At 39.8% G+C, this 72,089-nt stretch overlaps 2 protein-coding genes across 2 annotated transcripts in view; both read left to right on the plus strand.

The window, feature by feature from the left end:
* Positions 1 to 9,975: 9,975 nt before the first annotated feature.
* Positions 9,976 to 42,625, plus strand: TMEM236 (transmembrane protein 236). The gene is made up of 4 exons (XM_069458999.1): positions 9,976 to 10,232; positions 22,938 to 23,010; positions 26,411 to 26,549; positions 42,042 to 42,625. The coding sequence occupies exons 1-4, from the start codon at positions 9,976 to 9,978 to the stop codon at positions 42,623 to 42,625; spliced, it is 1,053 nt and encodes a 350-aa protein (XP_069315100.1).
* A 9,696-nt stretch (positions 42,626 to 52,321) lies between these two features.
* MRC1 (mannose receptor C-type 1) overlaps positions 52,322 to 72,089 on the plus strand; it is an 81,419-nt gene continuing 61,651 nt past the window's right edge. The window contains exons 1-4 of the mRNA XM_069458964.1: positions 52,322 to 52,498; positions 63,414 to 63,815; positions 66,868 to 67,041; positions 69,978 to 70,142. Coding sequence (XP_069315065.1) covers positions 52,438 to 52,498; positions 63,414 to 63,815; positions 66,868 to 67,041; positions 69,978 to 70,142 — 802 coding nt within the window. The 5' untranslated portion in view covers positions 52,322 to 52,437. The remainder of the gene's footprint in view (positions 52,499 to 63,413; positions 63,816 to 66,867; positions 67,042 to 69,977; positions 70,143 to 72,089) is intronic.

The following is a 72,089-nucleotide window of genomic DNA, read 5'->3' on the forward strand; positions in this document are numbered from 1 at the left end:
AAATTATTGAAACTGATGGTGGCCTTGGGGTCCCCCTCCCCACCACAGCAAGATACTGTCACTACCTTTAAGAAGGTCGTGAACAAATAGGGAAGTAAAACATGTACATTTGAAACTATAGCATAAAGTTGGAATTTGATAATGTATTAAGTGTGATAAGAAGAGATAGGGACTAATGCTGCTTCCAACTGTGTAATTAGATATAGTCTTCAGTTATTTCAGTGCTTTGTAGCAATTTTTTTTTTTTTTTTTTTTTTTTTTGAGACAGAGTCTCACACTCTTGCCCAAGCTGGAGTGCCATGGTGTCAGCCTAGCTCACAGCAACCTCAAACTCCTAGCCTCAAGCGATCCTCCTGCCTCAGCCTCCTGAACAGCTGGGACTACAGGTGTGCACTACCATGCCCGGCTAATTTTTTTTTTCTATTTTTAGTAGATATGGGGTCTAATTTTTTCTGTTTTTTAGTAGAGAGGGGTGGGTCTCACTCTTGCTCAGGCTGATCTTGAACTCCCAACCTCAAGCAATCTAATCATCCTGTCTTGGCCTCCTAGAGTGCTAGGATTACAGGCGTGAGCCATGGCATCTGGCCTGCTTTGTAGCAAATGTAATATTATTTTCTATTAGGACCTTTAAAAGAATCCAGCTAGACGAGTGTTAAATGAAATTTATGGAATACAATTATTTTGGACTAGCCTCCCAGCAGACCAGACCAAACCAGAATGGAGTCACTTGTTGAAAGTGCCATGGCATCAAACTTTGAGATGGGTCAATTTTCAAAAAAAAAAAAAAAAACCCAAAACAAAACCCTGGAGATTCGTAGCAACCAATCAGAAGAAAGCCCCTCTGTTTTAACCCCATAGGGAAAGTTAACTTTTACACAACCAATCAGCTATGTGTTCCTTATTTCTGCTTTCTTCAGCCCTTTTCGGCCTATAAAGCCACTCTCCTCTGTTCTTATTTGGAGCTTGGAGTGTTTATTCTTAGAATAGGATGCTTCCCCAATTCATGAATTGCAAATAAAAGCCAATGAGATCTTTAAACTAATTTGTTGTAATTTCATGTTTTAACACTAGTTTCTTAAGCGCAGATAAATGTGTCTGTTTTTATTAATATTTAGGAAATTTTTCCTGAATCTCCAGGTTGAGCATGTGCCTCTCCTCTGCTCCCATAATGCCCTGGGCACACATCTGTCATTGCGCTACTGTTGAAATTACTTACGGTTATATCCGTGTCTCCAACTAGACAGTAAAGCCTATAAGGACAGAGAGCATGTCTTAGCCACCTTTGTAGCTCAACATTAGCACAATAACTAGCAAAGAGAGTCTACTCAGTTCATTTGGGAATCCATTCAGTCATTCATTCAACAAACTTTTATTGAGATCTTACCATGCACCAAGCTAGTGTCACGGTATGAGTATATAACAGGGATCAAAGTTGGTAACAATTGCTGCCCTGGAGAAACTTACATTTCAGTTGGGGGAAACAATGGACATAAGAAGTAAAATAAACATTATACACCAACAGGGGGAAGCAGCAGCTCCTGAGAACCCTGGCTCAGCTCAATCATTCTCTCTCTTTCCCTCCTTCTCTCTCTCTCTCTGTCTCTCTCTTTCTTAGAAGTGGAAGAAAAGAGTCTGGATAATTCTACACTCTGTTTGGAACCAGAAAAGAGTCCGAAAACAGTCTTCAGCATAAAGAACAAATCTGGAGACATAACATTACCAGACTTCAAACTATACTACAAAATTGTAATAACAAAAACAGCATAGTATTGGCATAGAAATAGAGACACAGACCAATGAAACAGAGCAGAGAACTCAGATATAAAACCATCCACATACAACCAACTTATCTTTTACAAAGCAGACAACATACACTGGAGAAAAGAAGCCCTATTCAATAAATGCTGCTGGGAGAACTGAGTAACCACATGTAGGTGAATGAAACAGGATCCATGTCTCTCATCACTCACAAAAATTAATTCAAAATGGATAAAAGACTTAAATGTAAGGCATGAAACCATAAGAATGCTAGAAGAAAATGTTGGAAAAACTCTACTAGATATCAGCCTAGGCAAAGAATATATGAAGAAGACCCCAATGGCAACCACAGCAACAACAAAAATAAATGGGACTTGATTAAATTAAAAAGCTTCTGCACAGCTAAGGAAATAATCAACAGAGCAAACAGACAACCTACAGAATGGGAGAAAAAATATTCACAAGCTATACATCCAGTAAAGGGCTAATAACCAGATCTACAAAGTCAAGCAAATCGGCAAGAAAAAAACATACTCATTAAAAAGTGGGCAAAAGACATGAACAGAAGCTTTTCAAAAGAAGATAGACAAATGGCCAATAAACAGATGAGAAAATGCTCAATGTCACTAATCATCGGGGAAATGCAAATTAAAACCACAATGAGATATCACCTTACCCCAGTTAAAATGGCTTTTATTAAAAAGTTCAAAAACAATAGATGCTGGCATGGATGCAGAGAGAAAGGAACATTTCTACACTGTTGGTGAGACTGCAAATTAGTACAACCTCTATTGAAAACAGTATGGAGATTCCTCCAAGAACTAAAAGTAGACCTACTATTTGATCCAGCAATCCACACTACTGGATATTTACCCAAAGGAAAAGAAGTCATTTAATCAAAAAGACACCTGCACTTGGATGTTTATTGCAGCACAATTCACAATTGCAAAGATTCCACAGTCAACCCAAGCGCCCATCAATTCATGAGTGGATTAAAAAATGTGGTATATGTATACCATGAAGAGGGATGAATTAAGGCCTTTTGCAACAATTTGGATGTAACTAGAGACCATTCTCCTAAGTGAAGTATCTAAAGAATGGAAAAATAAATACCACACGTATTCGCTATTAAATTGGAACTAACTGATGAGCATATACGTGCACAGAGGGAGGTAATACTCAGTGGAAATCAAACAGGGGGCGGAGGGGAGGAGGAGATGGGTGAAAACCCACCTAATGGGTACAATGAATATTATCTGGGTGATGGGCATGCTTATAACCCTGACTGAAGCATAACAAAAGCAATCCATGTAACCAAAAACATTTGTATCCATGTAACCAAAAACATTTGTACCCCAGTAATATTTTGAAATAACAATAATAAATAAACATGTTAGATAGTATTACATGATAAGAAAAGTAAGGCAGGGAGAGGATAGGAAATTGGGAGGACTTTTGAGAAGAGATGAGCTCTGACTTAACCTTATTAAATGTTTGTCAAATTAAATGGGCCAAATTTACATAGTTCAAGAAGATATATTATCTTCCACAAGACGCACACCTTTATAACCTAAATTAAAAAAAAAAAAAAATTCAGGTTAGAAGATTCCAAACCAACACTGTCTTTTAAAATATCAGTCAACTCAAAAATTGTGATCCAAATAAAACCTGCACCACCCAGTGGCGTTAGGGAGTACTGCAGGCAGGCAAACCACTGGGAGCACGAGTCTTTTATCTACATTGATCAAATGAACTGCGTGATTACCATTTTTGCTTATTTTGTGAGAATATGACGGACAGGACTAACAGTGATTTCAAGATGTTGTAACTTAAGGAGAAAATTGGAGAACCACAAACTTACCAAGTCCCCAACATTGAAGATTTGGGAAATTTAGGTTAAAGCGTCCTTGTGAACTTTGGGATGAATTTATGCTCATTGATTAGGGTTGTACTTACATTTTTGTTTGCTTAAATTTGTTACTCTAGACTGCTGAAAGGCTAACTCAGATTGTTTTAGACCCTTGAAAAATCAAATTTGAGAATTGTAAAGAGCAAAGTGACTTCCTTTTTTTCTTTAATATCCTATTTTTTTTTTTATTCCTAGCTCTGGTTTATACACTATTACACACACAATTTGTGTGATGGCTATATAGGGGAGTGGAAAGTCCTAAAATTCTTTTTTCTTTTCCTCTCAAGATCTGGACAATTTTAATACAATAACACACTTCAAGGGAGTATAATTATTTTTTAAAAGTAAAGAGATTTATGCATTTCAATTTTAAGAACCATTACAAAAGGGTTACAAAATTGAATATACTATTGTCTTTGTTCTTACAAAGTTGCTTATTTCATAGACAGATGAAATTATACTTTTTCCTATAATGTAAATTTAGTATGGTCTGTACTGTGACAGCGTAACCCTGGTAAAGGGGACATATATCAGATGGTAACGTGATCTTGCTTAATCCACCTCAACTGATGTATTTGGTAACACCCGCTTCTGATGATCGGTGACTCTTTGGAAATTGTAAATAATCCGTAAATTAGGCCTAGGGACATGCTCTCACCTCCTCCCCAGGCACTCGGTCGATCCAGCTTGATCCCAAGAGCAGTTTCACTGCCACCAACTCCTGCCTTTTTGCACATCAACGCTGCATGATGACAGGAAACAAGCCACGGATATGCCAGAACATTCCTGGCAGTTTGTACATTTTGTTTCACAGACCCTACGCCGAAAACAATGAGCAACCCTTGAGATTACAAATGATCTTGCTAACCATTTTAGAGACTTTCAATTTCTGACTTCCTGCCTGCAGGAAGGAAATGACAGTTGGAAGTGCGGGGAACAGGTGTTCCCCTGCACAGAGTGATATCTTCTGCTTACTAAAATAAAAACCACTGCATCAACACTCCTACATGGAAGTGAATTCTGACCGCAAGGCTCGGTCTTTTTCACCACGGATCCAGCTTCAGAAAACCAAATCTGTTTCCTACCAGGAAGTTGTTAAACCCAGCATTAAAGAGCAAACTAAGGCACAGACTTCCTCACATCTGTATTGGACTAATCCAAGTAAAGAATCTGAGTGGTTTGAAAATGTCCCCCTCCACGTCCTCCCAGTTACTGGCAGTGCAGTTGCATGGCAGTCATCAGGGGACGTAGAAGGAAAAAGGAATCAGGAGTGGCGTAAACGGAAGGGTAGGTGACTTTATGCCCTCTTTTTTTTTTTTTTTTTTTGGAGACAGAGTCTTTGCTCTGCCCGGGCTAGAGTGCCGTGCCATGGCGTCAGCCTAGCTCACAGCAACCTCAAACTCCTGAGCTCAAGCGATCCTCCTGCCTCAGCCTCCCGAGTAGCTGGGACTACAGGCATGTGCCACCATGCCCGGCTAATTTTTTCTATATATTTTTATTTGGCCAGATAACTTCTTTCTATTTTTTTTTTTTTTTTTTACTAGAGACAAGGTCTCACTCTTGCTCAGGCTGGTCTCGAACTCCTGAGCTCAAACGATCCGCCCACCTCGGCCTCCCAGAGTGCTAGGATTACAGGTGTGAGCCACCGCACCCTGCCTACGCCCTCTTTCATCTCCCTTTGCCTTTGTGACCAAGTCGGGGGTCTGGCATTATTTCCTCCCGCCATAGCTTAGTGTTGGCATAATGGCATTCTTTTTCTCTGCCAAGCTAGCTATTTACTTGCCCTGTCCCTCATGAAGGGACCTTCCCTGCCTCCCAATCTGTTATGTAAAATTCGAATGACACCTTCTGGCTGAAGGCTCTGAAATAACTGAAGGCTGTGCCTTGGACCAGACAAATGCCAGGCAGTCCTGTCCAGTCTCCTTTGTTAATGGTTCAAACCCATTATGGAGTGTGCGCTTTTGAGGGCACACGGATTGGGAAAGACATTGTAGTACTGGCATCTATAAAGTCTTTGTGAATGCTTGGAAAGGGTCATAGTCTTCTCCTAACATGCAGCGTGAGATGAATCAGTTCTGCAGTCCACGGGGACTTTGTCTTTTCTCTGTTACCTTGGGAGCCTTGGGAGGCATGGCTATGGAGGAAAGAGAGCTGGTGGCTTTACCGGGGACCAAGCAAGGGAATTGAAGCCTGTGGACAGAAGGTGTAGGATCTCTCCTTCTGAAATGTCAGAGTGACAGGCAGCTTTCCCTTAGCATCAGAGAAAAGTTAACCATCATCAAAGCCCTGCACAGTCCATCTGCAACTCACCACTTTTCTTACACTTCATCTGTTCGTTCATTGCTTCCATGAGAGTGTGTTAAGGGTCTATTATGTGCTAGGCCCCGTGCTGAGAAATGAGAGTACAACGATGAAAGCAAATGTTCCCTGTCTTCAAGGAGCTTGTGATTTTGTAGGGGACTCAGTGTGTACACAAATGATATAAGGTGATAGGTGCTACCCTAGAAGTATTCCAAAGGTGTTTTGACAGCAAGAAGAAGATGCTTAATTCCACTTGGAGAGGGAGAGTAAGGAAAAGTTGCACAGGGGAGAAAGCAAAGTGGGTGTCCAAGAGAGCAGGAGAAAGCAATCCGATTCAACCCAAAAGGCCCAGCCAGGAAATAGTTATTCAGGACTCTCCTCTGCCTTCTGCTTTCCTTTTGGCTATTTCACTCTCTTTCTTACTACCATTAAAAGGATAAGTACAAGTGAAATTAGTTTATTTGGCTTCAGCTTAAGGAAAATCAAGGGAAAACAAATTGGTGGAAGAAAGATTTAAAAAAATAGAGCACACCATTTTTATTCAACTGTAATTATGTTTTAAATAGATTTTTATTAGGCTACAATTATTTTCTAAGTTTTTTTGCTTGTGAAATATTCAAACTATGGCAACATTAATAAATAAAAAGTGAAAACTCCGTCTACCCCACCTCACCCATTTCCCGGGGGCAGCACTATTAACAGTTTGACGAGTATTTCCCTGGAGTTTTAAATTTATATATAAATCTACAGCTACAGTATTTTAAAACAAAATGGGATTGTACTATTCATGTTATTATATATAGTATCTGCAACTTGCTTTTCCCCTGGCTCCAACTTACTACATCACGAACATTCTTAGAACAGTTTGTCAAAGGAAATGTCACTGCACCATACAGAGAAGGGTGTGGTAGCAACATATAAATATTGCTTTGAGTCAGAAGGATCAGTACAGGCCCACGCTCACCTCCTCTGAGAAGCCTTCTCTGATTCACTCTGTTTTGATTTTTTCCAGTCCTCACCTCTGAATCTTCCAGTATTTTTACAAGTTGTTTCTGAATGATATTTGGCCGCTGTTCAGAAACATACTCCTCTGTCTTACACTCAAGCCATTTCTGTTGCAAAGAACAAAGACTCCCTTTTGTAAGGACATACGTGATCTGGAAAGTTCAACAACTGAGCCGCCTGTAGACACCGGTCTTTCTTGGCGTGCTTGTGTCTCTCTGTTGGTTTGTTCCGGTCTCCTCACTCTCTGGATCAGGTTCCTCACTCTGCTAACTCTTTTATTCCCTCACTGTCTGGCTTCTTGTTGTGTGTTCCTTCCTTCCTTCCTTCATTCATCAGATAGTCACTGAGTATTGACACCACGCCAGGGGTGGGGTGGGATTCTAGTGCCTGGAGTTTGGTTTGCTTTAAATTCAACTCAAAATCATGGCCGCCTTTAGCTCCATTGGCAAATTCTTCCCATGTTTCTTAGTTCACATTCCTAAGGGTGAGAATCTGATCGGTCCGGTTCATCCCAGCCCATACATAGAATGCTGGATAGTCTATGGCCCAGTGCCCGTCCCTCCAGGTAGCTGCGTCTGGAGAAGGAGGATGGAAGACTGGGCAGGGCACCCCTTCCCAGCCCTTCCCTGTGCATCTGTGTCATCTCTCTAACCAGAGCGCAAGTTAACAGGGCTGGCTGTGATCTGCACATAGTAGAGTGTTCAGTGGACAATGTGCACACAGTCGTTTGTTTCTTTACATGGAGTTGGGCTCATCGTGAGCAGAGAGCGAGAATCACAGCCTCCCTCCCGCTCCAAGAAAGCACAGCTGGTGACCAGAATGTCCCATGAGGTAGAGAACACAGGTCACGTGTCACACAGATGCTAATGCCATTGGGTGTCATCTTTGAAGTTAAGGGTGAAGGGAGATGATGAACCAGAGGAAAATTACAGCAGAGAAATACAAAGCTAGTGTAAATTTTAACTCCCTATAAGTGGAAATAAAAATTGAGCATTCCAAATGGAATTATAGACCTGGGCAAGAGACTCTTTTCCAAGAGCCAGGCTATTTTTCATTCAGTAACTCTCTTCGAATATGCTTGGGTTTTAATTCCTATGAACACGCAAAGTTTGTAGAAGAAATTATGATTCCACATAGCTCTAATGACTGAAGATAGAGGGCTAGGAGGTTAAAATATGGCTTGCGTCTAGTATCATCTCAATAGACATTTTCATCAGGGTTGATGTAGGCAATTGATGTCAACAAGAGGGTATTAGAGTAGACAACAGACAGCGGCTCAGATGGGTTTCTGCACCATCCTTTCCTATTCCTGCCACTGCTCTCCCAAGTCTCTGCTTTCGTTTGAGAGAACTGCTAAACTTCAGCGGATTCAAACTTTGAGTTCAAGTAAAACCACCAGATACCTTGAAGAGCCTGCTGACCAATTGTCCCGCGGTGCGAGGGCAGAAGGCGTTAATCCTGTGAGCTGCCACCTGCACCCTAGGATGCTCCCGGAAGCCAGGCAGCACGGGGCCCCTCCTGCCAAGGGGCTTGGGTGAGAGAAGCCGAGGGAAATATTGGTCTGCATCAGGGTGACAGCTGGCACAGGGGAAGCCATTTAAAGAAGCAAACTCATAAAAGGGACAGGTGTCAATGTCTACGGATGTCAATGTCTGCCCTCCTCCATCATTCCCGCTCTGTCTGTGTTAGCTGGGGCTTGCACCTGGGACCCCGACTCTTCCTTGGCTCCCAGCTGGCCTCGCTGCCTCCAGGGTGATGCCACTCTGTCCTTCCCCCATGTCAGCGCTGAATCTGCTTTCCACATAATCAAGGGACTGCTGTGTTCAGAAAACATTCCTTCCCACTGCAGCCTGCCACACACAGAGACGCCCCCCCCCCCCAAATCCTTAATGGGTCATTTACATTCTGACCCCAAGCAATTTGTCTTAACATCACCTTCTGCTCCCTGCTATGGCCCCCCCAGACTCTCATCAACCATCACAACCTCCTTGCCTGTGTCTGAAATGTCACCCGCCCCCCCAACACCCCTACCCATCTTGCTCGTCCTTATCTTTCCCTCCCCTCCCCACGGCCCAAAGCTGAAGCTCTTCCTGTGTGTTACCAAAGCAATGAGTTTATGCTTCTGACCTTGGTTCTTTTTTCCTTGGACTGAGCATTTTCAGGGCAGGAAGCTCTATCATCCATTCATCTTCACACCCTAACACCTGGGAAAATGCTCATCATAGGTGCTCAAATATACTTTTGGAAGGAAGGATATTCATGGAGAAAAGTGTTGCCTTTTAAATATTTGATGTGCTTTTGAACTACTTATTTATAGCTCTTAATGTGTTAATCCTGATAACAGGTGTCTCATATCGCCATTTTAGTTTCCTGGCCAGCAACATAAAAATAACATTAATTTCTGTTATATGTCACCTAATGTGCAATAATGAATGAATATTTTAAGTATCAGGAAGAATCCTGCTTAGGGAGTGAACACAGTGAATCCAAACTTCCTTTTCAAGCTCGTGAAAGGGGATGGGTGGTTTCTCCAAGATGAAGACTCAAGATCTGAGTCTGTCTTTTTGCCCGAATTTGCTTAGATAGGAAAAACTCCCCCTTTAACTCTAAAATTATATCATTCTAACAGTTCTACTTAGCAAGAGTAGGATATTACATAAATGGTTTTTCTGTTAACATTAGCAATAAACACCACATTTAAAAAAAAAATTACTGTTTTTACAAATGCTCTCAGGCACGCTTTAAAGTTTATTTAACTTCTAATAATACGTGTGCAAATACATTGAGCGATCCCTTCCACAACGGCCCTGTTTCTTTAAGAGACACGGTTGTTAAGCTGGCGGATCATTGAACCATAGAGGGTCAATAAAAGAATAAAAAGTCACTGGTTAGTGATTCGCGAACAAGGAACTTGATCCCAGTTCAGTATCTGTGTGTCCATATGCTGCCCGGGGTCAGAGAGGGAGAACAGCGGTTTCCTCAGCCCCATGCGCTCCCTCAGCATGATTTCTGGAAGGCTCATCAAGCTCGTGGTTTTTGAGCTCCTGGAGTTTGCAGCTTTCTCCGTCCCCACGCTTGTGATCATGGAGCAGTTTGCCACCGCCCATCAGAACACCAGGATTACGTCTGACAGAACGCATTATTGGCTGATCGTGTCCTGTTCTATTGCCTATGTGGCGTTGGTGACCCTGGTGATCTGGGTTCCTGTAAAAGTTCTCTTACACAGGAAACTTCATCTTTACAAAAAAATTACAGGATGGTAAGTACCAGAACTCTTTAGCGAGGAATCCCGTGATGTTTTCAAGGATGCACTGCGTATAAGGGTGTGACATGGCGTGAGTGTATGTAATGTGAGATTAGTTGGAGGTGACAATCAGTGTTTCTGTAAATGCACTGATATGATGGTATTTTCGGTAATTTTTCTACAGATATTTTTACTGAGTGATAATTACAAACTACATGCGTTAATGAGACTGGAGTTAGCACCGGTCCATGCTACCCTAAGTAGTAAACACTGCACCTAATTCCTCTGAACCGCATAAAGTTATTAGAGTTAACTTACACGAATCATAACTGCAAGATTATAATATAGAATTTTACTTTTGTGTAAAACTGAAAGTAATATCTATTTTTAAATGTTTCCATTGCATTTTGCAGGTCTAAGGCACATCTTTGACCAATAACCAACTACGATTTTTTTAAGCAACTAGTTCCCTTACTTAGACTTTAAAAAATAATACTTTACTATATTGGTAAATTCTGTTATCCTTGTGGGGGGAAGTACTTCAATACTAATACAGAACTATTTGACATAAATCAAGATTTAATGTCAAGTTAACTAACAGTTTAGCTGGTGACTACAGATCCACATAGAGGTATTGAGAACAAATAATTTCTGATACTGATGTATTTTTTCCTTTTAGATCTTCAGATCTGATTCTTACTCATCTGATATTTTCTTTGTTTTCTTCGATAAGTTAAATTTTCTTTCATCCTGATCTTTTATTTTAAAGTTGAACGACACAGAACACATTCGACAAGGGAGGAGCTAGGAATTTTAACATAAGCAAGGGCAGAAATGGGAAAATAATAGATACAGGAAGAGAGCTAGAGATTCCTTCAGGAGGATGCTGGGGTGGAGAGCAGAAGTGTGTAGTTCATGAACTTCTCTTTCCGTACCGATGCTGGATGTGGCCCCGAGAACCTTGCCAGAAGACTCCCAGTTCCCCAGGGACAGAGCTTTTAAGGGAATTCCGGAAATAAACCATTTTGTTGTTGGCACTGCTTTTATCCATAGGGTTTAGGGGCTTTCCAAACCTTGCCCAGAGCCTTGTGGCCACCCACGGGGTAGCTTGGAGCTGGGCTGGGCCCTCCACTCCTCTCCTTTCCCTAGGAGTTGCTTTGACTGCTCAAGACTCCTTGAGGGGCAGGAACTTTGAGGGATTGGTGGAAGGTTCACAGAACATCAGGGAGTAAACCGATGGGAAGCTGGCCTGGTACAGCCCAGGAAAGAGCTCTTGGTGTTTTCTTTTTGCTTTGTTTTGTTTTTGTTCACATTAGTTCAAATCCTTAGGACTCTAGATTCTGAAAGTCAAGCACAAATCTTCCCATATCACTTATTGTTATTATTGTTATTAAGCTATAATTGCTCCTTTACAGATCATTTATTATGTGCCAAGGTAAGTACTGATATGAGGTGGTATAGATATATCTACTTCACCCCATAAAGTAGATATTTGCATGAGTTTATCATTACTGTTCCCAAGGGGAAACTTTCCCAGAGTCAGTCAACTAATGAGTGGAAGAGCCCGACTTTGGACCCAGGTCTAACTCTGTAATGGGTACTTCTAATCACTACCCTAAACTGCTTCTTTGAAGGCTGAGGTCCCGACCTCCTGGGGCAGTTGAAATTAGGGAAGAGAGTGGGCTTTTGTTTCTATTCCCCAGTGCATGCGGTAGACCACTGGCCTCATGTCGGCTCCGATTTCATTTTGTACATCTGGCCCAGGTGCCCCACCTCCCCCTTGCTACCGTATCTTGGGCTGTCCCAACGATTATAACTTTCAGTCATTTCTTTTGGGAAATACTCTTCCAGTCTTTCGTTTCTGTTTGTGTGTGCGGCATGCCCCACCCACAGATTGTCTTTATTTCAGTGAAACTGTGGAACTGTGTCCTCATGGCCTCCTTTTACATAGAAGGGAAGAAATAGCTATCATGTAATTATCTTTTACATAGAAGGGAAGAAATAGCTACTGAACACTATTCTAGGAGCTTTACACATTCTGTGCTATTAGATTTCAACTTTACGACCGTCCAGTGAGGTGTAGGTGTTGGCATTCTCATTTTAAGAAAAAGAAACTGAAACTTACAGGAGTGATTAACTTTGTCAAGACAGAAAGCTAGTTCCGTGGCGGAGCTGGGATTTGTGAGCCCAGGTCTGTCAGATTTCATGCTCTTTCCTCTATCTTAGACAACTTTTCCTTTATTCTTTCTGATTTTGAATGCCAAGTGTGTTTCAAGAAAAATTCAACTCCTTTAGTGTCATCAAGACACATTTCCCCCAAAGATGTGTATTTGCATATCATGTATGATTCCCAAAGATGTGCATTTGGATATTGTGGTATATGTGGTAATATATAGGGTGTTATATCTTAATCACTACATGAAGATGATGGAAAACTAGTTGATACTGTAGAAAGTGGGGATTGAAAGTATGGATTATGAATTATTTTTGAAGAATAATTAGATGATTGTTTATATGAAATTTCATAGATCCTGAACATTCACGGATTTCATGTTGTTGAGACTATGTGGGAGCATCCCTGGAGGTCCATGCTGGCACTGTGAGCCCTCTGAGGCTGATCTCCAGGAGAGAGCAAGTCACCAGCTAGCAAAGGGTGTGCCCCAGGAATGCATCTAAGGGAGACCAGACCTGGATTCAAATCCTAGCTTTGACATTGACTGTGAGACTTTGTGTGAGTTATTTAAATGCTTCAAGCTTTAGTTTTTTTCATGAGCAAAACAGGGACAACTTAGTTCCTACTTTGGAGTGTTGTTTTAAGAAACTGCATGCAATTATGCCTATGAAGTTCCTAACATGGTACCTGGTATGTAGCAAGCACTCAGTGAATACTAATGTCCTTACCTCAGACGGAATTTACTATTTTCATTTAAAATGTGATTTTGTTTAATCCTGAGAATGACACTGAAAAGCAGTAGAAGTGATGATAAAACTGAAGAAAATTAAAAGCTTTGAATGATATTCCTTGAATTTGGAGAATTTTGCAGAGTCTCCTTTATTTTTTGAGAATAATGAGGGCCAACCTAGTGATGTCATTTAGATCTTATAAAGTGGTTGCATTGACACCGTGTTTTTATGTTTCGTTTTCTCACTAGACCTGCACACCACGGTTGTAAAGTTGACCAAGTGAACATAATTTCCATTTTTCTAAGGGAAGAAACAATTTCAGAGAGTGTAAAACATGCACTAAGTCAATGGTGGACTCTGGACTTTAATCCAGTGTTCTTTCCTTCCCTCTTGTACTTTACACTTCCTCATTCTTTTAGAATTATTGTTCCCTTCTAGAGACACCTGTCATAATTTATAATAAATGAGAGAGTTATTTGATGATATGAAGTAAAGCTATTCATATACACACGAAACTCTGTATTCCAGTAAACAAGAAAGACCCTTTCTTGGAATAGGCGTAAATGGGTGAAACCATTGAGCTACACGGCTAGCCTGAACCCAGATCAGATCCCCATCGAGAAGGTACATCAGGGCAGGATAATCCTAAAGTATTTGTGGTGATTTCCTGACTGTCTTGAGACCCAGAGCTATATTTGAGGAATCCTCGAATCCTTCAGCGTACAACTACTTCAGACTACGGCATGTCATGAATCCTGGGCATTGCCAAGTTTGAAAGACCCTAACATTTTGGGTAACATTTTATCTTGCTTAAATCTTTGACATACTCAGTGAGATTTTGCTGTTGATCTGTTTAAAGTAGTGGCGGTGGTAGTAGCAATAAAAGTAGTTGTAGTTATAGTAAAAGAAGAGCAAATATTTATTGAACAATTGCTGTGTACCAAGCGTAATTCTAAACACATTGTCTTTATCGTTTTAGTTAATTTTCTAATCTTTATATATAAGACAATTATAGTTTCCACTTTACAAATGAGGAAATTGAGGCACAGGAGTTAAAAGATGACACAGCCAATGCCTAGTTGAGCCAAGATGGCCCCAAGGGCATCCGTCTTAAGACTCTGATCTCTTGAGCACTTTACTGTTCCACAGTAGCACATGCAAGTGGAACACACAGCACCAGTAACATATGTGCACAACTAGACAGACTGGCTAACCTGAAGGAAATAGAGCTCACTCTTTTCAGCACCTCCACGAGGTCATTGGTAAGATACTGAAAACCTAACACTAGTGCTTCACAGTGGCTTCTTCCCAGAACACTCCCATCTCTCAGTGCATCTGTCATCTTCTTATATATTTGGTATCAATAATTTGTCTGTACTTGACCACAGGCTTTCTCTTCCTTGCCCCAGCAAACCCAGTAAATCAGCACGAGTGAGTCTATCTACTTTTGCTCTTCTCTCCTGCCATATGCAATAAGTCATCACGTTCCATTCATTCTCCCATTTTCATCTTTCTTGCTCTTTGTTTTCCATGACTGTTTTCCTTATCCCAGTTAGGCCCTCATTTCCAGGGCCACCATGCACTGGGAGTTTCTGGCATCATCCCCCATATTTTCATACATTTAGGTCCAGCGTTGGACCATTTGTCCTGATTGATTTTGTCCAAGGAAAAATGAAGAGCATCTTGTTAACTAATGCTCGGGCTCTGGCGACCTTCACCCACTGGTGTTCTCACCTCTTGCTTCTTTTCTCCCCTAAGTTCTTTCCCAGTCTTCGTGGAAGGGGTATTACCCTTCTTAAAAAAAAGTTTTCTGCACATCAGTTGCAGCCCTTAAAAATCTACTCTTCCCCTTGCCTGTAGCATCAATGTTGACAGTATTCCACAGAATCCTAAAGCTAGAAGAAATCTTAGAGTTCATCTCCTACACTATTTCTCACCATACAGACAGACGGTCCACTTCTGATTTTGCAGGGAACTCACTACTCTCTATGGCTCTAATTATTAGAACAGTCTTCCTTATTTCCTTGTGTTGAAATAAAACCTCCCACCATGTAGCTCTCTTCCCATCCTCTTTGCAGACTTCACCTCCTCTGCCCTTTCCTTATAAACCTGTGTATTTGACCATAGCCAGGAGCTCTACCCCTTGCTCCCTAACTTCCCCTTTCTAATTCTTTTTAAGTATTCTCATGATATAAACTGCCACTTGTGTGATGATGACTCCCAAAATTGTGACTCCAGGGTTGACGTCCCTGAACTTACTGTCTCTGCATTCAAGCTTTCCAAACATTTTGAAGGCAGCTGCATCATCTGCCATCCCAATCACGCCCCATGTGTGTCAGCTAAGTTTTCTCTTCTCCAGTGTGCAGAGTTCCATCCGTCATTCCTGTCCCATGGTTTCTGGACTTTTTCTCTTTGGAAAGTCTCCTTGGGATGTTGGCTGTCCTTTCAGTGCCTGGATAGGATGTCGCTGATACCAGGATGTCCTGTGGATGCAGTCACTGACTTCAGCTAGAAATATAATGCAATTGGCTGCAAATGCAACTGTGTCACCTGTTTCATAATTGAGTGACATTGACTAAAACTCTTGGCTTTACTAGAAATCCTATCGGTTAATAGTGACCTGTTAGTCCACTCTATGGGTTTGTTTAAATAGGTATAAATTTACCTATCTGAATTCCTTTCCAGTTCCCATTTCCCATCACTCAGTCCCTCTTTTCGTAAACATTTATGGAGTAGCCTTTGACTGCCTGGCAGAGCTGTCCCCACACAGATGGCAGGTACACTGCTCACTATATCCTAGGACTTGGCCTGGCATTCAAGACCATTCACTCTGACCTCTGTCTACGTCTCCAAACGACCTTCCTACACAAGTTCTTCATCCTAGCTGGCGCTGTTCCCAGGCTACTGTAGGGGAATATCTCCTGTCTCAGGTATTGCCTCTTTCCTCAGGGAGTTCGTAGTCTACTATGGAGACTGTGCAGTTATTTATACACGAAAAAGCTAGAAAGTAAATTTTATGTGACCCACCACAAGTCCTTTATTAGCCCAGAGAAGAGAGTCATCAAAACTTCTGACAGCAGAGCAGGTGTCCTTTATGATTCATGCTTCCTACCCCACCCACCAGCCCACTACAGTGCCCGACACTCAGCAGGTTTTCAACACAGGGTTTATGGACTCAGGTTTATCAAGAGTATGCCGTGCTCTGCAGTAGTCAGAGAAAGTCTCATGAGGAAAGCTCGATTTGCGCCAAGCTTGGATGGATGGGATGCGAAGACACCCCCGAGCAGAGGGTTGAGGACAAATAATGAGTTGCTGTAGGAATGAGCATGAATTCTTTAAGGAGTGGGAGAAGACCAACTTGCTTAGGAGCAAGTAGAGAGAAGTGGGCTGGGCAGTACTGCAGAGTGGTTTGGTTAGGAGCGTGAGTTTCGGAGTCAGAAAGACCTGGATTAGAACTCATTCTTCATGTCCTAGCTGTGGGAACTTGGGCAAATTTATAGGGGTGATACCTCACTCGGAGGATTGTTGGTGGGGTTTGAGTGATGTATATAAAATGCTTCCCTACAGTTCTTGGCATGTGGTATGAGCTCACTAAGGGGCAGTGTAGAGTGGGAGTGTTACTGTATGTTGGAGCGGTTAAGGCCAGATTGGGGGAAGCCTTGAAAGGCAAGCTGTTGACTTTAATGGTTAGGTAAGAGAGAATCTTTGTAAGTGTCTGAGCTAAGAGTCATTTCCCAAGTTATTGTCTGATCCTTCCCACTGACCATGCTTCCTCTGTGAGAAATCTCAGGGCCAGAATGCTTGCTGCACAAACAGGAATTTTTAACCCCGTGTGGGTTAGCTCAATTCTTTCTTCATGGGCCTCACTCCTAGGGGAGTCCTTTTCATTGCCAGTTTATTACAGATGTGCATAGAGGTCTTTTGCTAGTACCCTAGCTCAGGCTGTCTTTCTTTTCTTTCTTTTCTTTCTCTCTTCCTTCTCTTTCTGTCTTTCTTTCATCTCGCTCTGTCACCCAGGTTGGAGTGAGGTGGTGTGATCTTAGCTCACTGCACCCTCAAACTCCTGGGCTCATGCCACCCTCCTGCCTCAGCCTCCCAAGTAGCTGAGACTACAGGTGCATGCCACCAAGCCTGGCTACTAACTCAGTCTTTCTTCTGGACATTACACCACGCCCACAAGTCCTTCTCTGCAGCCACTCTATACTGTGGTTGCAAACTTGCATTAGTTGACCTTCAAAGAAGTGTCTGTGATATTCTACCATAAATTCTGTTCCTTGTATTAACTTCCTAGGATTGCTGTAACTACGTGCCACAAACTTGGTGGCTTAAACACACCAATTTGTTTCAGATTCTCAAATGTCTGAACATTCTGGAGGCTAGCAGCCTGAGACCAAAGTGATGGAGGTGGGGGGCTTCCCTCCGAGAGATGTAAGGGAGGTTTTGTTCCATGCCCCTCTCTGGGATTCCGGTGGTTTGCTGGCAATCTTTGGTGTTTCTTGGCTTGTAAATGTGTCACCCTGATCTCTGCCTTCATCTTCGTGTGGTGTTCTCCCTGTGTGTCCTCACATACTCTTCCCTTTGTGTGTGTCTGTTTCCAAATTTCCCCTTTTTAAAAGGACACCAGTCATATTGGATTAGGGTCTACCCTAACACCCCACTTTAACTTGATTACCTTTAATAAAGACCCTATTTACAAATAAAGTTATGGTCTAAGGTCCTGAGGGTTGGGACTTAAACATGTCCCAGTTGAATCCTTACCATTCCACCCTGTGACACCCCAAAATTCATGGTCTTCCCACGTGCAAAATAGATTCACTCATCCCAACGTCTCCAAAAGTCATAATCGTTCCAGCATCAACTCTTAAATCCAACATCACCTAAACATCATCAATTCAAAGTCCCAAAACACACCACCTATATCACCCAAATCAGTTATGTGTGAGAACTGGGCTATGATTCATCTTGGGGCAAAATTCCTCTCTCCCTGTGAATGTGTGAAACCAGACAGAAAGTTACTTGCTTCCAAAATGCAGTGGAATGGACATCACCAGGGAGAAATTGGAAGGGGAAAAAGGAGTCATGAGTCCCAAGCAAGTGCAAAACCTGGGAGGGAAAATTCTAGTAGATTTTAAGGTTTGAGAATAACCCTCGGTGGCTTGATGCTCCATCCCCTGGGCCCACTTTCCAAGGCCACCAGAGTAGTGGCCCCAACCCCTCAGCCCTGGATGGTGGCTCTGCCCTCTGAATTCGAGGAGGGCACCTCTGGGCCTGTGCTTGCGGTGCCAGCCTCTCCGGCCTCTGAATCACTGTCGGTGTCATTCTTCCCTTCCCTTGAAGGATGACACGTTTGCAGCCAAACAGCTCTATCAGCCGGTTTCCTCCCTGGAGTCCCAGAAGTCCAACAGCTTTTCTTCCTTTTATGCCATTTCTGCCACCTTCAGTGCAAGCCAGCAGCGTTTCTGCTGACGCGGTTGATTGGATTCTCAAGCCACAACCTTGGTGATCTCTTCCACACACGCTTTCTCATTTTTTGTAATATGGATAGGTGAGAATTTTCCAAATCTTCAAGTTCTAGTTCCTCTCTGCTTAAAATTCCTTCTTCGATGTACCTCTCTTTGTTCACATCGTACCATAAGTAGCAAACAGAAAAGAGACTGTGCCTTCAACACTTTGCTCAGAAATATCCTCCACTAAATATCTGAATTTATCACTTACAAGTTCTACTTTCGACCCAACAGAGCACAATTCAGCCACATTTTCTGCCATTTTACAAAAAGGATCACTTGCCTCCAGTTTCCAATGGCATGTTCCTCATTTCCATCCTAAGCCCCACCAGAAGCAGCTTTAGCATTCGTATTTCTGGCAACATTCTGTTCATGGCACTATATCTGTTCTCTAAGACGACAGGAGCTTTCTCTATAGCTCTCCTCTTTTCTTTCTGAGCCCTGACTCGAATCTCTTTTAATATCTAGATTTCTACAGACAGTTTCCTCCAGGCAATCCAGGCTCTTTCGGTCATGCATCTCAACTCTTCCAGCCTCTACCCAGCCGTTACTCAATTCCGAAGCCACGTCTACGTTTTTAGGTATTTTTACAGCAATATTGCACTTCCCAGTAGCAAAATCTGTATGAGTTTCCTAGAAACACCGTAACCAAGTACCACCAACTGGATGGCTTAAACAACATGAGTTTATTGTTTTACATTTCTGGAGGCTAAGAGTCAAGTTGTTGCCAGGGTTGGTTCTTTCTAAGGGAGATGAGGGGAATCTGTTCCATGGCTTTCTTTTAGCCTCGGGTGGTTTTCTGGGTAAGCTGGGATGTTCTTTGACTTGGGGAGGCATCACCCTGATTTCTGCCTTCCTTGCCACGTGGCATTTTCCCTGCGTTTCTTCACGTAGTCTTCCCTCTGTGCGAGTCTGCCGCCAAATTTCCCCATTTTTTTTTTATGAGAACCCCAGTCATACTGGATTATGGCCCACTCTAATCTTATTTTATCATGATTATCTCTGTGAAGATCCTGCTTCCAAAGTAAGATCACATTCTGATATTCTGGGGATTGGGGATTTCAATATATCCTTTTGAAAGGATACTATTTATCCTTAACGCTCAATAAATGATAAGCATATCCTCACAATAAGTCAAGATTTTCAAGCACAGGTTAACATTCTTTCTGGTTAAATAAAACATAGACTTGGGTTTTATTTGTTATGTATTCCATTCATTTAGTATTTATTGAGTTCCTACTATGTGCCAGGCATTCTCTTGCATCATGGAGTTCCTGAACTTGAATGAGAAATGATTTACATTTTTATTTTCATTACCTTCTAATGGAAAGCTAGCATTTCTCTCTAATATGGATGTTGGTAACAAACCACAGTGGTGTTAATGGGACTTGTAATTGTATTACACAGAGCTTTTTGTGTTGGATATCACAGATTTTTTCATGTCACACAACAGTTGTAACAGAGACATCAGTATACGGTTCATGATTTTCACTACCTTGAAATTATGAATGATTACAATTTTTACTAACCTTAAGTACTGTTAATAAAAAGAAAGTAAAAAAAGACAATATGTTCATAGATAGACACATGTATTACTATATAAAAATTTAAAAGGAAATTAAATAACTGTATATAATTCTTTTTTTTTTTTTTGAGACAGGGTCTCGCTCTATTGCCTAGGCTAGAATGCAGTGGCATTATCATAGCTCACTGCAACCTCAAACTTTGGAGCTCAAGAGATCCTCCTGCCTCAGCCCCCCGAGTAGCTGGGACTACAGGTGCACACCACCCTGCCCAACTAATTTTTCTTTCTTTCTTTTTCTTTTTTTTTTTTTTTTTAATAGAGACTGGGTCTTGCTGTATTACTCAGGCTGGTCTTGAACTACTGCCCTCAAGTGATCCTCCTGCCTTGGCCTCCCAAAGTGCTAGGATTACAGGTGTGAGCCACCATGCTCAGCCTAATTCTTTAAAGAGACTGCATATTGTATATAATTCTTTAAAAAGAATTATTATTGGATAATTTCATTATAATTGGTTTGTTTTGTATTTATTTTACTCATTTAAAAATTTTATCCTGAGAAGGGTCCATGGGATTTGTTAAATTTCCAGAAGATTCATTACACACAAAAAAATTCAGAAACATTAATCTGGATGCTGGAGATAAAGTAATGAACAACTCAGATAAGGTCCCTGCTTCCAAGAAACTTACCTAGGGGGAGGAGGAAAGAGGGAGGTGAAACACAATAAACAAAGAAATGATCAGCAGAATTTCAGGCAGTCATAAGGGCTACAAACATAAGTTATATATATATATATATGAAACATACATATGGAATGTGATTAAAAAACGAACAAGGTGGAAGAAGTAGATGAGTACAAGGAACTAGACATGGAACAGCCATGGCAAAGGGAACAGCCTCTTGGGTGGGGTACGCTCAGTGTGATCACAAAATAGCCAGAGGCCATTATGGCTGGAGTGAAGTGAGAGAAGGTGGTTCATTTTAAATGAGTAGAGTAGGAGAAGTAAGAGAAGCCACATCATGTAGAGCATGTTGGCTGGGGTAACAAGTTCCAATTTTATTCTAATTATGTTGTGTGTCTGTCCATTGGAGATTTGTTTTTTTTAAGTGTAGTGAAATACACTGTAAAATTTACCATCTTAAGCCATTTTTAAATGTGCAATTCAGTGGCATTAAGCACATTCACATTGTTGTTGTGTAACTCATCACCACCGTTCATCCACGAAACTCTTTTCACTTTGCGGAACTAAAGCTCAGTACCCATTTAACAATAACTCCCCATTGCCCGCTTTCCCCAGCATTGGAGATTTTTGAGCCAGGAGGGTAGTGATAAGATGTGTTTTACATTTTAAAAATATGACTCCATTTTTTGAAAAAATGAAGAAAATGTTGCTAAGCAAGAATAGAAGCATTAACAGGAAACCAGTTGGGAAGTAAAATTGCAGATGAGAGATGACCATAGGTGCGCTCTCAGGGGATGTCAGGGGATGCATTTGAAATGGATTTCGGCAGCAAATCAGACGGGATTGGATGATGGATGGGGACAGGTACAGAGGAGGACTTGCTAAGTCTGAGTTGCCTCTTTGACATGCGAGTGGAGATGAGTAATAGTTGGGTGTATGAGTCCAGAGCTCAGGGAAAAGTCCAGCATATATTTGGGAGTCATGGGCAAATAGATGGTATTTAAAGCCATAGGACTGGATGAGATCATCTAAGAAGATAACATAAATTAAAAAGGGACACAGGAATAATCCCTGGGGCACTGCCATCGTTTAGAGGTGAAATTGAGAAGAAGAGGACTTTATGAATGGTTTTGACCATCTTACTTGGGGAGCCTAGTGCTGTAGGGACTTGGATCTGTGCTCAAAGAGCCAAAGCTACCAATTGAAAATCCCATTGTAACTGGTTTTAGGCAGGTCAGACTGGGTCTGGCTATGAGAGTGGGACAATCTCACCTCCTAACTCACATTTACACCTAGGACATCTGCAATGGGATGGAAGAGACAAGACAGGATCGAGGAGAAATTGTTAATAATTTTAAAGCAGTCAACACTGCTTGTATTTAGAAATATAATATCATGTAGATGTAATTAACGTGATACATATTCACTAAAGAAAGAAGTAAATATTTCATTATAGAAAACCTGGAGTGTCTTTTTTCCTTCCCTAAATTAATGATGATAAACATGCATTTTAATTTTCTCTGTTATAACGTGTAGTATTATATACATATTAATAACTAGATTGATTGATCATGTGAGGCTTATGAAGTGGCCCCAAAACAAGTTTGAAAAATTATGCCATTTTTATGTATGATTTTTTTGGGGGGGGGTTACTTTAAGTGATCTTTAAGCATCTAATAGTTTATCATCTCTAAATGTATTTTTTTGAAAAATCAGTTTTATGACACAGGTTATAACTTCAGAAAGTTCTGCTGTTCATCCTTTTAGTTGGTCGCCAAAGCCCGACCTGGGTGCATTCTAATGAAGGAACTACCGAAAGATCGACTGTCATTTGACTTGCGCCTTGATGCTTGTAGTCATTTATGGCTTGCACATTATTTGGATTATTCGGAAATCTCTCACCCTTTGTTCTAGAAAAGCACTCTGTTGTTTGCGCCGTGTTCCTCTTTGCCAATACGCAAACATTTGGGAAATGGAAATAGGGAAGCAGAGGCTTCTTAGAAAAACTATAGATGAATGGAACAGGAACTGCAAATTTAGCAAAATGTAAGAGGAACTGTTGACCTTGTACATTATAGCCTTGGCTTATTTTTTTTTCTCCTTTGCTAGGAGACCTGTTCTGATGATGTGCGTAATACTCACCACGTTGCCCAGTTTCGCGTTTTCCATAGCGGTGACCGAGGTATGGCATTTGATTTCCTCTGCTACAAGATTTTGAGAGTTTACAATTTCCTGTTACTGACATTTGGTAGAGCAGTGGGCCCAAGGAATGCCTTAAAGTTTACTTAATCCACTCTTCTTCCAGATTGCAGTCTGTATGTTGGAAGTACGAAGATCATTGTCCTCTCTGTGATGATGGAGGAAAGTCTAGCAGTCAATTTTTTTTTTTAAATTTACTTTCATGTTTGTGTATGTGAGACAGAAATGCAATTTTAAAATAATATTAAAATAAGGAATTTGAAAGTCAATCTGCATCTTTTTCTCCCACCAACCTGATGGTTTTCATGATCATCCTTAGTTCTAAATGAATACGATGTCATCCAAGGGAACAACCACTTACATTCTAAGACCTTTGATAAGGTATCTATTGACAAATAATTTGCACAATGTTATTTATTGGAAAAGAACTTTGAGTTCACGTTTAGACTAAATATAGCTTCAGAAGGACTTGGATGGGCATCTTCAGGGCAGGAATAGTATAGGCGGAACTTCCAGGCTGTGAGAACTTCATTATCCAGAAGGTCAAAGAAGAATGCCCTACTAATCTTATTAATTTGCAAGGTGCTATGAAAGATACAGTTTTCAAATTCCCCAAAGTACACAACATAAATTACTTTGTGATGTTTCATTCATATGGTGAGTAAATATTCATTAAGTGCATATGACAGGCCAGGCACTATTAGATATTCGAGATAGAGCACTCGAGAAATATGGCAGTCTCTGGCATCAGTAATTATTTACCAACAGTAGAGAGAAAAATAAACAGGCGATTAGAACAAGTATCATAATGTTGTGAGAGAGGTGAGTACCAAGTAATGTATGATTTTAGAAATTACATGGTTCTTAGGCTACAACCTAGATACTATATTAGGACAATATATGAATGCATAGAATAACTTTGGAAGACCACGCAGATGCGCTTCACATCAAACAAATTGCAACAGATGAATATTTTCACCTAGATTTGTCATTTCCCCCTCCTTCTTCCACAAAGACCTCATAAATCTCTTGGGAGGTCCCCAAGAGCTGTAAAAATTCAATTTCCAACCTTTAAAGGAACACCACGGTTGTGCAAGGATAGTATATCCGGGGTTTAACAGCCCTTTCTGTTTCTTTTTAATGATATCTCATGCCCTGTTGCATGTTTTTCTTTTCTTTTTCTTTTTTTTTTTTTTTTTTTGAGACAGAGTCTTGCTCTGTTGCCCCAGCTAGAGTGCAGTGGCATCGTCACAGCTCACAGCAACCTCAAACTCCTGGGCTCAAACGATCCTCCTGCCTCAGCCTCCCAAGTTGCTGGGACTACAGGCACCCACCACCACACCCATTTTTAGCAGAGACAGGGTCTTGCTCTTGCTCAGGCTGGTCTTGAACTCCTGACCTTGTCAAGCGATCCTCTTGCCTTGCCTCCCAGAGTGCTAGGATTACAGGCGTGAGCCACCGGGCCCGCCCTTCTTCCTTTGTTTTCTTATTTAATTTTCAAGGAAGTGTAACACAAACAGAAAAACACACAAAACATAAATGTACAGTATCAATGGAATATCACAAAGCAAACCCCTGTATAAAGATTACTCAGGTCAGGAAGGAAAACTTGGCCAGCTCCACGCCCACGCTCCTTGCAATGACTGTCTTCCTCTCCTCTCCAGAGGTCATTTCTACCTTGACTTCTAATACCACAGATTAGTTGGCCTGTTTTTGAACTTTTTGCAAGGAGAAATCAAACAATAGATTATATATATATATTATTTAGCTTATATGTAATATATATAACTTATGTCTGGCTTTTATATTCAAAACTCTGGCTGTGAGAATCCTTCATGTTTCTGTGTATAACCGTAACCATTCATTTTCATTGCTGTAGATTATTTCATTTTACAAAGATATCACAATTTTTAAAAAAAAAATTTATCAGTTCTACTATTGGTGGTCATTTCAGTTGTTTCCAGTTTAGGCTATTCCAAATAATACTGCAGTGAACATTCTGGAATATGTCTCTTGGTGTGTAGGGGCAAGCATTTCAGTGGAGTCAAGAGACACCTTCAATGGTATCTTTTGGTGAAAAGAAGTTCTTAATTTAAAAATATCCCAATTTATCAATTTCTTTCCTTTATAGATAGTGTTTGTAGTCATTTGTTTGAGAAGATGTTGTCCTCTTGTGAACCTCAACCTCAAAGTCCTAAACATGGTCCCCTAATTATACTCTGGAGGCTACATTGTTCTTCATTCTCTTTTAGATTCACAATCCATTTGGAACTGGTTTTTGTATGTGTTGTGCAGTAAGGGGTCAAGATTTTTTTTTCAAATAATCTCAAATGCATTGAGCAGCCATTATTTAAATCTGTCCTTCCCTGCAGTTCTACCTTTGTTATAAATCAGGTGTGCACATATGTGATCTAATTTTGGGCTTTCTGCTCTGTCTCATTGCCTAGTTTTCTATTCCTGTGCTGACACCACATCGCCTTAATTCTTGTAGCTTTATAATAATTCTTTATATCCAGAAGAGTAAAACCTTCCTCTTTGTTCTTTTTCTTCCAGAGTTTCTTGCTCTTGGTGTTTCCATATAAAGTTTAGAATCAGCCTGCTATTTTCCACAAAAGCTTGAAACATTAATTCAGGTTGTATTCAACTGTATCATTTTTAAAAAAAAACTCACTTCCTAACTCTTCATCATTGGTATTTATAAATAATTTATCCATGCTGGGGAGACTTTCTCCATATATAGTCTATGAATAATAGTATTTTGTTTTTCTTTCTTTCCGATGCTTCTACTATTGATTTCCTTCTCTTGCCTTTTATACTGGCTCTGACCTCTAGTGCCATTTTGAATAGTAATGCTCATGGTGCTATCTTTGGCTTATTCCTGATCTCACAGGGAACACGTTCACCATTTCACCATTAATATGATGCTTGCCATAGGTTTCTGGTAGATACCTTAAGCAGATGAAGAAGTGCCCTAAAGCCTTCCTGGGTATCCTGGGCTCTTCTTTCTTTGAAGAACCTAAATGTCAATATTTTTCCCTCAGCTATTTGAGGCTGGACTCTCAGAACCTTTGCTTAGCAGTAGGGTTGGAAGGAGTTACCCATTCTACTAATACAGGGAGCCTACTATTCTATTTCTGAATGCATTTCCCAAGCTGTATCTTTAACTGAAAACTCTTCCATGGATATGAACCCTCATTACATCTCTAGAAATGGCTCAAAACCTTGTGGAGTTTTAAACCCGAGAAGCTGAAAAACAAGCCTCTAGTTTTTTTTTTAAGTAAATGTATTTACAATTAATTTAGTGTTGCTTTTGTATTATTGGAAGAATTTTCAACAATGAAAGTACAATAATTTAATGCTTCTATATATTTTTCTAAAAACAGATTCAGAAGAACATCAATGGGTCCTCTATCTTACCTGATACGTTACCTGACCTGTCTGTGTCTTTGGTCCTGTTATCCTTGATCATAGTTGATATCATTGAAAAACTCAGGATATATCCTCTTAGAGGGAGTCGAGAGAGTAAGTATTCTTTTAAATATGAATATTTTAAAAAGCTTGATATATCTTTCACCTTCCTGCCACTCTGTTATCTGGTGACATGTTTAATGATACCTTCTCTTAGTGCTGATATTACTGATGTTAATAGACGATCGCAAAGGAAAATATCTAAACATGATGATTTTTAAATCTACCTTAAGAGCTAGATAGTTATTTCTTATTTATATTTTGGTAGTACTGGTAAATTACTAAAGTCGCCAAATATTTAATACCAAAAACCTTCATTTTCATTCCAGCAAGAAAATTATCTAAGGAAATTATTATAGATTTATGTTTATCTAGGAACTTTCTTAAAACCTTAAATTTAGATGGATTAACCAAGAGTTTAGTTTGGTTACCTTTGCTACAGGAATCAATCTGACTACAGCAGTTGTGTCCTAGAGAATTATTTGTTTTTTACTGTGGATGATAAAAAAAGCCAAAGATCTCATTAATAAAACCACAGTATGCCACATTCCCCCAAAGCAATCAGTTAAAACTAAATATAGTTTGGCCTTTAAAAAGGTATCTTGTTAGCTGAATTTTTTGTTTGTTCAGTCACAGATTCCTTCAACTTTCATTCAATTTCATATGATAGTATCTGTGTTTAATTTGCAACATTTATATGCTAGTTATGGGATGGCTAAGAGTTCGTCATGTTGTGCCTTTGAAATGGTAGGTCTTGTAAGATTGCTCCCTGATGGGGGGAGTGGTGTAGATTGAGTCTCAGGAGAATACTTCAGAGTGACAAGGGTCACCTCTACAGCAGGACCGTCATTTATGGGCCATGTCTCACCACCTATCCAGTCACTCTTGCTATTCAAATTGGAAGCAAAACTGAGTTGGAGGCCACAAGGAAGTCTGAGACTCTGAGCACTTTGCATTTTGCACTTTGTGCTTGGGTGGGAGAGGATGGACTGTCACGTTTAACATAACACAGGTGACAGGTGGATAAGATAGCAGTTGGAGCCATTTGTTGAGGAAAAAGCACTCCCAAGTAGCATCTGCCCTCCAGAGCCAAGTGTATTTATCTTAAACTGAGGAGATTTGGGAATCTTCAAACCCTTTGCTACATTTCTAGATCCCTGAAGGACACAAGTCTATTTTTAAAATAGATTTTTTTTTTGGAAACGGGGTCTTGCTGTATTGCCCAGGCTGGTCTTGACCTCCTGAGCTCAAGCCATCCTCCTGCCTCAGCCTCCCGAGTAGCTGAGATTACTGGTGCGTGCCACTGCACCCAGCTTTAAATTTGATTGTTTTTGATGACTCTGTTTTCCATATTAATGTAAACTTTCTGTCCAAGTTAAAAGTTCCTTTTAAAAAAGAAATGCACATGTATATTTTGGGGACTAAGTTAGTGGCATTTTATTTTTGTTGGTGATGAGTTGGATTTTTAAAGGGGAATTTTCCCTGTATCCCGAAGTGATAATTACACTAAAAATTGAAATCAGAGGACACCCAAAAAAGAAGTAGACCTTGGGGAGAAGACTCTAGAACACCTTGTACAAACTGCTGCTTCTTACTTGAAGAGCCACCTTCTTGAGCTCTTCTCTGCCCAAATTTAGGAAGGTTAATGTCTGGTTTGATAGTTTTACCATTTAATAAAATCAAACTTAAAAAAACCCAGCATTCATTCAAAATGCCTTTGTAAATGTGAATAATACATGCGTTTAATTTTTATGCAAACTTTGAACTCCAATAGCCTCCTACCCTCATTTAAACATGTATACTAATAGAATAAATTATGTGAATTTTGAATCCATGGGGTATTCTCATGTATTCCCTGGAATATAAGTTAATACCTAAATATATTAACATATAAATCTTAATACATAAATCTGAACCTAGGCAAGCATGCTATAAATATGTCTTCATTGCATGTGGTCCTTCAGAATCAAAGAAATGGGTTAGGGGTGGATAATGAACAAGGTCTGAAATAATTTGACTCCCTTAAGGGAATGTGGGAAAGTGAGTATGTTCTGTGCTCTATCCAGTCTGAAATGCATATGTATCTGTTAGCTTGTGGCAATTTTGACTTTATTAGATGAAGCCAAGGTCATCTGTAATTCCTGGACTTAGGTACACTCTTCCGTACCACCCTAACCATCTGAATTCCAAGCTACAAAACTTTGATCTTGGTGTAGCTTTGTCTTTTCCAAATGTGTAAAGAGAACTTATTCTACCTATGAAATTTGCTTATGACTAAAGCAGTCTTCACTGGAACAATGAATCCTTTCTACTAACTTCCTGTTACCCATGAAAATACCTCAGCATCACGTGATGACCAGGCAACAGCTTCTAAGTGCGTTGTTTCTTGTAGGCTGAGCCTCACACAGGAATATTTTTCTGATGCATACATCTCCAAGGCATGGCAATCTCCCAGATGTATGTAGTACCTAAGCATGTCAATCCCCAGCCATGGGAACAAATAATAAGCGTACAAAGGATGGCTCTAGTTCCCCCCATTCTTACTGGTGTGTGGGTACAAATGCAAACTTTGCACTCCAATAGTCTCCTAGCCTCATTTAAACATGCACATTCATAAAATAAATTATGTGAATTTGGAATCCATGGGGTATTCTCATTTATTGCATGGAACATAAATTAATACCTAAATATATTAACCTACAAATCTTAAGATTTCTATAAGAGCACCTTGACATTTCCATCTGAGTTTAGCTAGCTGAGTCTTGACCTGTTGATGACATCTCCTCTTCCTCTCTCATTTTGTTTCTGCACCCATTTTAAAACTGGACCCAGTGGGGGTCTCCCATGCTGTTGTTTGTTGGTCCAGACCATTGAATACCGTTTCCTTTCCCACCCATGGACTTTGGGGCTGAGTCTGGCAGAGCCAGACTTCTTTGAGGCAGCTTTGTTCCATGGGGTCTTGAAATTTCTCCCTGCATCCAGTTTACCTATATTGTTTTTACCCCAATCATGGTCACACTTAGATTCCCCTCCTAGCCACCAGCGAGATTCCTTAACCCCCATATAAACTCATGGATACAAATAGACACATAAGGGTGTCATGGTTAGGGCGGGAGTTTTCAACCCCACCTTCAAGACTCATTGGAATGGAATTTGTAGCCCAGCCCGGACACCATCTGCAAAGTGGTGTATAAGACAGCATAATAGTTAAAGCATTACGGGACCACAGATGAAAGAAAACTTAATTTTATCTAAGGTGTTGGAGGTCAGAAAAGACTAAAGGGAGGACCTGGGGTCTGCAGGAGTTTGTAGATAGACTTGGCGAAGAAAGCTTTTTCGTAGAGGAAAGGTTGGGCCTCTAGGAACTCAGGGGTGCTTTTAGTGAATGGGCGTGTATGGGAAATAAAAATAACTTCGCGTGGGTTTCACACCCTGAATCAACACACCTGTTGCTGGATTGCAAGTTGCCGTGTTAAAACCAACGACTGCTTATTTATCGATTCGTCCTTTTAAAAACTTGCAAAGCGGCTTCAAGAGCTACTGTGAAAATTTACATGTGTGTGCACGTGTGTGGGTTGGGGAGAAGGGGAGGCTGAATCGGGGTTTCTGGCTGCTCCAATTCCTACTTCAACCAGATCAACACAATTTTTATTTGTTTAAGAGTTGATGTTGGATGTGGTATTTCATTTGGGGAAAACAAGGGTTATTCTGCTAGATGCTTGAAAGCCATTAATCTAGGACCTCAATTAGAGTTGTAAATGGTACCTGTCTCTAGGACAGTCTCATAACTGAGGTCAGCAACTCTCTCTCTCCAGGCTCTAGGGTCCCACCTAGAGGCAAAGTGAGCCCCCATCTGAGGTCTGTGGCCACTGTTGCTCTGGGCAGTTTCAGCTTTGGAAGGAGCGCAGACCCATCCTGGTGGGGTAGACAAGGCTCAACACCTTCAAAAACACAGATACATTTTTTGAACGTGCTGTTTTGAATTTTTTAATTCTCGTGTTTTGTTTTTCCAAAAGGATACATATTCATTTCAAAAGCTTATAAAATAGAGATAAACAAAAAGAAAGAAGGGAAATCAACCATAATCCTACAAACTGGCCATGGATAACTGATAGCATCTTGGTATACATTCATCAGTTAAGAAAACCTATTTTGTGAGTTTTTTTCTTTATTTTTTTTTCATGGTCCAAGCATGTGGTGATTTTTATTAAGAATAACTTTGGTTCTACGAATTCCACCCTCAATTCTGTGAGTTTTTTTTCTGAACAAGGTGTGGTTGATGTCATTCTTTTTATGACATCTTCTATTGCACCATTTTTATGGGGCAGATAATATTCCATTATGTTAATGAGCCATGATATACCTAGCTAATCCCCTGCTATTGGACAACTAGATTTGTTCTAGTTGTTACTTATAAACACTGTTGTTATGGCTCTTAATGAGAAGTAAAAAGGGTTGGGAAGAAAAGGATGATTAGGAACGAGTAAGGCAATGTGTGTTTGGGCTGGGCAGGGGAGACGAGTGAGTATGTGTGGTGGTGCAGGTGGTCTGGTCTGTGTTTAAAGGGACCCTGTGCTGTGTATGGGAGTCAGAAGCCACTCAGTGAGGTGACTGGCAAAAGAGACTCTGGGGCTGGGGAGAGTTAACTGCCACTGGCTGAGTGCCGGATGGTATCAGGACGATGACTGCAGAGTGTCCTCAGAAGACCTGGAGCATCTGGTCATGCCCAGACTCCTTGGCAACAATGCTGCCAGAAGAAACTGACTATTATGGGCTGGCTGTTCATGCAGAGAATTATGGGGGGGGTCACAAAGGGCTTGTATAAAAGGCATCGGGGTGGCAAGAGTGGCTTTATGATGGCTATCTGGATGGTCGGAGCCGGCTTGCTAGAGGTGAGGTCAACAGGCTGTTTGAGTGGAAAACCTCAGCACTCTGCAAAGGAGGTGGTTTCCACCGTCAGATTGGTCAGAGGTGCCAGGTATGATGTTGGCAGGGGAAGGTTTTCAAATAAATCTGCTCACGATGACTCTAGTCCAATTCCTGCTGTGCAGTCTTTTAATATCCAGAGACTTGGGTCAGTGGTGCAGGGACCTCAGCAGCATAGATGATTATTTCCTTAGGTGAAATGCTCAGATGTGGAATTTTGGGCTCGGAGTCCAGGCAAGATTTTAAGGGTTTTGATATGTGTCGTCAAAGAGTGATATTGCTTCCTCTAAAGAGTGCCCTAATTTTACCATCTAAACAGCAGTGCAAAGACACACCTGTTTCTTCTCAACCGTGTAACACTGGAGAGTTTATTTCATTTTATTTTTGCCAAAATAGCAACATAGGCAAAATAGTTGCCTTCATAATTTGCTTTCTAAAGTAGTAGTTGTGCTTAATATTTTCTCATAGGTTTATTGGCTACTTTTATTTTTTTAAAAAATCATCCATTTATGTCCTTCATTGGTTTTTCCATTGGTATGTCCAGTCCTTTTTGCTGCACTAGTGATTGATGAGTTCTATAAATATGAAGGATGTTAAGTTTTGTCTGTGAGATGTAGCGTCTGTTTCAGAGTTACCATTTGCCTTTCAATTTTCATGTGGTGTTTTGATACGGAGAATTTTTATTTTTTTTTATTTATTTATTTTTTTTTTTATTTTTTTTGAGACAGAGTGTCGCTTTGTTGCCCTGGCTAGAGTGAGTGCCATGGCGTCAGCCTAGCTCACAGCAACCTCAAACTCCTGGGCTCAAGCGATCCTACTGCCTCAGCCTCCCGAGTAGCTGGGACTACAGGTATGCGCCACCATGCCCGGCTAATTTTTTCTATATATATTTTTAGTTGTCCATATAATTTCTTTCTATTTTTAGTAGAGACGGGGTCTCGCTCTTGCTCAGGCTGGTCTCGAACTCCTGACCTTGAGCGATCCACCCGCCTCGGCCTCCCAGAGTGCTAGGATTACAGGCGTGAGCCACCGCGCCCGGCCTGGAGAATTTTTAATTTTGACATATTCAAGCTCTCAGTATTTCCTTTATGGTTCAGTCTTGGACTTTATGCTTAAAAGGTCTTTCTTTCACTGCCAATGAAAATGATTTACTAATTATTCTCCCTCCCAATTTTTTTTGTTAAAATTTTTTTTAACTTATAGGCACTTAGATCTTCCTCTGTATATTATCTCAAAAAATTTTTTACATTTAAATGTTTAATGAAGAAAAGTTGGATTCTCTGTAGGGGACAAATTTGTTAATTTATAAGTAATCAATCAGTTAGACGTGATAATCAACATGTTTATATCCTTGATCAGGGACACAGTTGTTAGACTTCTGCCTCTATTGTATTTCTGTCCATTCTTCTGGTATTTCTAACACATAAAAAGCACTTAATAGAGTGCTTTCAAAATATGAATGCCAAGCACGCCACCCCAGATGAATTGAATTAGGATCTCTGGGGTTGCAGCTTGGGCACAGGTAGATTTTTGCAAAGAAAACCTCATTGAATGACTCAGAGTTATAGCTCTGATTAGTAGCAGTGGTTCTCATTCCTGACTGTACATTAGAATCAACTAAAGGGCTTTAAACATTTTTGATGCCTAGGTTGCGCCCCAGATAATTAAATCACACCTTTTGGGAGTGGGACCTAGATACTAGTAATTTTTAAAACTCCCCAGGCGGTTCACAATTGCTGCGAAGGTACTAGGGAGGAAGAAAGCAGGTGCAATTTACACCTGATCACGCCCCAATTTCTTTGTGAAATAGGAAGCACATTTTCTGCTGCGAACAATAGCAATGGAGACCAGGGAGAGAACCACCAGAAAGGGGAAGCTCTGCGTGGGGTAACCGCGTGGGGACTGGAAGTGAGGTGGGCTAGGGACGGGGACCTGGATGGATGCGCAATGCAGAGCGCAGCAAAGAGTGGAACCAAGGATTTGTTCTGTGACCCGTCAACATTACGTGATTTTTCTTCCATGAGACTCAGAAATCTGGGCATTGAATGTAGAAAAGACAGAACTGTAGAACTGAGCCAGGTTTGGGGGTTTGCAGAGCAGGAATGGAAGAAGGAAAAGGAACTGTTTCTTTCTGAGTTATTTCCTCTTGTTATTGACTTACTGAAACATAATTTCTTAAAATGAATGCCCATGGTAATTTTTACTGAATTTCTAAGCTATTTCCAGTGAATTAGGAGCCACCTGTTAATATGCACGCAGGAGCTCTCAGCCACGGGTTTGCACCAGAACCGCCAGAAGAGTCTTTGCAAAATCCATATGCATGAGCTCTGCTGACTTATTAACAGATGGGAAGGCAAGACCAGGCATCTGTAATTTCCTAAATCTCCGCGAGCAATTCTGATGGCCAACCTGATTGAGAACCCCTGATGACAGGAAGTATTAGGAGCTGTGACAAACATCGAGTTAAAAGCTGAGAGGCCAAATCCAAATTCTTAAAGGAACTTGCTTTCCATATTTCCTTGCAATGTAACTCATCACATGTTAACCCAGTAGAACGTAAGAGATGTCACAGAAGTTAAAAAAGGAAAAAAAAAAAAAAAAAGGATTTTGCTTTCCTCTGAATAAAATGAATGGTGTTTTGAGTTCCTCTTTGGTTCTTTTTAAGAAATAGCTTATTATACAATATGCGGCCAGTATGATCTGGGTTTCCATGATGTGTTGTTTTGCAATATGTTCAGGGATGAGTATGAGGAACCGTGTTCCAGGCCGGGCAAGAAGGGAGGGTGTTTCCTTTCATACCCTCCCTTTGTGATTTAGAAGAAGTTTCAGGAAAGTATGTCAGTTTTAGGATTTTTTTTTCCCCTGCTCAAGAAATAAGAGGCCATTTACTTGACTCAGTGAGAGAGGGTAGAATTTCTGATTTATACCTTCTAATGAAGTCCCAGCTGTCAGGATTAGACCCATGTGAATCGGGCCAAAAACTACAGAGGAGCGGTGAGCTCTTTGCCAACGGACACAGAACATCAGGTGCTATCACAATTTTTCGATCAAGGCTCCCTTCGATTTTGACAGCTTTACATGATTTTTAACAATTTGGCCTTCAATTGTTTTCTCCCTCAGTGGGCAAAAAAAAAAAAAAAAAAAAAAATTGGCCAATTTTAGTACATAAAATAAGACACTTGAGAGTTGTAGGGGATATTTTAGAGATAAATATTTCAGGGAGACTGGTAGGAACGAGCGAACATAAAGAATTCAGCAGGCATTCCTTTAGAATACCAAACTTTGTTTTCCATGTCATGATGAATCAAGATAAGCTTAGGGTCCTGGTGTGAAACTGAAAGCATAGGGCATTGATTTTCAATGTTTACATGTTCTTATCTTGGATTGAAGAGAGCTGATTGCCTGCGTAATGTGTAGATGTTCTTGGTGTACAAGGAGCTGTGACATTTTTGTTTATATTGTGTGTGTATTAATAGTGGTGTCCTAGCTATAGGAACGCTGTTTTTCTCATGCTCTGTTTTCACTTGCTATTTTGGGACCCCAAGTCCTCCTATTTCTGGGGTGGGCGGACGGGGGTCCTAAGGGCTGCTTCCTAGGAGCTCACAGACACAGTCTTCTCGGAATCACACATCTGCCTTTTTCTTCCCCTGCCTGGTGACCCCTGACACTGCCTGCGAGCCCCTGAAATGCTTTGAACCCCTGCTGCTGCTGGTGGTGTGGTCTCTTTGCCCAAGTGCTGCTGGGCTGTGCAAGTGTCACACTGCGCTGGCACGGTCTGCGGGGCCCAGGGCCATGTTACATCTTCTCTTACCGTTGAGCTATGCAGGTCCTCGGGCTGCACTGCCAGGAGCTCCTGATGGCTTCCAGGACTTGTTAGTGGAATCAGTCCTTATGGCTTTGCTTAAAGAGCTCTCTCCTGGACTGGGGCCAGTCATGGACCCTACCACTCAGGGTCCAGGAGGACTCCAGAGTCCTCCTACCCGTGGACTTGGGGGATCACTGTTGGGCCAAACTGTTACTCTTTGGCTCACTTGCCTTAGTGCAAGACTGTTTTCTCTCTAAGATGCTCATTGCTCCCTCTTGTTAATAGATTCCAGGAAAGAAATTGCTCCCACTTTTTATTCAGCAAATCTTTATGGCGGATCCGTTCTGTACCAACACCATACCCTCTGCTAGGTGGTAGGGGTGCCATGGTGAACAGACACAGGTAGAGACCCCCTTTCGTGGAGCTCCCGGTCTAGTGGACACAGGAAGACATAAATAAGCTGCACTGGTAACTATGGATAACGAAAGCTGCGGTAGGAGCTCTGAAGGCTGTGAATCAAGTTCATTCTCAGTAGGTGCCCATTTTTGTCACCCAGCTTGAGCTCACACTGAAATTCCTAGCTCGAGTCTGTATCCAAGCGCTTGAAACTCCCAGGTATTTGTAATGATGGAGGAAGCACTAGCAGAGGCATTTCCAACCATTTCTAAGTCTAGAATTAGTTATGTTTAGCAATGAGATACCTATATGCTTCTCAATATTTTATCTTACTATTTATGTTTTATTTAAATATATTCATTGTTATTTATTTTTATATATATGTTATAAAACAAATATTTCAGGGAGCTGGATAGGAATAAGGGTAAGTGAAAAAAATTCAGCATGCATAGCTTTATATATATATTTCTAGTCAAACATATCTAGAAATATATACCATATATGAATACTAAAAGTAATATTTTGTATTTATATAAAAATACATACATATTGTAAATTAAATCGCATTCTCTCGTCTAAATACCTATCCACTGGGGAGAAGAGCCAGAATATTCTGAATAAAAAGCTGAAAATTAGGAAGCTTAGATTAAGTTTTCTCAATCTTCAAAAATGGAATATTTTAAAATTGATAATATTATTGGTTTTCAGCAATGCTTGTCCAGTGGTGGATGAATCTATAAAGTAATGGTTGGCGGGAAAATGATCCTTAAACCATCTAGCCTTCTAGTTGTGTCCTCTGACAAACGAAGTGAGTTAAAATTTCACATTGCATAAAATCCAGAAGTGACACATTTGTTTATTGTCAGATTTGGGCAATGCATGGCAGGGAACTGAAACTGGATCTTAGGGGTTTTGAATTTACCATAATAGATAACAACAGAATGCCTTTTGTAAAGAGATTATTCACAACTATTTCACAGCAGAGAGTGTATGCCCATGGCTTTCCAGAACTGATGATGGAATAAATATTCTTCATCATCATCATCATCATCATTTGGTGAAAACTTGCATACAGTTTTGAGCCCAGGCAGTAAGTATCATGTTAGTCAACGTTTAACCAACTGCCTCTTTTTTGGTGGGGGGAATCCTGATTAATAGCATTTGCCAATTTCTGTGGTGTAAATTTTTTCCACCATGACCAGTTTCCGGCTCCCAATGTGCTATCACTGAACAGCTCATGGAATTGGGAAAAGATGCTCAGATGGGCTCTTGTTAGCTGGTATAAGCCATTTCCACCAGAACAGGTAGCATTTGTGATGTGAACAGGCAAATATGAGAACTAAACTCATGATCTTGTTAAGGCTCTGTGGTGTGACGCTATTTCTCAAACTTGTGACTTCCCCTGATATATGGGATACTGGGCAACAGTGTAGCAATAGCCAAAGTCCAACTGTAGTCATTGCATTCGGATACTTTCTAGTCTACTCCAATTAATTTGAAAAAACAAATTGTTTAGCTAGTGAAATTTATTTTTATTTATTTATTTATTTTTTTTGAGACAGGGTCTTTGCTCTGTTGCCTGGGCAAGAGTGCAGCAGTGGCATCATCATAGCTTATTGCAACCTTAAACTCCTGGGCTCGAGAGATCCTCCTGCCTCAGCTTCCCAAGTAGCTGGGACTGCAGGTGTATACCACCACATCCGGCTAATTTTTCTACCTTTTTTTTTTGTAGAGATAAGGTCTTGCTATGTTGCCCAGGCTGGTCTCAAACTTCTGACCACAAGTGATCTTTCAGCCTTGCCCTCCCAAAGTGCTAGAATTATAGGTGTGAGCCACCACGCCCAGCCTACTTTTTATTTATTTAACACATATATGACTGCTGTATGTGTTAGACAATATTTTTAAGTACTTTACAGATATTGATTTATTCCTTTATTAGAACCACCGTGTGAGGTAGGTGTCGTGTTTCATCATGTATTACTTGGCAATATTGTCTTCCCTACCTCGGTAAGCATGTAATGTCAAAATACCAGTGTTTATAATTTACCCTGAAGTGTATTTTAATTTATCGCCGTTTTTCCTCTTGTCCTTTAAGAGCAATATGTCTAAAAGTGCTTTGTGCGCTTACTATTTTTTTAATTGTTTTAATAGGATTGTTAATTTTCTTCTCCAGATTTTTTTCTCAGTTATGTCTAAATAATTAGTTTTTAGCTTTTGCTAGACCCATTTCCCCCTCCGTAAAAATAGATTTGGGGGCCTGTTAATTAAGACTAGTCATACATTCTTCTGAGTAACTGTGAGTAATTCTTTATTTTCTGGTTGCCGTGAATTGGGTAACAATCTTGCTCCATACAGCTGCTAGTTTGCTGATCTCTGTGTGTCGTCTGGGACTCCAGTGCCTTACGTTCTCCTCCCGTTGGGACTTTCTCTTGCTCTGAGCTCTTTAAGGGCTTTCTATTGAATTTATAATAGAATAAGGTCGAAAACTTTTATCCTGGCCCATAAGGCTCGCTATAAACTGTCTCTGCCACACACAGTGTGGGATAGCGGGTAAGGGTTTGAGATTCAAGTTCTAGGCTACTTGCTAGCTGCATGACCTTGGAAGTAGTTCATCTCTCTGTGCCTCAGTTTACTCATCATTAAAATGGGAAAATAATAGTATCTACACATAGGGTTTTTATAAGTGAGTTAATGCATATGAAGGGCTTAGAACAGTGCCTGGTGTATGGAAAGCACTTAGGAAATATTAGCTCTTTCATGCTTTCTCCTCTCTGCCTTCCCCAACCTCTCACCAAACTCCCTTTCTTTGCACGCGCTCTCCCTGCTGGCTGCCAAGTTCTAGCTTCCATTCTTCACCTAATTCATTCCTACTTATTTTTCCCAGCTTTTCGGAAGTGTCACTTCTTAGATGTCACTTCTGTGACACTCAGTGCAATTCGAATCCCCCATGATAGTTTCTCATCGCAGAATTCGCCTGCCTTTGAAAGCTCTGCCACGATTTACTATTCTCTGTTTATTGGTGTGATTGCAGGAGGCTCAGAGCCGGGTCGCTGGGCGCTATTTCCATGCTCTTTGCTCCGTCACTCGCCAGTCGCGCTAGCCTGGGCTGGGTGCTGCGCCTGAATGTCTGTCTGCTCATGACAGGCAGGTGGAAGTCTCAAGAATGCATTTTTAGCATAGGCTTCATTCCAGGCTTGTTTTTAAGTGTCTTTCCTTGTGATTCCTCCTCCTTTTCTTCTTCCTTTTTACTTAAATAACTTATTGCTCTCCTAGTCTCTGTGCAACAGGAATACGTGCTCATTCTAGAAAATGCCTCACTCTTGATTTATGTTGGGTCTTGTTTTTTTTTTCTCCCACTGTGAGCTATCAAAAGCTTTTGGGGAACAAGTTAGAGGGAGAAATACATCCATATAAATGAATAATAAAGTCAAACAGGTAGGCGTTTACCTACTTCAACACTTGTCTGTTATCGAAATTACATTTCTTTCGTCGTTTAGTTTGCACAGTGCAGACAAAAAGTTGTTCCAGCAACTGGCATCAGAGGTGGGGAAGGACACGGGCCGGCTGCTATTTTTACCTTTTACAGGGCAACGTGAGCCTCTCAGGAAGTCAGGAGGTCACTCTCTTTATGCTAGTATCTTTTATGGATTTTGCACAAATAAATATTGTTTTGGCCAAGTGGAACAAACGATAACTAACAATAACAAGACAAAGAATTCCAGCTGTAAGTGGACATTTAATGAGTACTAATTTGGAGAGAAAACTAATCATGGAGCAAAGGGAACAGTATCGAATACATATTTACATTGTTCAGAGAGGCATCTGCTGGTTCACTCCAATGACCAAAAGATTTATTGGCTTCTTCAACTCGCTCCTGCCCTCTAAGAGGTCAGCAGAGTTTTTCAGTTAAGTGATTCTCACTTGAAAAGAGGAAAGAGTGTCCCTGTACACCCCCCACCCCCCATCTAAACTAGTCCTTATTGAGCTGTGGAGAGCTATGAAATTCCCATTCCTAATCTCACCAAACCCACATGTAGCCCATCAAAACCCAACTCTGGCTCAGCATTCATTGTTCCTACCGACAGCTCTTGGCTTTGGATATTAAAACTCTCACGGACTGTTAAAAAATGTTAGTGTGTCGCTTCTTAGATTGCCACTTCCTGGCTTGGAAACAATGCTGAATTTGCAATCATCTTTCAAAGGCCCAAACTAAACACTGTGTTCCTAATGTTGACGAAGGCATTTGGATTTTCATTCAAACGGCTTCATCTCCCAAGAGAGGTTGAAGGAAGGTTCTCTAGGCCATGACATATTTGAAGACACATTTTCTGTATTGAATGTCTTCTCATTTAAATAAAATGAGAGATGTGAATGATGCACACGAGCATCTAAGTTTATAAAGAGATGACTTTAAAAATAATAGTCAATTGGTATATCATTTTCTTTCTCTCTTTCTTGAGAATTATTTATTAAGGTGATATCCACTCAGGCCACTGTGACTTCTAAGGTTGGGAAAGAGATTTCTAAGGTCTTGACTTCTGGCGTTTACCTATAAATGATTTATATCAGACGTAAGTGATGTTTTGTGAAGAATTTAGATGATCTTGTTAGTTTATAAAAATACTCAATTCACATTTCAAATTTTAAAATAATTACCTAATTGCATAAAAGAAAACCAAGTTTATTGTGTCCTGTTAAAAAACTTAGAGTAATCAAGCATTTTATTCGTCATTAATCATAATTTATTTACTTTAAAATGTTTTCACTTTCAGCTGAATGTGCTCCGACAAATTTTTATTGACTTCGTCTCTTTGACCTTTAGAGCTATTCGGTTTAATGACTCCCTTTAAATTAAGTCTTATCAGGTAACGTGGCAGGTCAGCATGTTCACTGAGTAAACTTTGACAAGGCCTGATAAATTCTTAGCAACAAACATGGGGTCTTTAAGTGGATAAATATTTGAAAACGAACGTGCTACACCTTTTGTGTATGAAAACAATGCCATCAACACTGTTTGTAGGTCTTGAGATTTGAGGGTCCCTTCATAATCTCAACTTTGACACCCTTGTGTACACACACACACACACACACACACAATGCGATGGTGACAAGATGACTGGTATGTTGACCAGGTACAGTTTTGTGGCTAAGAAAAGAGAGGCTTCAGGCTAGCCAATCCGACTGACTGTTTCAAAAACCTTTGGGAAAGAAGAGCTTGGAAATCTTGGATTCAGTGTGAATTCTTTACCATGAATCTCTAGTGGTCAAACAGATTCCCTCTTAGGGTAGTAATACTCGTGAGCCTCTGCTTTGTCTTATTAAATGACAAGGTTGGACTGGGGAACTTCTAGTTCATTTGACTTTATGATATTCACATATTTTATAGTTAGCACATGATATATTGCCTCTAGACAGATAATAGCAGCCATAAAGTCAAGAGTTTATCAATGAGACTCACACGATCGGAGTGTGAATTCCAGCTTTGCCCCGTTACTGTATATCCGAATTTGGGTGTCTTTGAACCTCTCGGGCCCCAGTTTCCACATTGGTAAAATGGGATAGTAATCACTCATCCTCAACTTTGTTCTGAGATAATGTGTGAAAGTGCTTACTTAGTTCCGTAATCAATGACGGTTGTTACTACGAAATGGTAAAAATGACTTAGAATCTGCATCCAGGAAAATACCAAGACACCAAAAGCCTTCTCCACCTCTGTATTTTTTCAGTGTGCAACCTCATTGTTATCTTGGAGTTCCCTGTGGACAATAGGCCTCAAATAAGGGAATACTTAATGTTAGGGCGGGAGCTTATAGCATGGGATGAGACAGAATTCTTGACACGAAGATCAGACTAGTTTACTTTACTTCCCAAAGGCAGGGAAGGGCGCGATACAAGAGAAAGAAAGGAAAAGTGCTGGCAGAGATGGTAAGGGGTTCGGGGTTTTATTGAGGGTAAAGGGAGAAGAAAAAGAAAAGAATAGTTATTGTCACTTGATAACAGAAGACAACTATAAAACTGCATTTGTTTTCTTTTTCTTTTTCCCTCTTTTCTATGAGGCTGGCTTATCAGGGTCTTTGAAATGTGGTCTGATGAGAGAGCTCACACCTCTATTGTCTGTTTGAAAACTCTTTAAGTGCTATTAATAAACTCTTGAATAAAACAATTTCAGCCACAGGTGGTTAATCCAACAAAGAGCCAGTTGTACACTTTGAGTTTTCTCTTTAAGGGACAATTATGTGTTGTGAGTTTACTCCGTTATTTTTTGTTAGTTAATTTTTTTCCATTAGATAGTTTATTAGCAATATCATCCTTTCACTTGGAACTTTATTTTTGAATTGAAGTTTAAATTTTCATATAATTTAAATTAAAATCGATATATTTAAAACATTTTAAAATGTAAATAAATCAATTCATTGCAGGTACCGATGATGGGCCCATCCATACAACCGCTTTGCCACAAATAAAAACGGTGACAGAGCAAGTGAGGCCGAATGAAGAAAACTCTGTATCTCCCCAGGCTGCAGGGGCAACCGAGGTGTGGCAACCACCAGGAGCCATGACACAGAGCCAGGTGTCTGCGCTGAGGGCACCCCCGGAGCCCTCCTTTCACTCTGGAATCCTGAAAATAATGTCTCGGCGGGATGTGCGGGCCCAGATATTCCTGTGGAGCTTTCTGCTGTGGTCGGACACAATGGAGATGGTGCGCGTGGCCGGTCACCCCAGCGTGTACAAGTCACACTGGGTATATCCAGTCTACATATTCAGTTTCATTTCTGTCCTGCGGATGATATTCACTCCCAAAAATCCTCTTCTCAATTCCGTGAGCATCTTGCTGCAGGATTTACCCTTTGTCTTCGTCAGACTTGGTTTAATCATTGTCCTGGGGACGATCACACCCGTTTGGGGCCTTTGTAAAAACATACTGGTGACACTATCTTATGTTTACTTCAATCACCTAACCAGACTCAGGGTTTTCTCTGCCTTTGAATTGTCTCCGTTTTAAAGAGAAAATGGGACATAGGATGACCTTTTTGTTAAGCATGTGTGCACGTTTGTAATACTTTTTTTTTTCTGGGACATGAGTTTTTACACTATATAAAGAATTGAAGACTAGATTGTAGAGAATAAGCTAGTCATAATAACTCTGGCATACCATTTTTTTTTTTTTACGTATACAAATGGTGCTAAATTTAAACAATGTTATATTCCTATATGTTGGCTCTCAGGGATGTCTAGAACTTGTTAGTAGTTAATTTTAGTTATATACACTGTACTTTTCCTAAAAACACTTTTCAATAAAGCCTTTTTAAAAAATTGAGAAGATATTTTCCCACTGTTAGTCCAAGAATGACATTTTTATCTTTTATATAAATTAAAGAGCATTAGGTTGTAGGAAATATATCTGAAGTCATTGAAGAATTTTTAGGTTATACTTTTTTAAAAATTTGGAAATTGTGGTTTTAGGGTCTACTTCAAACATAGAATTATATTCTTTATGCCACTGTGGCAGGTGATTTTTATTTAATCGATTGATTTCAGCATAAAAAGCAATTCACTTTAGCAGATATTCGGCTCAAGCCGTTTTGCTAGTACTGCAGTACTAACTTGAAAGTTGTTTAGTATAATGAAGTCAAGGTACATCAGTAATACCTAGATAAAGTTTTGTAATAGAAAGCCATAAATTGCAGACGTAGGTTTCAAAGTAAAAGGATATTTTCTTTGTGGAATTTGATACCATCATAAAAATTAACAAGTGCAAGTCCCGTTTAAAATGGGAAATTCAACTTACAAATATAATAGCAAAGGCATCAGTGTCTTGCGTGATATGGTATCATGAAGATCTTGATGTTATAAAATAATTAGATACAAAATCATGTCATTTGCCTTTACCATGTTGGGACACTCTCTGATACTTATGGTGTGGTCTTTCCATTGGATACCAATTTTCAGTTGCTGGAGAGATTTGCGAGAGGTCTTTGGAGGCAGAGTAATGGTTTTAAATAGCCAGTCTCTTCAATGATCTGTGCTAACATATAGCTTAAGAATGAAATAACTGACCATGCCTGTGACTCCACTTGCTCCCAAATCCTGCAGTCTCATGTTTCCTCTACGTTTTATGGTATTTCTCACACTGTAAGAGAAGGTCTACTCATGGTTGTTAAAAGTTTGCCTTCTAGTTTTATGATTTGGGGGCAAGTTCCTTGACCACTGTGGGCCTCAGTGGTTCATCTAAAAGATGAACATTATACTAGTACCTAATTTAATAAGGTAAGAGGATGAAAGGGTAGAAATGCTCTGAGCATATTTAACAATATTTAACAATAACTTGATAAATGAGAAGTGTTTTAATGGTACCATGTGCCCAAGAAACAGGTAACTAAGTGCATCTTTAAATTTTTCCTGTTATATTCTTTTCTGTGTCCCTGCTTACCATCTGGGAATAATCATTTAAACCTTGCATTTGTGGAAAAGAATATGTAAAAATCGTAAGGTTACTATAGACTATAGTTTTTCATCAGGAAGTACTATGTTCAAAAGTGAATGATCTGCTGAATATATAGATTAAAATGGATGTGGACATCCATTCATTAGACAGTTGAGTTTCCCTCCTCTGAGTTCTCACAGAAGCCAAATTACAGCATTATTAAGACTTTCATTATGTTTACTTTTCTGAGTTTCCTACTGATCTTTAAATTCCTTAAAGGAACGCCTGAGGGTATCTTGTTTAACAACAGATCTTTATCTTCATCTGCCAGTCCTGCGGGTGCTTAACAATAGTTATAACTTAAAAAAAAATTATGCTACAGATAATTTTTTTCTAATTCTTCCATGGTGATCTTTTTGATTAAGAAAAGTCTATAGCCAAGGGATTAATTTGTAATATCCCTAAACATGAAAATATTTTATATAAACTTATCTTTCTCTTTATATTGGAATGTATAAGCAGTGAGCAAGTAAACTCAAAAATATTACTTGTTTGAGTTTATAATGCATTTTGTATACAATATTTGAACATGAATGTGCCTGATATTCTGGGAAGTGGCAACACTTTATGCAAATAATGAAGGCATGTACAAAAGATCACATGTTGGAGGAAAATCGAGCACCTAATTTTATTTAATATTTTAAGAGTGTACACATGTTTATAGAGGTCAAGTCTGTAGTATTTGATAGAAATGACAGCTGATTATGCTGTTAAAAAACATTGATAGTTCTACACTATGATTAAAAGTTATGTTATAATTATTAATATATTATAGTTCTCATAGCTTCTAATTGTTGTTAGTTAAGGCCCATATAGATTTCATGTCCTAATAAAAAGTTTACTTTCCTGATATATGAAATATATTAACACTTTCAGTAAATGGCAGTATCTGTAATAGGCTATATGATATTTTTTCCAAGTAAAATTTGGAGCCCAGATGATAATGATGTGTTTATTAAATATCAAGTTCAAATAAAGTTAGTTGTAGGAACGATACATTAAAAAATTCATCCATGATCAGACTATTACTATATAGTCTAATAATTTTTATAAAATTATAATTTTATAATTTTAATACAATCTTAACAAATTCTAATATCTTTAATAGACTTTTTAGTCCCTTTTCTTTCTAAAGGTTAATGTCTGAAATGATAACATGTGAATGTTACAGTCTTGTTTTTCTTATCGAGGCCCGATTTCTCTGAATGACAATTGTAATAAAATATCAGAAAGGAAAGAGAAATGAAATAGTGTGTTGAATGCCCGCCATGTGCTGGGCACTGTGCCGTTTGCTTAATAAATGAGTATCTTGCGCTCTGGACCTTGGAGTGGGACTTTACTTAGTGAACCTATCAATAGCTTTTCCTTGTCATAGGCATTAAAAAAATGTATTGAATTAAATTTGCAAAAACAACAATATACCACTTGGAAGCTAGAGAATGTCAAAATAGCTACTCATACTCCATAGAGGATGTAGTAAATACTAAAAGAAAAAATATACTAAATATGTACAGCTGAGCTATTTTATTTTACAAAGTGGTTAGTTTTACATGTTCATTAAAATTCTATGTTTAAGCAAATCTTTTGTTGGATGTCTGTTTCATTAAGGCAGGATGCGTTTACTTAATTTTCAGATTCCTGTTTTCCTACCTCTCATCCACCTTCTGGGCTTTTTAGTAGTTTGATCCAAGCACATGAACAGTAGAGTCAGGAGGTGAGAAAATAGAGAAGCAGGTGTGTACACCTGCATAGGCAGCGACATTGAGAACAAAATCCATCCTGCCTTAGAAAGGTGTTTCACATCCTGACAAAGAGACATGCATTCATTCGTCAACTCTAACTCATACTCCTCCATGCATTTATCACGTCTGCCATGGGCAATCGTCTAGCTCAGGGAAGAGCACGCCTTCCGGTTGAACAGTGCACAACCTACACACACCTGAGTACCACTGGTTAACAGTTTTAGTTGCACTAAAGATTTTTAAATAATTGACTATTCACAACAACTTTTACATATATTACCATATTTACCCTGAAGATTATTTTTCTGAACATTTCATTAATTCGCTCATTCGACACATTTGAGTACCTGTTACAGATTAGGTATGGTTTTTATGAATTAGTAATCCACAAAAAAATTCTTGGTAAAACTGGCAAAATTACTTTAAAAAGTAGCTTAGTTTTAAATATATCACAGGTTGATTTAATATGAATTTGGGGATAATATTTACTGTAGTAATACTTGTTGTGAAAAAGTTTGCATTTGCACATACACAAATCTTAATTGTCCAAGATATGCCTATTTAAAAACTCATAATTTTTCTTACATTGAAATTGGAATATTAATGGTTTTTTTAAGAAATGTTTTCTTTCTCTACAAAATCTTTTTTTTTTTAGGATTTAGTTCAGAAACTTTAGAGAATAGGTGTTTCAGAATATTTGAGTGGATAAATACAAAATTTGCATTCCAAATTGCTAAAAATTATAAGTAACGTTACATATTTGGTACAGTTCTGAAGAACAAGCCCAATATTTTTGTGTCTTGTTTTCCATCTATAAAGTTTAGGTCACTTTCAGATTATAAATAAATTTTTATCTTGTTCTTAAGTTTTTTTCAACTATTAAGTGGAGCAAATAGCCTTCTAATTAAATTATTTTGTAAAGGTAACTAAGTATTTTATAAAGATGTGTGCCATGCCAAACCAAACCAAACTAAACTAAACAAAGCATTGGTTACAGAACTCTAAAGCTTATAGGCCTTTCAAATAGTCTTCATACATATAGTGGAGATTACAATAAATGTAAATAAACTATCTGAAGACAATTACAATTAAAGCCAAATTTTATATAAATAATCTAATACAAAGAAATTTGATGCTATAATGTAATTGTTTTCTATGAAACTGCAAATGCATTATTGGTGTTTTGCTATATTTTGGTAAGGATTGGAAAATGTGATGAATAAGAACATAAAAAATAGTGTTCCATCTTCTAAATTTTTACAATTTTAACTTAACTACATCATTATATATTCTTTGTTCTTCTGATTGAGTAGGTGTTATCTTGGTAACATTTGAGTAAATTTGTCTATTAAAAGATAGGCTTACTGGAGGAAAAAACCACACAAATTTCTGAATGGGTTACCAGTTTTATGTGTGAGAAATGATATAACAGGTTACTAAGGAATTTGTTGAGCAATTTTCTTGAAACTATTTCAGTGCAAAGCAGACACTAAGTTCATCTTATATGAAATCGAGTAGGTATGAAGCAACTGATGTTTGAGAAACACTTTTCTAGGAGGAAATGAAATAGTTCAGCAATTGTCTCGCCAGTAAAAAAAGAGCATATTTTTAATATTTTTGCTTGAAGAAAGGGCTAGCTAAAAACAACCACCATCATCAATAGCTAACCAGAAACCAAACCCAAAACTTAATAGAAGGGTGTAAGGAAGGTGATAAGAGTTGGATTTTTAAAAAAATTATAAAATGTACATAACAAAATATACCATATTTTTAACTGTACAATTCAGTGGCTTTAAATATATTCACCAAGTTGTGTAACTCTCACTTTCTATTTCCAGAACTTTTCATCATCCAAAATATTAACAGAAGCTCTGTACCCATTAAACAATAACTCTTCATTGTCTCCCAGCCCTTACCTCCCCACTCCTGGTAAGGTCTCTTTCTGTCTGTATGAATTTGCCTATTGTACTTCATATAGGTGGAATAACAATATTTGTCCATTTGTGTTTGGCTTATTTCACTTAGCATACTGTCTAAAGGTTGTACATGGTGTAGAAGGCATCAGAATGCCTTTTGATGGCTATATAATATTCCATTGTATGTATATACCATATTTTGTTTTATCATCTGCTAAATAGACACCTGAGTTAATTCTACTCTTTGGCTATTGTAAATAATACTTTGAACATTGGTGTACAAATATCTGCTCAAGGCCCTGTTTTCAATTCTTTGGGTTATATACCTAGAAGGAGAATTGCTGGATCATATGATAGTGAGGAACTGCTAAACTGTTTTCCACACTGGCGACACCATTTTACGTCATCACCGGCAATGCCCAGGAGTTCCAATTTCTCCACATTTTCATCAACACTTGTTATAGTCTATGTTTTGATAGTAGCCATCCTTTCGGGTCTGAAATGACATCTCATTGTAGTTTAGATTTGCATTTCCCTAATGTTTAATGAGTATCTTTACATGTGCTTATTGGTCATTTGTTTATCTTCTTTGGAGAAATGTCTATTTAGGTCCACTGACTATGTTTTAATTGGTTTTGTTATTGTGCTTGTTGAATTGTAGTTCTTTATATATTCTAGATATTAATCCCTTACAGATATATGATTTACAAATATTTTCCCCTATTTTGTGTGTTATCTTTTCACTCTCTAAATAGTGTCTTTTGATACATAAAAGTTTTTAATTTTGATAAAGCCTTACTGGTTTTTTTCTTTTGTTACCTGGGCTTTTGGTATCATAATCTAAGAAATCCAATGTCATGAAGATTTTTCCCGATGTTTTTTTCTAAGAGTTTTATAGTTTTAGCTCTTGTGTTTAGATCTTTGATCCATTTTGGGTTGATTTTTGTGTATGATGTGTAAGGTAAGAGTCCAGCTTCATTCTTTTGCATGTGGATAGCCATTTTTCCCAGCACCATTTGTTGAAAACGCTGTTCTTTCCTCATTGAATGGTCGCGGCACCTTGTTGGAAACCAACTGACCACATATGTGAGGGTTTATTTCTGGGCTCTCTGTTCTATTCTACTGGTTATATGTCTGTTCTTATGCTAGTGCCACACTGTTTAGATGACTGTCGTTTTGCAGTAAGTTTTGAAATCAGGAAGTATGAGTCCTCCAACTTTGTTCTTTTTCAAGATTGTGTCTTGAGATTCCATATGAATTTGGATGGGGTTTTCTATTTCTGCAAAAAAAAAAAAAATTGGGATTTTGACAGTGATTGCATAAATTTATAGATTTTGGGGGTAATACTGTCATCTTAACAATATTAAATCTTGCATTCCATGCACACAGGATATCTTTCCATTTATTTAGGTCTTCTTTAATTTCTTTCAGCAATGTTTTGCAGTTTTCAGTATACAAGTCTTCTGCCTATTAAATTTATTTCTAAGGATTTTATTCTTTTTGATGTTACTATAAATGGAATTGCTTTCTTAATTTCCTTTTATCAAAATACAACTGATTTTTGTGTTTTGATTATGTGTTTTGCAACTCTGTTGAATTTATTAACTCTGCAGTTCTTTTATGGTAGCATTAGGATTTTCTACGTATAAAATCATGGCATCTGTGGACAGAGATAATTTCACTCCTTTTCCAATTTGGATGCTTTTAATTTTTTTTTTTTCCTGCCTAATTACTCCAGCTAGAACTTCCAGTACTGTGTGAAGTGGTGGAAGCCATCAAAAGCACGAGTCACCTTTGAGAACATACAGTCCTGATATTTGGAGGACAAGGGCCTTGTTGCCCACCTGGGCTCTAGCGAGCCACACCAGAAATGTGGGCCTCCCTTGCAGCTGCCTGACACAGGCCTGAAGGATGGAGAATGGTAACACTGCCCTAAGTGAAAGGCTGAAATTCACTGAAATTTATAATCCTTTACATCAAGCTCTCCCCTGGATGCTCCAAGTTTTTGATGAGACTCTAGAGTTCCAATATATAGATTTTTGACTTAGGATGGTTGGACTGAAGATTTTTTGACTTTATGATAATGTGAAAGCTATACACATCCACAAGAAACCCTACTTCTAGTACCCATACAATGATTCTGTTTTTCACCTTCAGTACATCATTCAATAAAGTGCATGAGGTATTCAGTACTTTATTATAAAATAGCCTCTGTGTTAGATGATTTTGCCCAATGTTAGGCTAATATAAGTGTTCTGAGCACATTTCAGTTAGGCTAGGCTAAGCTGTCATGTTCGTTTGGTTAGGGGTATTAAATGCAGTTTTTTGGTTTTTTTTTTTTTTTGCAACAGAGTCTCACTCTGTTGCCTGGGCTAGAGTGCCGTGGCATCAGCCTAGCTCACAGCAACCTCAAACTCCTGGGCTCAAGTGATCCTACTGCCTCAGCCTCCCAAGTAGCTGGGATTACAGGCATGCGCCACCATGCCTGGCTAATTTTTTCTATATATTTTTAGCTGTCCAGATCATTTCTTTCTAGGTTTTAGTAGAGACGGGGATCTCGCTCTTGCTCAGGCTGGTCTTGAACTGCTGACCTCGAGTGATCCTCCTGCCTTGGCCTCCCAGAGTGCTAGGATTACAGGTGTGAGCCATTGCGCCCGGGCTTAAATGCAGTTTTGACTTACCATATTTTCAACTTATGATGGGGTTTATCAGGACCCAACTCCATCATAAGTCAAAGATCATCTATGGTCACTTCAGACACTTCCTGCCTGTTCAATGGTTATTTAGGTGAAGGGACAGATTCCTAGAGCTTCCTACTCTGCCATCTTCCGTGATGTCCCTCCCACAAGAGTTGAATTTCTTATCTGCCCTGGTCACCTCTTCTAGCCTGATAAATCTTTGTTTCAGTAAGGTCAGGATCTTGGGGTAAATTCTTTATGGGACAGTTGGCTTCACTTTTCAAAGCCACAGATTTTACTACTGATCCTGATTTTTAATTGCACAAATGTGATGTGACACATTTACGTAATTAAAAAACAAATCTTGAATGTGATTGTAGAGATAATTCAATTAAATTTTACTTGCTTCTGAAATCTGTATAAATCTAAATTAGGCAAAAAATTTTGTATCTGATTTGTTTACACTTTAAAGCCGCAAGTGACCCATTTAAAATATTTTTTTCAATGATAAATCAGTGAAACAATGTCTTAGGAACATTTTTATCTGTTGTGTTCTGTTCTGTAACCAACTTTTTTTGTCGGTCAAGCATTAGCTTAATGAAAAAGAAACATTGGTCCTGTGTCCTACATTTTCACCATCGTTTTCCTCCTGTCCGAATCATCTTAAATTTAGAATGTTAAAGAAAAGCAGTAAGAAAACTATGAGGGCTTTCTGTAACCATTCTTGTGATATTAACAATGGCCGGAAAGCTCACATTTTTATTAGGAAACAAAATTCATAACTTTATCACAAAGATGGTGAATGTTGGCGCTTTCCATGTGAAGATAAACTATTCATTGAGAATATTTTAAAAAATACAGTGTTTCCAGCAGCTTCCTTTGGAATTATTAACATTTCCCACACTCCTGTGACGATGCTGCTATCTAATCATTAGTTTCTGCTTCAAAATGTTCCTAATTCACGTTTTACTTCTGAAAAACAATAAAATAGATGTGTGGGGGGTTGTTTTGTATGTCATGAAAGATCTATTAACAGTTTGTTATTCTAAGAAAGAATTTCCCTTGCCTTGAAATGAATATATTAATACATCTTTTGACCAAACAATCAGATTTTCTCCTTCTAGCAGGAGGACCCTTCCAAACCTGAAGAGGACCTCCGTGGCTGAGGCCGGGCCGCAAGGCTTTATTGCAAATCCCTTGGCACTGCTCTTTCTGGCTTTCTAGAGAACGTTCTAGAGAAAGGCTTCTAGAACTTTCTCCTTCCTGGCCTTGCTGAGACTCCCTCTTAGGTTTTGCTTCTTTTTTTGCTTTTCTTCTAGCTCGAGGAGCAAAGTTTCATGTGAACTATTTCTTTTGAAGCTTTAAGGGGAAAAAAAAAAAAAAAAAAACAACTAAGTGAGAATGAGAAGGATCAGCTTGAACTCTTAAATGTTTGTTTCCAGCATGAAACTGTCCTTTTTTGTGCCTGCTGCTTGTGTCGCTTCAGAGTGGAGGTTGTGTGCTGAGGGATCCCTGGCTGGGCTGCGGAAGCTCAGCTTTCCGGCCCAGGTAGTGGCCTGCAGGCTGGTCCCCACACAGCCCCACTGCCAGGGCTGGGAGGTCTGAGGCTGTTTCACTTCTCCCCTCCCCAGCGGGCTCCTCACGCCTCACCCTCGCCCTCTGTCCCCACCGCCCTGCCGCGTCCCTCCTCTCCCACACGTGTCCCTCTCTTCTCTTCCTCTGTGCCTGCTCTTCTCAGAAGTTAGCTTACCAAGCAAAGTTGTAACTTTGAATTCCTGTTTTTCCAACTCCCCTCATGTGACAGGATATCTACTTATTGGAGGTTTTCCCTAAATTCAAGAGCCCTTTAAAAGGGACCGCTTCCTCTGGGCTCCTTTTCAGCAGGGCAGCTCTGGCAGCTCGGGGCCACGTGGGGGGCAGTCGGGCGCCCTAGGTGTTTTGTTTCTGTCCCACACTCCTCTCCATCCGTGGAAGAGAAGGGTAAGCTGTGGGCCATGAGGCTGGCCCTGCTCCTGGTTTTTGTCTCTGTCATTCCGGGCGCTGTGCAGCTATTGGGTAAGTCTGCTCTGAGGCAGGGGCCTTCTGACTTGGGGACCTCTGCCATCCCTTCCTCTTCCTCTTCTGTTGATGGATTCCTTCCCACACCTGGATGCGGGGGGCAGCCCCGCTTTCGCACCACGCACTCCAGGGCGAAGTTGCTTTCATCTGGCGACCAGGCGTGGAAGCTGGGGGCTGGGGGAGCGAGGAGGCTGCCTCTCTGGTCCCAGGTGTTGCTTGTCTCAGACCCCACGGAACCTTCTGACTTCTCTCATTTCCCGTTGCTCCTTCCCTCTTTCATTCGTGCAGGGATTTCCTGCTCTGTGGTTTGCTCGTTCTAGTTTCCAACTCACAGTATTTCTATCTGCCTCCCCCTCAAAATACCTTCTGGGTGTCTTTGGCTGAAAAGAGGACGGCGTGATGTCTCCCTCATCCTACTTCCAAGGATAGGATCCCAGATCAGCCCTTCGAAAGCAATTCTGTGCAATTCTCACACCCGTCTTTTTCTGTGAGCCGTTTTAATCATTTATGGTTTTTTTTTATTGCTAGAAAGTTCACCCTTTTCTGTATTCTAAATTGTTCAAACTGCTACATAAGCAGATTCATTCCTTTTTTTTTTTTTTTCCTTCTTTTCCTGGAGACTGGAGATTACTCATTAGGAACAGATTCAGAGCTTTTCAGATTGTCAAAGACGTTATCGAGTCTGTCTTTTCTATTTCTCTGAACTCAACCTGCTTAACCTGCAGACTGAGAGTGCCTGGTTATGTTTTGAGATGATATGGAAGGGATTTAAACTTTGATATTTTTTTGGTTTCTAATCCTCCTTCAGTTCTATCAAATCAACAAACACTGAGCATGATCTGTCTGGGCACCGATTCAATGCTGGGGACAGGAAGCTTCCTAGGGAGAGAGTATTTGACTACAGCAAAGGTTAAATCATAATGAGCATTAAGTACTAGTGATTATAAAAACACGAGGGAAGGCAGTATGGTTTGCACCCTGCCCCTCACCTACTAGCTGTGTGACCTTGGACAAGCTCATTCATTTCTTTGTGCTTTAATTTCCACATCTATAAAATGGGGAGAATTGTGTTACCGGCTTATCTGTTGTTGTGATGATCCAATGAGTTACAATATGTAAAATGCCTAGAATGGAGTATGACCTTTGATACGTGCTTCATAAGCATTAGCTATTAAAAGCAGTGACTTTTTTCCCCCTGCATGGTAATGAATTTTCCAATAAAAGTAGTATATTAAGCATTTAAAGGAGAGGTTTCCCGTGAAACAATGCTAACAAAAGATTCCTGGACTGAGGAGATATTTTAGCCTAGTCCTGGCTATAAATCACTTCCCTCAATTAATAAATAGTTGCTGCTGGGTATGAGCTTCTTGACTTGGGCTTGGAAAGACTGCAAGGTGGGGTGAGGCTTTATCACCATCTTCATCTTTTTCAAGATGTTTCTCTTGTGCAAGAGGACTGAAATATAATTCATGGTCCCGAAAGTAAACACTAAGGCCGGTGAAAATTTTCTAAGGGTTGTGTTGTCTCAAATAGAATTGTCTGGTTAGGAGTAGAAAGTTCCCTGCCATCAAAGATCTTCAAACAGAAGCTGGGGGAACAATTCAAGGGCTCTCTAGGAGACCTGGACCGCATAACCCAGCAGAACCCAATAGAAACATAAGTAGCCACATTATGTAGCCACATTTAAAAAAAACTAAAAAGAAATAGGTGAAATTGATTTTACGCATATATTTTATTGAACCCAATATCTCTGAAACATTATCACTCAACATTGAATCAATATAAAAATGATTGGGATATTTTCACATTTGTTTCTTAAAATTAATTCTTAAAAATCTGGTGTGTATCATATACTTAGAGCACGTCTCAAATCACATGAGTCTCATTTTAACTGTACAGTAGTCACGTAGGACTATTGGCTACTGTATCGGGTAGCACAGACAAAACCCCCAATTTTCTTTAAAGTGACTCAATAATGCTTTTGAGCAAAAAGCGTTTCTCAGTGTGCTTGGGAATGTTTCCCTCTGCCAGACAGCAGGATGCCTCACTCTGACTAATGTCTTCCTCGTCAAATGCCCAGATACTGGGGAATGGAGGGAGATGTTGAAGATCCGTTTGCTTAGAGAATAAAAAACAAAACAAAACAAAAAACGGGCAAGAGAGCCCCTTCCAGGACTTTTTTTTTTTTTTTTCTTGAGGGCCTATAATTCTTATTTTACCTTTTTTTGGCCCAAGCAGCACATGAACAGAGGAGTCTGGGTGGAAGTATGGCAACCTGCTTAGTTAGCAGCAGATTAAAGGACAAGCAAAATGTCAGGACCCCTCCACTGACTTCCTAACCCTTAGGAAAACCCAAGGAAAGAGTCTCCCTATTTCTTATTGGTTTATTTCTTTTCAACCCGGAACTCGTTTTTCTACCTCCAAGAGAGCATCTCACACCATTAACACCATAAGCATCTGTGGGTTGAAGCCAATGGAGAGGTTGGTTCTACCTTCAAGGAGTCCAGGGGCCTGAGGTTAACAGAGAGGGACGCTCGCCATTTCAACTCTTCTTCTTGGCTGTGTCTTCTTAACATTCAGCGCCAATGTTTAGACCTCAGTGGGGTTATGATCACAGTAGACACGTATCTTTAAAGCCGGTCAGACATAGAGATTGGACCACCAGAGAAGTTCAACTTGGAAACAGGAAGGTTTGGCTTAAAGGCAGTGGTGTCTTGGTAAACTTAACAACTGGTTCCAAGAAGAAGGAGAAGGAAAAGGAGAAGGCAAGAACTGATTTCATTTGTGACATTTACTGATTTCTGTAGTGTAAACATTCCCACCATGGTTGACTTCCAACTATCAACATGGTACCCTGGGAGGTGGAGTTGAGTTGAGAAGAAATGCCAACAATAGGCTCTCACTGGCTGATGTCACTGTCCCCCAGAGCAACATGGAGCCTTTCTAGGCTCTCAGGATGCAGCTAAAACAGCAAGCCAAGTGTCATGAAAAAGCTTGGAACATCTGCTATGAATGAAAATGAAAGACATCTTGGTGGAGGAAAGAAGCCTTAGAATCATGGGGCATTAAAACAAGAGGGAACTTGGAAATGATACTTTTTTTTTCTTTTGGAAATGATACATTTTGACATCGTTATTTTATAGATGAAGCAACAGGCTCAGGGAGATAAAATGTCCAGAAGGTCTCTGTTTAGCAGGTAGAGATAGACTGGGGACTTCACTAGGCAGCTCTCACTTTTCCATCTCCCCTTAGGTTTCTTCCAGTAACGTAAAATCAAGTAAGTGCAAATCATGTTATTCTTGTTACCATGTGGGGGGCTCACAGTTGTCAAGAAGCAGTGGAACTGTGGTTCTGACACTGATATGATGAGAAATCATATAATCCTGATACTCTTCCATTCCAGCTTCTTCATCTAAATGCTAAGAAAGATAATTATTGTCATGTAATTTTCATAGGAAAGATTCTCACGATCACTCCTGAAAACATTCAGTATAAGCACATGTCTTATGTTAAATAGTAATTAGTCAATGTATTAATTTTATTTTTTACAAAGCTGAATTAAGTGGCAGAAAAATACCAGCCCCTTTCTTCTTCCCACTCTTCTTCTTCTTCTTCTTCTTCTTTTTCTTCGTACTCCAGTTAATAGCTTTTTCAGTGTTTGTATTTGGAAGTCTATGCTAACGTCTATGCCTTGGAACGGACAACTAGATTAGATTTTTGATATTTAAGTGTCATTTTTGGTTTAATCTGCAAGTATTGTACATAAATAACTAGAGCAGAAACTTAGACCTCAGGGGCCCCCAGCCTTGCATGAAGCAGAGGGTAGGTGTCACTATCCCTGCCTTTTACTAGATGAGAAAACTGAGGCTCTGAAGCTTAAGTGGCGTGCAGAGGTCACACGGACAGTAAGTTCTAGAGTTAACTCTTGGCTATGGTCTTCGGACTCTGAGCCTAAGAAGTAGATGTAATTTACCAGCTGGAGTGTGTTGATCAGGAAAGATGTAAATGTGGTTCGAACAACTTCTTACCTACACAGGTTTTTGTTTGTCTGTCTGTCTGAAAGTTGCGGGGGAGGCTGGCCTTCTGAAGTTGAAAATACAGAAACAAGTGGAAGAAATAGTGAACGGAGAGCAGGAGAGTTTGGGGTCCAGGACACAGGTAGAGAGATCGGCAGGAGGGGCAGCCTCTTGCACTGAGATGAGAGTGAAGGACCTGGGGAAGGGGTAGACATTCACACCTTTAGGGAGGCAGGAGGACAGTCGGAAGAGTCTTGTGGCCTTTTTTTCCTCCTTGAGGTCAGACCTACATTTAGTTCATATTCTTACTTCCCCAAATGGCCAAATGCAGTGACTTAAGTTGGTAGTTTCTCTGAATGTTTTGTGAATGAATGAAGGATTGAAGTGAAAAATCAAGGAATTCCTCATTTTTCCTTTATTCTTTCATTCATCATTGCTAAGCCTAATACGATGACCACTCATCTTCTTCCTCCAGCACCCGGCAAAGCTTTTTGCATATACTAGGTGCAGGGTAAATATTTGCTTTTCATTTCATTTGGGTTCTTTGGGGGAAACATATGCAGGAAACATTCACTAACTGAGGCTAGTGGACATATCGTCTAGTTTGGGTTCCCTAAGAAGCCGTCCTCTGGTAGTTGCGTTCTGATTTGAGTTCAAGTGGTTTATTTGGGAGGCAAGCCCAGGAAACACCAGCAGGGCAGTAGGGAAGTGAGATGGGAAGGGGAGGTGTGTTGACGAGCCAGTGACCCCAGAGGGCAAGTGGATCTGAGTTCTGCTGGGGGACAGTGTGGAACATGTGCCCCAGGGTCATCCCGCCCAAGGTGCAAGGGGTTTGGAGCATTCTGCAGTTCCCATCAGTCACCGATGAAGGGCTCCTACCGCGGGGTGTTAATTTCCTGACTCACCTAGTCTGTGCCATGTTTGAGCATAAGGGGCTCTGATGGCCGGGAAAAGTCCCCAGGCTGAAAGATGTGTTGCTGGCATTTGGGAGTGGGGCCGGCATACACTGAAAATGGCAAGGGCCAAGGAGAAATAAGTAGGGTTCTGGCAGAATCTGCTACAGAATACTCGCTTGTCTTCCTCTTATCCAGCTTCTGGATAAGATAACACACAGAAGTTATGTGTGTGTGTGTGTGTGTGTGTGTGTGTGTGTTTGAGAAGGGTCTTGCTTTGTCATCCAGGCTAGAGTGCAGTGGCATCATCATAGCTCATAGCAACCTCAAATTCCTGGGCTCAAGCGATCCTCCTGCCTCAGCCTCCTGAGTAGCTGGAACTACAGGTGCACACCACCATGCCCAGCTAATTTTTCTATTTTTCGTAGAGACAGGGTCTCGCTCTTGCTCAGGCTGGTCTCGAACTCCCGTCCTCAAGCAATTCTCCTGCCTCGGCCTCCCAGAGTGCTAGGATTACAGGCGTGAGCCACTGTGCCAGCCTAATAGTTACTTTTAATAATGATTTGCTAGTAGGCTTGGAAATTTAATTTCTCATCCAATGTTATGGAATAATTTAAGGATGTTAAGACATGCTTAAAGAAAATTCACACCTATGTTATTGAATGTTTAGTCTTCAGTTATTTTTAGCCTGAGAGATGGAGTTGAAACGTATTGCTTCTTTTTAAAATGTATTTTGACCCTTGTTATGTCTGCCCTTGAATTAACCATGGCAGAGCCTGTGCTCAGTGTGGGCAGGGAACTGGCTTCTTTCCTTCGTCTTTGTATTGTCACTAGCATAGTGCCTGGCACAGAGTTAGTGTTTGTCAAATATTTGTTGAAAAATAAATGTGCAATTAGTAAGATCAAGTTAAGATGGGAGGAGAATCTCTCCAATCCTGTAAATAAATTTTTGATGTGTAAATATTAACATAAGAAAGAAAACTCACACATTAGATCCTGGAAATAAGATTACAGGGAAATGAATATAGCAATCCAGTCGTCCTCACTTGTTTAGCTTTTCGATATTTCTATTACAATACCATCATTCGTACAGACAAAATATAGAATGTTTATAAATATGTCACATTGGTGTAGTTGATAGTGGCAAAAATGCCACAAGCTTCCCTTTGCCCGAGGTCTTGAATATACTTTCACGGGAAGAAATATGACATTTTATTAATAAATCAGACACATCACACAGAGACAGTGATAAAAACAAAACTACGTGCTGGGGAAAAGAATCACGCATGATGGATGTATCACCATAAATACATTTCCTGGTATTGTCCGGCAAAGGCAATATCAAACTCACCCTGCTTCCTAATGGCCAAAGATAAATAGAGGAAATAAGAATAGATAAGCGGGTATTGAAATAGAAGCTTTTCATTTCCAAGCACTCTTTTCACAAATGTAAACATGTACACATTGCTCTTTAGTAAAAAATAAGCTTTGCGGCCGGGCGCGGTGGCTCATGCCTGTAATCCTAGCACTCTGGGAGGCCGAGGCGGGTGGATCGCTGGAGGTCAGGAGTTCGAGACCAGCCTGAGCAAGAGCGAGACCCCGTCTCTACTGAAAATAGAAAGAAATTATATGGACAACTAAAATATATATATACAAAAAATTAGCCGGGCATGGTGGCGCATGCCTGTAGTCCCAGCTACTCGGGAGGCTGAGGCAGTAGGATCACTTAAGCCCAGGAGTTTGAGGTTGCTGTGAGCTAGGCTGATGCCATGGCACTCACTCTAGCCTGGGCAACAGAGTGAGACTCTGTCTCAAAAAAAAAAATAAAATAAAATAAAATAAAAAATAAGCTTTGCATAAAACTCACATTAAATAGACCCATAATCATTAATCTATTAGTAAATAAATAATTTATCTGAGTTGCTAGTCAAGATGCTTCAGGGTTAATATTCTTTCATTCATTCAACTATTAATAATATTGGTCGAGAGATGATTTATGCTCCCCAAAGAGAAACTATGGTATTGAACCAGAAAGATCAAGTCCCTCTTCTCATGGAATTTATATTCCAATAGAGGGAGACAGAACATAAAATTAAAGAAAAAGCATATACGTATTTTAAGATGGTTATGGATATTTATATTGAAAATAAAAGAATAAGATGAGTTAGGATGGTCAGCTCGTTGAGTTGACACTTGGGCTGGAACCTTAACGAGCGTCTCAAGAAGAGGGAGCTCAAAATACAAAGTCACTAAAGTGGACATGAGCTTGGAGGTTTTGAGGAGCAGAAAGGCAGTGTAGTTGGAAGGTGGTGAGTGAGAGAGGGTGAAGGCAGGGGGGTGGCCGGGCGGGATCGTGCCCTTTCTAGTGAGCTATGATGTGGAGACTGGCTATATTTTCCCTGGGTGCAGTGGTACCCTCTTCAAGGGTTTAAATTGTTGGGGAACTATAGTTAGAAACCAAATCTTCCAACCGAGGAAAACCTCTCCACAAAGGTGGGAGCGAAAGAAAACTGTTTTATTAGTGAGTAAGCATTCAACCAGAACGTGATGCTCATCCCAGGCAATCTGCTAAAGAGATTGCAGAATCAGGAAGAAATCTCTCTCTTTTATGTAGCTCAGTGAATGTGGCCTGTTACCTTAGACAGGTTTTGCAATTTGGAGTCACGTGAGAAGTCAGGCCCATCTCCGCCCAGGTGTTATCTTACTTGATGACTCTATTTAAAAGAGAGGGAGACCAGAGCGAGACTGGGGTGGTAGCCAGAGTTTGGAGAAAAGAGAATGATTAATGTATTAGTCAGGGTTCTTCTGAGAAACAGAACCTCTGTGTGTGTGTGTGTGTGTGTGTGTTTGTGTGTGTGTTTATAGAAAGAGTGAGAGAGTATTACTTAAGGAATTGGCTCACACGATTGTGGAGGCCGGCAAGCCCAAAATCTGCAGGGCTAGGCTGGACTCAGGAGAGTGGTGATATTATAGTTCAAGTCCAAAGACAGTGTAGAGGCAGAATTCTGTCTTTGGAGAATTCCCTTTTCTTCCTCAGTTTGTTTTCTCTTAAGGCCTTCAATTGATTGGATGAGGCCCACCCACACTACAGAGGCTGATCTGTTTATTCAAATCAACTGATTTACATAATAGTCTCATTTAAAAAAAAAAAAAACCACCTTCATGGCAACATTCAGACTTGTGTTTGATCAAATATCTGAGTACCATTACCCAGCCAAGTTGACACATGAAATTAACATACTGACTGCCACACTAGGAAAAAAAATTTTTTTTTCATGGAGCCATGATGTTTTATTGTGAAAATAGAATAAAAACTTTGAAAACAAAACGATCCTTTCTAATTTAATGAAAAATGTGTTATTTTTTGTTGTTTTCTGTGCGTGAGTTATATACAACTGGAAAAATAGTTCACGCGGCTCCCAAGGTGAACAGACATGAGTTACATATGCTTCACGAAGCCCTGGGCTTAAAATTAGCATGAGTTAAATACAACTCACATGGCAGTTAATGTGTTAACCATCTCGGTATAATTTTGGGTAAAGCCAATAGATTCCACCATTGTCCTGGAATGTAAGAGAACGCTTGGGAATGCAGAATGACTCCTAGGTTTTTAGCATATGGGGCTGGTGGATGCCATGAATGAGAAAGAGAAGTTTGGAAGTTTGCTCATGAAATCCCACCTTATTTGGAGTAAAATTAAGAGTGAACTACAGATAAAAATTAGGCATATAAAAGTCAAATAAGTATAAAAACCTGTGAAAGAGAAACACAATTCACGCATAAAGACTTTGGAGCACCTTCCCTTAAAGGGCTAGCTACCAACTGGTTAGCTGACTGAATTTGATCACGTGTTAAGTGCTTGCTGTCTGACAATGCAATGAAAATTGCTGAAATGTGAGGTGAAAGATATATTTATCATTAATGATTAATTAATTATTACTGAGCAAAGCTCTCTGAAAAGTGGAAGATAAGCCCTGGATAAGAAGACAGTAGGTTGAATAAGAAAAGTAAATTCCTTTAAATATAAAGGCTGGTAAAGTTTACAGATATATATTTATATGACAAAATTTTCAGAGTTCATGACCTTTTTAGATTAGAGAAGCCTAAATTTATTTGTGTATAGTAATGATCATAACTGTTTTTTAAAAAAAATTGTTCTTATTTTCCTATTTCCTGTGTTTTGTGAGCAAAGCCATTTTATGAAAATTTTAATTTTATCGCCAAGGCGGAAAGTTACTCATTTTGCCCCACTACGACACGAGCAGCAAGGACATGAGATCAAGCGTGGAAAGAAGTTCAGTTAGATGGGAGGAGGTTTGGGCAGGTATCGCACATTCCGTTGACAGATGCCAACGCAGAGAAGCCAACAGATGCAGGTGCTTTGGATCCGGGCTTTATTGAGCCCTGATTCCAAGAAATCAAAGCAGCACAACCGAGTAATCAGGCTGTGGAAGCCAAGCAGGGGTTTGAGGTTGCAAGTGTGATTGGCACCACTTACACTCTGAGATCAGTTCTAGAACATTCCATTTAAAGCTTATGATGAATTTTTGCATTAAAAGCAATTCATCATAAGCTTTAAGTGGAATGTTCTAGAACTGATCTCAGAGTGTAAGTGGTGCCAACCTCCCTTGGGCATCGAGAACAGTACGTGGAATATGACATGTGAAAATGTTTTGTAAACACTGAAGGACTCTTCTAGTGGGACTGTTCTGACTTTGTTGTATTTCACGGAAATAATTTGATTAAAAATAATGAGCTCATTTATTCAGACCCTCAAACCTCTACAATACTCCTACTCCTGATTCATTTTGAAAGAATCACATAAGTAGAAGGGATTTAGGAAAACTTTACAAGAAGTGTTTCATTTATATTTATGTCACAACATTAAAAGAAATCAGTCAGTTCCTTATATTTGGATATTCTTTAAAAATAAACAAAAAAAAAAAAAGAGAGAGAAAAACCTGTATGTGAATTCAATTTTGATTTAAGGGAAAAAAATATGCTTACAGATCCGTTTCCCCACTCTTTTGCAAGAGGAAGTCCGTTTTGCTAGCTAGCAGCTATGTGCTGTAAGTATAAGCCATCCTTACACATTTCCTTAAATCACCAGTTCCAAATTACACATATCAAAAACATTATTTTTAAAGTTATTCTCATAAAATATTATCTCCAATGGTATAAAACTTATATTTACTTTTCCTTTATTGCAAACTTCACAAATTCTTAAAATTTAAAATATATTCTTGTGTGTTTTTATTATAAAAAGTTTAGATTGAGTATGCCAACAAAATGAAAGTTAACATAATATAATAAACATGAGTTTATCTCTAGAAGCTAAGTTTGTATGATACCTATTGTTGGAAAGAAAAACAAAACAAAATAAAACAAAACCTTGTTAAGTTAGCCCGACCTGGGTGATCCAGAAAGCACCTAATTCAAAAATTTGCAAGACAGGAAATGAAGATAGATTTACCTTAAGTAAAAATATTCTTAAAATTAAAAAGAATACAAATCCCTAGTGCTATCATGAGAATAATTACAAATAGGTTTCATCTCTCTATCTCCAAGAGAGTTGGATGTATCACACTTCAAAATCGTATTCTGAAAAAAATATCTTACTCTGGGACATACACATGTTTAATTTTACAGCTTATTGTATACATGTTGCCCAGATTTTCTTTTCCTAGGTTGATACCATTTCCTTCCATAATCTGACTTTGCCATTCACTCCCTATAATTTGTGAGCATGTAAGGTGGACCTTTGCATGAGGTTCCTTGTAAATTCATCTTGAAGGTGTCCAGCTGAGTGCCAGCACCCAGGGCAGCCCTCAATCCCGTTCTCCCTCCAGCTTCAGGGACTTCTCTTCCTGTAGTCATAAAAGTCTTTAGGGGAATGGAGAGCTTGGGAACTTTGGACCTAAAATATTGTCCGGGTTGTATGAATCCACTTAACCATGCTTTCTTTCTTCTTCTTTTTCTTCCTTTTCTTTCTTTTTTTAACAGACACAAGGCAGTTTTTAATCTATAATGAAGACCACAAGCGCTGTGTGGAAGCAGTGAGCCCCAGTGCAGTGCAAACCGCCGTTTGCAACCAGGATTCTGAATCCCAGAAATTCCGATGGGTGTCTGAGTTCCAGATTATGAGTGTTGCCTTTAAACTGTGCCTCGGAGTGTCATCGAAAGCCGACTGGGTTCCTGTCACTCTGTATGCCTGTGACTTGAGAAGTGAATTTCAGAAATGGGAGTGCAAAAATGACACACTTTTTGGGATCAAGGGAGAAGATTTATATTTTAACTATGGCAATAAACAAGAAAAGAATGTTATGCTCTACAAGGGATCTGGCTTATGGAGCAGGTGGAGGATCTATGGGACCACGGATGATTTATGCTCCAGAGGTTATGAAGGTAAGAAGCTTTGTGTCAAATTTTTCTCCTCTTCTTAGTTGGAAACTAATTCAAGAAAATATGTTCTTGTTCGGTGTGTACTAGAAATATTAGAAGATAATTTTCACTGTAGTCTTTGACCCAGTCCCTCCTTTAGCATTATAAAGTTGTAGGCATAAATGAATTTAACCAAATATTTCTTTTCCTTTGGTTTAAGTTGTCTATGGAAAGAAATGATTCATTGAACAGCATTCTTTACCAATTCATTGGCCTGATATGAAGTCTTGGCAAATTCCTTGACAATGTGGATTTCTAAATGATTCTGATTGATGTCATCACCTTGGGGGTATTTGGAGACCATAATAATCAGAAGATTAGAAAAGCTGAGGAATTAGCTTGTAAATTAATACGCAGTATAGTTAGCTATCTTAGAAAGTGATACCACCAACTGGGGGATGGAGATCATCTTATATATAGTTGGTTCCTTAAGCTCTTGAAGATTAAATAAAATCAGAGTATTATATAAAATCATATTGGCCACATTTCACTCTCCGGTGGCTGTACAGAAAACAAAACAAAACAAAAATACAAAAGAACTTGAAGCCTTTTACAAAGGCTGGTGTTATAACCACATTTCAGGTTTGGATACTTGGTTTATTGTGCGGTGTTATCTAGAACAGCCTCAAGGTCAAAGAAAGAGCCTGCCTTTGGGAACAAGAGATAACCTGTTTCTATAGCTGCTATGTTACTTGGGCTGCTAAGATTGGTTGCACCTAGCTCATTGCAGCTGAGATGGAACATAGACATTCAGTGCTTTGTAAGCAGATAATTTGTGAATGTTCCATTTTCCACCTATTTAAGGAAGAGGGGAGAGTAGGAATTGAAATAGGGTGAGAGAAGGGCGCAGATAGAAGTTCTGAGGAATTCCTTGAACATAATGTAGGTTTAGAAATTATGGGAGGGGCAACCTAAGCTAACACAACCTTCCAGGAGAAACTCAATAGAAAATTATAGGGCCGGACAAGGCTGAATTAAACTTCACTGAGTCAAATTCCATTATTGGGACAATTATGCTAACTGAGGAACTGAACTTGAGGAAGACTTACTTTATTTTAAAATATAAAACTGTCGCTCTCCCTCGCCCACCCTTCCTGTTTTTCTGTTGGCTTTAAGGTAAATATGCATAGGGTTTAGGATAGTGGTTCTTAAACTCTAATATGCTTAAGAATCACTTTAAGAGCTTGTTAAAAACGCAGATTCCCAAGCTCCATCTGCCACCTAGATTCTCAATAAGCTTAACAGGGAAAAGCCCATGAAACTATTCAGTTATTGTTATGAAGACCTGGGCGATTGTGATGCAGATGCAAAATACACTGACTGTGTTTTGCATTCTCTCCAAAGATCTCCCAGTACTGAAGATAACTCCTGCTAGAAGGTCTAGACCCTTAGAGTGACCATGAAATCCTTTAACCGGACATACATTAGAACCACAGACAATGTACAGAGGGTGTATCCTACAGTCTCTCTCTCTCTCTCTCTCTCTGAAGCAAACTTGTTGGGGTGGGGGCGTGGAACTGGTTGAGGATGGGGATTACTTTGGAACAACAGAACCAGAACTGTAGGCTTGGATAGAGTTGGTAGTTGTGTGAAAGTTTGGATCATAAGAGGAAGAGTAAATTGATTGCAGTTATATGATCCATTAATGAGGTAGCTGGGGTTCTTTTGGCCTCCCCAGTGCCTGGTATACAGAATGGCTCAGTAATTATTAAACACATTGCGTTAGTCCTGATAAAGCTATTTTTGATTGGCATCCGTAAATCCAGCACTGAAAATTTCTTGGCTAACTTGAACCGGACGACTGGCCCCGAGGTTTCCTTCATACAAAGGAACAGGTATCCCACTGACTGAGAGAGGCACAATTATTCCTGAATCCAGCACGTTCCCTATATGAGATGTGATTTGGAAGATCAGCCCTGTAACTTAGTGGAACTAAAGCTAGAATAGCATTTTAAAGTGATTAACCACTAGCTCATGGACAAAAAAGTAATTTTGAGGTAATTAAAAATAAACCTGGCATTTAAAGAAAACCGAGTAAAGGAGAAGGAAAAGAGGGAAGGGACTGACATTTATTATGCTCTTCATATATGCTACACGTTTCACAACTTGATATTATCTAAATGACTGACCTTTTTCAAGTCATAGACTCTACAAAATGTAATTGAGAAAAGAATTGCTACCTAAAATTAAATTCTGAATATCAATTGGTGGCAAAGGGTCAAATACTTCAACATAAAGGGTTGTTATCTCCCAAAGAGGGGGCGATCTCTACAAAGATAGAGACTTTAAACACACTGGAGAATTCAGCTGCATGAGTTGTTTGGTTCTTAATGGAGATAAGAGCTTCTCTAACCCTTTTGGCTTAAGCTAAACCATAATCAGCAATAATTCTGAATTTCAGTTGACCTTTCCAGTTGAATCCAGAACTTCCCATTTAATCTGTTTGCACCAGTTTTTAAAAAGACAGATATCAATTGTAGATGGTATCTAATGATCTTGAGTGGTTTCTTCTCATGATTTGGGTTAGAGAACTATGCCAAAATTCCTATTCTTCCTTGTAATCCTTGTTGAAGGACTCAAGTTGAGGCTGGCTTGACAGGAGGTGCTTGGAGGGGATTTAAGTATTGACTATGGGTTTGGGCTACACAGCTTTAAGGTTATTTTCCATCTAAAGATTCCATAATTCTATGATTCCAACCAAGAGAAAGAATGGTCTCTTTGTTGGAGGGAATGCAGACGTTAAAGCTGTTGTCTACAGAGGAAGGAGGAAAGATTGTTCCAAAAGACAATGGAAACAAAATGGTACTAGAGTTACTCCTAAGTACGAATGCTGTATGTACCCAGCAAAAGACTTGGGTAGAGGGAGAAGGGTAAAAAATGAGAGAGGAATCCCCTGTGTGGGTCGCCATGTATGATCAGAAGAGTGAGACCAATTCCTCCAGTGTCCTTCTTATTGGAAAGTCAGCGTTCAGAAATGTCACTCACATTCCAAATGCAAATCCATGTGTTTCTCTAGCCATGTATACGCTGCTGGGCAACGCAAATGGAGCAACCTGTGCAATCCCATTCAAGTTTGAGAACAAGTGGTACGCAGATTGCACGAGTGCCGGGCGGTCAGACGGATGGCTCTGGTGTGGAACCACCACGGACTATGACACAGATAAGCTGTTTGGATTTTGTCCCCTGAAATGTAAGTAGCTGCTTATCATCAAGAAGAGTTTGGCACGTTTAGCATGGCAACGTGGTGATAAGAAATTGCCTTCATCTAGAGCATTTTTTCCTAGAGTTATTTCACATTTATGATCTCATTATGTCCCACCATAACCGTTTACAGATGTCATTGTCTCCACTTTATAATGGAGAAAATGATCCATATCTTCTGAGCACTAGAACACAGATCTTTGGACTCTCAAGACTAAACCAAAGTCCCACTATCTCAACATTTCCTGACCTCATTCTCAGAAGACTAGACTGGACCCCACTAGCCCAACCTTCCCTGCATCAAATGACCTCTTTATATCTACCCAGTATCAGTTATTTTCTAAGACTTTAGGGCAAATTAAACTGTACACAATGCAACATACACTTAACACTGGAAGTAGGCATGCCGTTCCTTCCCCGCCTAATGCTTTACTTCTATGAAGCCACACATCAAAACCAGAATTTAAATGCAGCCACCAGCATATGGTTTGGCGGAGAGAGAGAGACACAGAGAAGCTCACAAAGTTTGTGTGAGTGTAATGAAAAGGTCTCCGCACGGTGAAAATGATGGTGATGATACTCTACTTAGGTTTAATTTAAGAAGAGTCTCATTTAATTGAACACAGCCAGGAATCAATGGAAGTGGGTCATTTACATGCTTGAAGGTTTTTGAAAAGTGCAAATTCAAGTTGTATTGCAATCATGCAAAAGAAGTGCTATCACGTTATATGAATGGGAAGACTCCAGGACAGATGGATTTTTTGGTGGTCTTCCACGCTGCAGCAGGTTTGAAGTGGGTGGAGGACATCAGTGTTGGGTGGCAGAGCTGGGACTGGGGAAAGAGGAAAAGAAAGTGTCCTTTCTCCTTTGCTTCACTTTCCCTGTCCCGCCACACCCTCTTTCTGATGCCAGCTTCTTCCTTCCTAACCTTCTTCCCCACTGACCTGTCACCTGCTACTGCAGGCTGGAGCAGAGCAGCTCCTGCTTCCTGGCACCCCTCCCCCCCAGCTCTTTCTCCTGCAGCCCTGGAGAGGGGCCAGGGCAGGAGCAGGACATCCGATGTGGTCTGGGGTGACTGGGAAGCCACCTGAATTGCAGTAGTATCACTTACAACTCAATTTGTGGGCCCACCAATCCACCCATCACCACGTTCTCCCAAGCACTGTTGTGCAATAGTAAAACTTAGAAAAATAGGTCGTCAACTTAAAGCCAGAATTCGAAGAATTGTGCTTACTCATCTCTTTTGATATATAATCTCCATTCATCCCTCTGAAAGTAAACTTGATGTCTCAGCCCCATATATTATTGTAACTGTCCTCTGAGTGTCGTCTCTCTGTCCTGGAGGAATACCCACGAAAACTCACAGGTTTCCTCTTCATGGTGACACTGTTCTCCCGTTCTCGACTGAGGTAGATGCATTTTCCTCTCTTATATCAACCTTTAGAGATTTGATTCGCATTAAAGGTTTATAGATGTCAAATTTTTATATTAGAAGTCTTTTCCTGAAAAAAGTGAGCTTGTTTTCCCCCTAAGATAAAGCAATACTTGTTTTTTCATCAGTTAAGGAGGATGTTTCTCCTTTGCTTAGTAGGAATATTTTCTAAATCTGTTTCATGGAGTTTTTTAGGGGTGTGTATTCAATGGGTCCAACTATAGAATCCTCCACTTAAGTGGTATTGACACAGGCATTGCTGGATGAATGTGTGATTTAATGAATGAAATGTAGATGACAAATGGTAAATCACCAGTGACAAAGAAAACTCACAATCTTGGATATCCTTGACTATGTGTTGGAGAGGTATCCTGAGGATGTTCAGTGTAATGAATTTTTAGTCTTGTCACTTCTAATTTATGTCTTCACCACCAAATTATATTATTTTTCCTTTTAAATGTAAAAGTGAAATAATTGTAAAAAATTTAAAAAATTGTTTGATTTTAATATGCATTAAAAATTACAAGCACATTTTATTCATTTCATACCTGTCTTAAAGGGCTTTGTAGTTTCCTAGTCTATTTCATTTTGTGCTCATTTTGAAAAAGCATTTTATTGTATCTTAGCCTTTAGCCCTAAACTTCGATACAGGAAGATGAGGTACCAGTTATTGACCTAGTGACACTTAACATATGCTCTTCATTGTCCATTGCATTGTTTATTGTAATGCTTTCCTTCTATCTAGAGATTTATTTTCAAGTATCGTGAGAACAGGAAAAGGAAAAGACCCCATTCTCTCAATTTTCTCTAGCTTGCAACTTTAGCTTCCAACCTCAGTCATTCTGGTTTACTGTGGGAATTTGAACTCTTTGGGGAGAGGTACAGTCAGCAAACCTATATATTCATTGAGAAATATGTCTTACTCCTTGATTGAAAATGGAAGATATACTTTCTTTAAGTGCAGAGTCAATTGCATTTCCATTTGGGGGCATTTATATTGCTTTCCCCATTCCTGGACATGAAAATGATCTCCCCCCTTTTTTAATATCTCACATTTTCTGCCATATTAGAAACAAAAGCTCCCAATTTCTAATGCTAATTATTTAAAACATCTCTGTCTTCAAATAAACCCCAAATCGATCTCACTTGAATGATCTCATTTGCATAGGCATTAAACTCATAAGATTTCAGATCACTATAATTTAAATTTAGCATTACTAACGCAAATTTATTTTTTTATGTAAACATATAATGATTTTGCAGTTAAAACATCTTAGAAATTTCTATGCGGTTGCCTGGGTCAAATTTTGATATGTTTTCTTCCTCTTTGATATGTCATGGGACCAAAAGTTTGATATCACAGTATGCGTGTGACAAAAAGGTCTGCGGTCCCTTCCTCATCAGATACAAAGCACAATGAAGTATAGAGTTATTGTTCACTGAAAATGTTTTCTATGCATAATGCAACAAATTCTATTTGACTTCTTTCACAGTTGAGGGCAGTGAAAGCTTGTGGAATCAGGATCCATTGACTAGCATTTCCTACCAGATAAACTCCAAATCCGCTTTAACTTGGCACCAGGCGAGGAAGAGCTGCCAACAGCAAAATGCTGAACTCTTGAGCATCACAGAGATACATGAACAAACATACCTGACAGGTAATGACATGAAAAGAAAACAAGATTGTAAGTAAAATCATGATTGCTTTGTTTCTATATAATTTAGCTTCAAAGTAGACAGCACAAGGGATTATAGACATTATGACAGAGGCAGTCCCTAAGCAGATTATGCAGATGATATGACTCTGAAAATGACACCAGGGATGACAAATAGTTCTCAGCTCATGAGCCGGCTTTGTTCTATTAATTGTGACAGTCTCTAGAGCCAGTGCTAAGAAGGATTCTGAGGACCAGTCTGGGCTCAGAGTAAAAGATGCCACAATCAATTATTGATGTTTTTCTTGGACACAAGGCTGGCCAAGTATTCACTATCCAGGTCCAACCTGAAGCCAAAAATCTTTCATGACCATGATAGAGTTCAAGATGATCAAATGAAATGCTGCTACCACCAGCAGGGGCAAGTCAAGTGCTGAAACTCTGAGTTCCTTCTGACTCTTGTCTCTCTAACTCCCAGGCTCTACTGGTTTTCAGGTTTTATTGACACTCTTTCTACAGTTTGTGTGTGTGTGTCTGTGTGTCTGTGCTTGAACATTTGTTCTTACAAGATTGTGAAGATTAAAAGAGCTAATGTTTGCTTGAGAAGAGAGTATCTGTTTTAGCTTCTAAAATATACACTGGGGGAAACAGAGAGATTAGGAAATTAGTGTGGGAGCAACAGCATCCCCAATCCCTGTCCCCTAAATCTTCTCCCTCCAGTTTACCCGGACACTGCACTCGATTAATGTATCTCTGTTCCTGTGACTACTGTGTTCAAAACACCCTTAGCGGCTTTTTATTTCCCATCAAATAGTTAACAAAGCACATTTGCCTGGCATTCGAAGGCTGTCATCTGTCCACCTACTACTGTTCCCGTTCGTGCATTTTGCAACCTTGCAAAAGAAAAGTCTCGTGTTCCTCATCTATGTCTCATAGGTTCTCACCTACACATCTTTCCCCATGTCGTTTCTTTTGCCTGAAATTCCGCAATTTTTATACAGTGGAAATGCAATCTTCTCCATTTCCATCTGCATTTCTCTTACTTATCACCATTTTTATAATAGTCCCTTACATATATGCCTCTTTCCCCTACAAGACTGTAAATAGAGTAATTTATTTTTTATTCATTCATTTCACTAGATATCTGATATCTGTGCGCCAGGCTTTATATTAGGTCTTGGGGACATCAAAGCCGACCCTGCCTTGTCCACAGCTTAAAGTCCAATGGGGGAAAACAGAAATAAACAAGAAAACCAAGAAACGAATAGGTACAAGTTATAGTAAGTGCCACGCAGGAAGCAAAGCAGAGGCTGGGTGGAGACTGGGTTAGTGGGGCAAATGGCTGGACATGAGGACTGTTCCTTCCTTTCCCCAAGGAGATCCTCAGAGAACCTTCCAAGGCAAAGAGTCTCAGTGAATGTTTGTTGACTGACAAATGATGATGCAGCGAAATAAAAATCATTACTTAGACATTCAGCCCAATGTTTAGATAACTGCACAGTGTATGGCAAGAAGACAGTAGTAGGTGCAGTGGTTTTTAAATGTGAAGTCACTTATTCGCATCACCTGGGAACTTCGTTAAAGCGAAGATGCCCAGGCCCAGATCCGGGAGATTCTAGATCAGTAGCCATGACATGGGGCCCAGGAATCTGCATTTCCTCAACCACCCAAGTGATTCCAGGGCAGGTGGTGGAGGGACCGTATCTGGTAAAACACCATGTTAGTGTTCACTCTCTCCGGGCAGAGTGGAGGGGTTAAGAGAGTAGATTCTGGAGCCAGACTGCTAGTGTCTCTGCTCTGTGAAGCTGGGGAGCTTTGAAGGGGAGTTCCTGAGGCATCAGTGACTTTTTCTGGTAAAGGGGATAATACGTGTCAACCATGACAAGGGCTAGAGCACGTCCCCCAGTCTCGCCTCATTTCTTAGCACTTCCCGTTTTCAACTGTTTTCAG

This window comes from Eulemur rufifrons, chromosome 25 (genome assembly GCF_041146395.1).
Source record: "Eulemur rufifrons isolate Redbay chromosome 25, OSU_ERuf_1, whole genome shotgun sequence".
Classification (NCBI taxonomy): Eukaryota; Metazoa; Chordata; class Mammalia; order Primates; family Lemuridae; genus Eulemur; species Eulemur rufifrons.

Excerpts from the sequence above, each read along its gene's own strand:
- TMEM236 (XM_069458999.1), top strand. The coding sequence starts at position 9,976 with ATGATTTCTGGAAGGCTCATCAAGCTCGTGGTTTTTGAGCTCCTGGAG. Across the intron at positions 10,233-22,937 it reads TACAAAAAAATTACAGGATG|GAGACCTGTTCTGATGATGT; the intron begins GTAAGTACCAGA and ends CTCCTTTGCTAG. Across the intron at positions 26,550-42,041 it reads TCTTAGAGGGAGTCGAGAGA|GTACCGATGATGGGCCCATC; the intron begins GTAAGTATTCTT and ends AATTCATTGCAG.